The sequence below is a fragment of the Desmodus rotundus genome, chromosome 12, assembly GCF_022682495.2.
Source record: "Desmodus rotundus isolate HL8 chromosome 12, HLdesRot8A.1, whole genome shotgun sequence".
NCBI classification, from domain to species: Eukaryota; Metazoa; Chordata; class Mammalia; order Chiroptera; family Phyllostomidae; genus Desmodus; species Desmodus rotundus.
This window is the reverse complement of record NC_071398.1, coordinates 8,642,350-8,703,297: the sequence shown is the minus strand read 5'-3', so window position 1 is coordinate 8,703,297 and position 60,948 is coordinate 8,642,350. Positions and strand designations below refer to the sequence as shown.

Below are 60,948 nucleotides of genomic sequence, written 5' to 3'. Positions count from 1 at the left end.
CTGGAGATGGAATTTGGAGATGGAATCTGACCTTGGACCGGACCAGTAGGGAGGGAGAACGGCTTTAAGAGATATCTGGACTGAGCATGCAGAGGTCCAGAGGTCAGAGGTCTGGAGGAACTGACCCAGGAGACCAAGACTTGCTAAATTCCCCTCTGCAGCCCAGATGGTTCCAGGGAAAAACCTGAATACAGTGAGGCCTTTTCTAACAAAGGCCAGTTACTTGGGCGCAGAACTTTTAAGGGGAAAGACACAGATTTTTCCCCCTTAATTTTAAGAGTGATTTAGTATTTGAGTCAATTTGTCCACTCATTTTGAAAAATTCCCCTCTTTGAAGGGACCAAATAGTAATTCAAAAGACTGATTGGAGAGATTGTGGGGAAAAGTGGTAGTAACCGACAGGCTCGAAGGTAAATTTGTCATTGGAAATGGGTTTCAAAAGCTACTGGTAATGTAATCTGTTCAAAATTTAAAACAGGGAATGCGTTCTGCCCGTGTGCACCCACCTATTCCTGGTATGTGGCCCCTGAGCAGGTTTTTGTTTTTAGTAAGAGAAAAAAATGACAGCAGCCCTAGGATTGGGGTTAAATACAAAGCTCTCTGTGAAAATAATGAACCCAGTAATGAAATAACATGCATTTTCACTGCGAGTTGTCTCTGGAGGTCGCCATGGAAGTCCCAGGTCTGTGGGACACAGAGAATGTCACTCCTACTCACGAATACCGTGCAAACAGCAGAGCAGTTGCTGAAGCACGGACTGACGTGGGCACGTTTGTCAGAGACAACCCGACACGAAGCTCTCTGGTGCCTCTGCCTGCTCGTCTGCAGTTGTCGAGTTACGGAAGCAGTGTTTGTACAGGACGAATGCAAGTGCGGAGCGGGTCATTTATGTAGCCCCACAATCAAGTGATAAAGACATCGATTCCATCTTAAGCAGTTTAAAAGCATTTCTGAGGTTTTAAGTTGGCACTGAGACATCGATACAGTCTGAACACCCAAGTCCCTCTCCAGTTTCCAGCGACAAAGGCAATTTCCCCCAGTGCAGCGGCACAGACAGCTGTCTTTCAGACTGTCCGGTGGCCCCAGGACCACTGCCCCTGGGACTGCTGCGCCTGCTCAGCCGGAGGCTTCCTCCTGAATCTCTGGGGAAAGAAAAGTTTTGTGCTTGTTTGAACACATGTTCAGTAAATAGTCAGGAACCCTCTACGTAAATATGTTGCGAAATGGACTGAAGGAAAAAAAACCTAACCAAGGCCTCTTGCGCACTTACATCTGCCGTGTTAAGCTTCTCAGACGGGGCTCTTCAGCCCCGGCTGGTATGGCTCCCCAGGCAGGGCACCACATGCCTGGGTTGCGGGCCAGGGCCCCAGTTGGGGGTGCATGAGAGGCAACTGGTAGATGTAGCTCTCCCACACGGATGTTTCTCTCCCTCTCTTTCTCCCTCCCCCACTCTATCTTCAAAAAAAAAAAAAGAAAGAAAAACAAAAAACATGGCTCTTCATAACGAGCCAACTACAGTCCTGATTTCGAGGGAATAAGGGCTGGTTAAACCCCTTTAATAACTACTGTGCAATCTGACTGCCTGACAGCTTTTCTAGGGAGGGATGGAGGGCTGAGGGTGCTGTAACTATCGCAGCGACAAAGGCAAGCCCCATTGAAAAGCAGTTCCCCCAAGGCTGACTGTAAAGTCCCGAGACTCCCCCAGTACAGAGGAGGAAAGCTGTGTCCCTGCTTTAGTCATGATACTCGGCTGCCTTTCCCTTTTCCTTCCTTATTCTTGCGACTATGGAAGTTGGGGTAACTCCCCACTGGCAGGTGGCAGGAGATATTGAAAAAACCAGCATCATCGGGGTACTGTCCTCTACAACCAGGAAGATGAGGCAACTCAGCTCAAGAGAACATGTCGTGAAGAGACTAAGATGGCCTCGTCTGTCCTTCAGAGCTGGTGACACGGGACATCTAGGCCTGTCCAAACCCAGCCCAAGGAGTTCCAGTTCTATTGCAATGTGTGTATTAATAATCTTTATTTATAAAGGACATTGATGTCTCTGCGCTGTGGCTTCTTGGGTGAAGCAGGCCTGGGCTGTGGGTCAGCAGGGTGGGACAGTCCCAGAAGGCTTATAGTGCCGGGGGCCCCCTCCAGCATGTCCTCTCCCAAGAGACAACACCACTGCCGCGATAGCTGCAGGACATAAGCCATGAGAAGAGGTATGACTCTGGCCCATTACAGGGTCCCCCAGGCTCTTAACGAGGAGACACAGGGATGAGCGATTCTGTGCTCTTCGGGCCTTCAGTTCTCCAGGTCAGGGAACTTCCTCTTCTTGTAGTTCTGAACGAGGCTGGAGGCTGTGATCTGGGAAGCCTGCCCCTTCTCCCAACACTGGAAGTCATTCAGTCCCCTCTGCCCTGTTTGAAACAAGCCCCTCTCCATCTCATCCAGCTTGGCCACCAGCGCCGAAGTGTCTTCATTGTAAGCGTTCTGGGAGGAGTCCATGATGCGGCGGAAGCGTCCAATAAATGTCTAAAGAAGAAGGGAGTAAGAGAAATCAGAGTCACTATCATCCCCAAACATCTGAACGGCACGAAAGGGAAGAATCTGGTCTCAGGACTCAGGCAGAAGGAGGTCTGAGTAAGCTCTTTCACATTGTCGAGCCTCGAGTTCCTTGCCTGTGAAAAGGGTCGTCGTGGAAATCCAACGAAGTAACACGAGCAGAGCACCTAGCCAGCAAGGGCAAGCTCCTCGGAAAGCATTACCCACCACTGTCATTAGCAACAAAGGCCCCGATACTACACTGTGGTAACATGCAGACCGGTTTCAACTAGGCAAGTCCCGACTTAACTGAATGCAGTTTCTGCTGCTTCCAGTCTGAGAGCAGGATGAAGACTCATACAACTTAGGGGGGTCAGTTCAGGGCTCTGAGCCCAAGCCACAAGCCCCCACTTCAGTTCAGCAACTGTCTTGCGGCAAACTCACCCTACATGTGAGCAACTCCCGTCCCCAGCACTTCAAAGCAGTGAGGGACAAAGACAACGATAACTCCCCTGAAAAGGGCAGTGTTCCAATTCCAGGGCATGTCCTGGCAACATGATAAGGCCCAGATTTCTGCCCAGAAGGGATTCATAGCTTGAATGGTCTACAGTCTATGTGTTGACTTCTTGTTCTGAGCAGAGAGCAGCAGCTTCCTATTTAGCTACCACGTTAAAAACAGCGCCTAGTGTATGTGAGGCCAGACAACCTTTAAGCCTGACAGAGGGTGTTGGCACAGCCCAGGAGCTACAGCATTTTGAGCTAACCGTTTCTATAAAGCTACAGATGAGGAAGCAAAACAGAAGGCAGAAAGGATGGTTTCTTCTAGTTTTAACAGGATAAAAAATAATCACGAGAGTTAAAGTAAGGTTATATATAGCGTAAAGGATAGTAACATAGTAACTGTGTTTTGTCCATGGACAATAACAATCACCATTTATTACATGGCTCTACCTAATCTCGCTGGGACTCTATAATGGTGGCACTATTATTATGCCCTTTTACATCAGTGAAGAACTGATGGCTAGAGAGGGCAAGTAGCTTGGCCAAGTCACACAGCCAGTACACAGCACAGCCAGGTCCTAACCCCAGAGCAAGGGAAGGGCACGATGACCAAATACTGCAGGTATTTCCAACAGGATCCCTTGGACCCGTCCTGGGGCTCGGCTGTGACTGTGCATTTAAGCGCCTGACACCTGCCATCAACCGTCACCCCTCCCATTTCCAGGACTTTCTGCTGGTCCTAACTCTTAGCAAGCAAATGTGAGAAGCAGTAGACAAGTCCTAGCTAAGTATGTGTATGTAATTGGCAAATAGATTCTAACTGTAGGCTGACCTGGAATCTAAATAATACATTAATTGTGTATGTTCTACACGTCTCTGGGTCACAGGGCCGTCTGGGGGCAGCCACAGCCGGCCCCTGACTCGTGGGCAGTGCCATAGTTTCCACATCACCCAAACTTGCCTGCAGGAGCGACTGGGAAATGTCCGGGTTCTCCGGACTGTCAAAATGCAGGAGCTGGGAGCCAAAGCCATAGAAGTGGGGCCCCATTTTGTGCAGGTCCACCACGTTGGCGTCTGCGCTGAACACGGTCCTCCACCCCTCTTGGTAGATCTTGGGAAGCTCCACAGAGAGGATCCGCCGCTTGTTGTCGAAAAGTCCTTTGGCCAGCCACAAGGGGAGTTCCAGCTTTGCGCCCTGCGCCAGACAAGAACGAAGATTTTAAGAATGACGACAAAGTAAATGTGTATGCGACAAAAAGGAAATACACGTTGCATGCGTAATATGGCCTGTCTTCTTTGGGACGCACTGTGTGTTAAGTCATACAGCCCTAGGTTCGATTTTATGTCATGACGGAATGCAGAAAATGGTTTTATACAATAAAAACAGAGAGAGCAAAAATGTGGCAGAGAGGCATAAATCAGCACTGCCCTATTCCAGATATTTCAGAGGTACAATGAGCATCTCTACTTTCTTCGAATATTCAGTATCTAGTCCACATATACACTGACGAGTGGCTACTACTGCTAAGCACCACCCTGGGTGCTGGGGGATGTAAAGAAAAGTGGGATCAGCCTGCACTCAGGCTGCAGCCCCTCCCTTCTGATACCACTCCACAGTGTCAGGCTGACAGAAAAGGCTTTGAATACGAGGAGATGGCCATGGCAGACCAGAAACTAAGAGAAATACTAAAAAAAAAAAAAGCCCTGGCTGGTGTAGCTCAGTGGATTGAGCACAGGCTGTGAACCAAAAGGTCGCTGGTTTGATTCCCAGTCAGGGCATATGCCTCAGTTGCAGGCCAGGTCCCCAGTGGGGGCATGTGACAGGCGACCACACATTGATGTTTCTTTCCCTTTCTTTTTCCCTCCCTTCCCCTCTGTCAAAAAATAAATGAATACCTTTTTTTTTTTTTTTAAAGGCAAACAACTGGGTAGAAGCAGGCAACCAAAAGAGTCCACAAAACTGTCCTGGTCATTAAAAACAAGTAAAGTCTGATAAACTGTCACAGCCGAGAGGAGCCTAAGGAGACAAGATGACTAAATGCCATGTGGGGGCCTGGATGGGATCCTGGAACAGAAAAGCACTTGAGGTCAAAGTGAGGGAAAGATGAGAGAGTGTGGGCAGCTCGCCTCTGCTTACCCACGTATCTGAGAGAACGAACTCTTATCTACTACAATGGAAAGTCAGTGTATAATGTCCAAATTCTCAACAAATCAAAATACGTTTAAGACCATTATTTAAAAATATGGAGGTGAATCTTGAAGAAAGTACTAGAAAAAGTAGACCAAGTGGCGCTTGAAAGGGGAGGATGTACAGAAGAACAAGGCAGAACCAGTAATTTTCTATCCTTTAGTACTATCTGGCTTTTTAAACTTTGTGTATGTACCACGTTGATAAAAATGAACTCAAACCACACAAAAACACTTTCCAAACAAAACTTAAGTTAAATAGGAAATCAAAAATAACCACTGCAAGCCATGTTCCTGGGACGTATTTATCCCAGTATGTGAAATCATATAGCCCCCGGTTCGAATCCCAGCTCACCACCTACTGCGACTCTGCCCAAGCCACCAAACTTTCCTGGGCTTCAGTTTCCTTGTATGTAACACACCGAGTTACAGGGTTGTTGAAGAATGAGAGGGATAATCAGTGGAAAAGTACACTCTCCCCACCCCATCCACGTTGGCACCAAAGCCCTCAGCCAATGGTTGCTGGTACCGTCCTCATTATGCAGGGACGAATCTAACAGTCTGTGGGTCCCAGACTGATCACGTGCTCTTACCGAACCCAACGCTGTTGTTTTAAGGGAAACGTGATCAGAACCCCTGATCTTGAAGTATTCGGTAGGAACTAATTCTAAGGCAGCAACATGGTGGTGGGGAGAACACTGCTGAATGTGTACAGTTTCAAAAACAAAATCAGTGTTGACCTACGATAAATTTAGTTTCCGTACAGGTGGCCCAGGCTAGGTAGGGAAACCACTGCAGCGCGCCGGGACCTGCGGATAGTCTCGTTAGCCGGTGCGATACTCCCCGCCTCCCGCTAAAACTACAAACCCCAGAAGACAGCGCGCCGGGGGAGGCGGCACCCCAAGGCCGCAAAGCCCACCGGGAACTATAGTCTTCTCAGGCAGGGCCCAGCCGGAGGGCTTACCTGGGCGATGGCGTTGTCTGTGTCGGCCCCTCCGCTCCGCTCCGGGAAGAAAGCGCCGAGGCGTGGAATGGGAATCTCTGTGCGCACCGGGAGCTTCTCGTGGGACATCAGGATGTCGTCCAAGGAAAGAAAGTTCTCCTCAGGTCCCAGCGCCCCCGACTCCACCTTAAAATAAGCCTCGGACATTGCGGCGGCTTGAGCTTCTCTGCTTCCAGTCGTGTGATTCGGGAGACCTCGGGGAGTCAGGGGTGCAAAAGCAGGAGGAAGCAGAGGTAGGTCGGAATTGCCGGGGTTGAATGGGTCGCTGCGGCCGCCAAGCCGAATTGAAACTCTTTTCCCGCGCCTGGGGCGGGCCAGACAGGAACAGTCGATCCAGGCGGGTCAGCCTAGGCAGAAGCAATCGATAAGGACCTATTTCAGTGCGACCGAGAAGGGGAGCTGGGGAGGTGTAAGTGGGTCTTCTGGAAGTTTTCTCCTCTCAGAGTGTAGTGCAGGTTAGAAAGAAGCTGGAAATGCCTATTAAAGCCGCAGGATGCGGCTGCACTAGATTGTGTTTATGTGGGTCCTTTAAATGTTTGTATGAAATGTAAAACACTTTACCGGTTTGGGGGCTTAAATAAAGACGTCATTGAGCCCTCCATCCCAGGCCTGATCCAGTCAAACGTATTTCCCAGTTTTGTCTCCGTGCATCTGTGTTCATCTTGTGACGTGAAAGAAACTGGCAATCTCCTTTTGTGGCTCTTGATTTAAATGCTTAAAAAAGGAAATCTGATTGGTTCAGTTCATGTTTTTGAGGCAGACCACAAGGGTCATAGGTTACCAGCCACTCTATAGACTGGGTGCCTGTGTCAGGTGCCGTCACTGGTCTAGTGGGGGTGGGAAAGGACTTGGGGGTGCTACTCCATCAGGGCTATGGATGGTGGCAGAATATTGAGAGATGCACCACAGACCTTTTTTTTTCATATAAAAGGGCATTTTCTGGGGCTACTAGAGCAAAGGGTTCATGGGAAGGGAGCTATAAATTGTTCTTTTCTTTTTTAAATTTTCTGTATTGTATACTTTGACATCTTGGAGCCCTACGCATGAATCGTCTCTCCCAGGATGAGCTAATTCCGAGACTTGCAACTTGCCTGCAAACCTACCTTTCATGTACAAACCCACCAATCCAAAGCCCATATCCCCAACCACTTCCTTGAGTAACTCTCACACTCCAGGCCACCGGTTCCTCTGTCCTAAATCACCCCAAGGTCAAGTATTGGACAATTAGAGACCACCTTTATAGCCCAAAGTCCACCGACATTATTCAGACCATCTAGCCCTACACTCGCTCAAAGTCACCTGCTTGGCCTTGCCCATTCCCTCCCAGAAAAACCACAAAAAAAGCCCTGGGCCATGTTCTCCATCTTTTGGGAACTGTGAGCAATAAAACTTCCAGTGGCACTGACTGCTCTGTGTCATCATTGCTCAGTCACCTCCGTAAATCAAATCCTGGGTATTCTCAAAACAAGGGGCAGTGGAGGCGTCGGCCAAACTGTGGGAAGCAGTGGGTGCTGTTCTAAGGAGCTTAGGCTGTTCTGTAGGAAAAGGGAAAACACCTGTAAGGTTTTGGAACACGTGGTAACCTAAGTCTGAGTTTTAAGAAGAGAATTCTGGCAGTGCAGTGGAAAAGGGAGAGATTAGATGCAGGGAAGCCAGTTCAGAAGCTGTTGCGTGGGCAGTACCCGGCAGCGAACTGCATATAGGAAGTGAAGGATAGCCAGTGGTCAAGGGTGATTCAAGTTTCTTAACCTGGATGGAGACGTCGTGAGCAGATGCACAGAGTACGGGAATAGGGGCAGTGGGAGGCAAAAGATGAGTTCACGTTGCATTCTTGGAGTCCGGAGCCGCGAGACAGGCCAGTGGGCAGCCCAGGGGAGAAACCAGCCTAGAGGTTTCAGAGTTAGGAGGCATCTATTTAAAGGTAATTACGCGAGACTTTTTTCCTTTATCATGTTTTCAGTGTTCATGTTGCTGCAGAATCCACTGCAAAAGTAAACTATTCATAGTCAAAATTTGTCATTTCTCTGATGAAATGAATATATGGTGCTGGATATAGTTCGAGATAGAAATAGAAATTCATTTGTCTAATTGAAGGCAATGCAGGTTATTTGCTGACAGGATAGAAAGCTATTCTGTTGTCTTATGTTGAAACAGTGAAGGTGGATGCTTAATGATTCCATGCCAAAGAGAGACATTATTTGTGTACCCAGACCAGGATATTGGCTCTAAGCTCAAATACCACCGTTATTTTAGTATACAATAACAGGCCCATGTTTGAGATAACGTCAGAGGGCCTTGTTTTTATTTAATGTCTTGGCTCGCCATGAAGCTGTTAGTCACTGCTTGTATATTTTTACTCTGTTTAATCTGTCTTGAACTAATAAATGAATAAGCCAGAAGTGAAATTAGTGAAAGTTTGAGCTTATGACATAAATAATTGCATTAACTTACCGACAAAAGTGGCGCATAGTTTATCCAGTTTATATCCATCTATACCCTAAATTATATAAGAGCTAGAAATGCTTCTTCTTCTTCTTCTTCTTCTTCTTCTTCTTTTTATTGTCCTCATCCAAGGACATTTTTTCATTGCTTATAGAGAGAGAGAGAAACATAGATTGGTTGCCTCGCATACGCACCCTGATCAGGGATCAAGCCGCAACCTGGCCATGTGCCTTGACCAGGAATTGAACCCACAGCCTTTTGGTGTGCTGGACGAGACTCCAACCAACCGAACCACATCAGGCTGCTTTTCTCTAAGAAAGCTTGTGTTCCTTAGCATCCCACCAACCAGTCTGCTAAACAGAATTTCGGTATGTTTAAAGTATTCGGAGTATATTCAGTATAGTTACAGTACATGGAGTTTCAGTCTTCTGAAAGGTGACTACTACATCCCTAAAATAAAAACAGAGTAAATTTTCCACTGTCATCCTTTCAAGGTCCTCAAATCCCAGAACTGTGTATGTAGCACATGCAGATTTTAGATAGGCAAAACCACAAGCAGCTTTAAATCTGTGCTTTTGGATACCAGTGCTTTCTAAATTCTTCCCTTGAGTGAGGGAGCTGGGATGCAAGTGATAGAAATCCAAATGGGGGTGTGTGGGGGAGGACCTTAGGATGGGGGCTGTTGGGGGTTTGAGGGAAGAAAATAAGAAATAAATACACTGGATTCCATCTTTCCACTTGCTTGCTAAGCCAAAAGTTTTAGGATTTTCTTTGTCCCCTTATACTCTATAACCGGTTGGTCCATCAGCAAATGTTGGCTCTGCCTTCATAACATTTCCAGCATTTGACCATTCCTCATCACCCTGGTCCAGGCCACCCTGGTCCCTCGCCTGGACTTTTGCAATAGCCTTCTACCTAGTCTTGCTTCTGCCCATGACCTCTAAGTTGCTCCTTGAACACCCCAGGCTCACTTGTTTCTGAGGGCTTTGCACTCTCTGTTCCCACCACCTGAACTGCCCCTCTTGGATTTCCACATGGCTGGTCCCTCTCAGGTCTTTACTCAAAAGTCACGTTCTCAATGGTGTCCTCCCCAGTGATTCCTGGTATCCCTCCCCCTCCTTCCCCTCAACACGGACCCTTCTCTAACATACTATATATTTTATGTATTTAGCTTGTTTCACGTCTGTTGCCCCTACCAGAACATGGGCTCCTGAAGGTAGAGGGTGGGGATTCTTTTTGGTGTGTTTTTCACTGCTGTATCCCATTGCCTGGTACATGTCAGGCACTTCCTAAACACTGATCCAATGAATTAGTGCTTCTCTGGTTATTAGTAGCTGACATTTTCCTTTCAAACACTAAGTAAGTTTTGAGTAAGTAATGAGTAAGTTTGAAGTAAATAATAGTACAAGTGGTGTGCAGATATTGTAATAGTCACATTGAAACATTGAAAACACTGAATTAACTGGGTAAAAATCGTTTGCCAAGGAGCAGGTTAAGTCACATCACCTCCTAGGTCCGTGAGCTTAGGTCCGTAGTGAGGTGGTAAGGAAAGGCCATCGACCGGGCTCCACCGATTTAAACTTGTTGCAGTTTTGGTAGAACTGTACTGAATTTCACCTTTACACCAACTATAAAAGTGGGATGCTTACGCAAAAGAGTGAGCAAGATTTAAAATAGCTTAGTCCAGCCCTGGCTGGTGTGGCTCAGTGGATTGAGCACAGGCCTGCAAACCAAAAGGTCACCAGTTGATTCCCAGGCAGGGCACATGCCTGGGTTGTGGGGCAGGTCCCCAGTAGAGGGGAGCATGAGAGGCAACCACACATTGATGTTTCTCTCCCTCTCTTTCTCCTTGCCTTCCTCTCTCTCTAAAAATAAATAAATAAAAATCTTTAAAAAATAAAAAAAATAAATAAAATAAAATAGCTTAGTCCCCTACCTCTGAGGCATTAGCTGCAGCCATTTCTACCTGTGTTCCTTCTGCTGTGTGACTTCTGGAATCTGACAGGCCTGGATAAAGGCCGACTCCCACCACTTTATTGTTTTAATTAATTTTTTTTAGAGATTAGTGGTTATCTTTATTTTTTATTGAGGTAACCTTAATCACATTACCTAAATTCCAGGTGTATCAGATTATAATTAGATATCTGTGCACCCTGAGGTCAAATATACACTAAGGCACTTAGCTCCAGGCCTGGCCTCTAGGAAGGGCTCCGAAAATGTCCTTCCCATCGTCATTACTCATACGTGTCCGTTCACTGCTGCGTCCTCAGCACCTCACACCACAGCCGCACGCGCAGACACTCCGTGGACGTGTGTTAAATAACTAACTTCATTCCTTATCCTCATGGATCTAAGCTTGGCTATGCACCCCCGTCCTCAATTCCAGTTTCTAAATGTACTCCCAGGTGATGAATGATACGATTCTTCAACTTCTTCCTGCAAAATTCTGGTAGAATTTATCTCCTATGGGTTCCAATGATCAAAGGTTTCCTGTTTTTGTTTTGCATTTTGAAGTTACAGAATTATGTTTGAAGTCTTACGTAAGGTGAATGGATTTAAATCACTGGAGTGCATTTTCACATACTTCAGATGTTCTTTTGGTGGAGCTAGTTCTTGAGCACCGATCCAAAACGCCTTCGATGAGATCAAAATAAACCTGTGGGCAGGAGGCGACGTCCCGTGTGGGTGTGCCGACTGAGTCCGCGCCCGCAGTCCCCGCAGTCCCCGCAGAACCCGCAGAAGTTGCGAACCTGTCCTGTACCCGCAGAGATTGTGTGTCTGTGTGTGTGTGTGTGTGTGTGTGTCGCCCTCGGCAGTGGACACAGAAGCCGCTGTCACACCGCTAGAACAGAGGGGCTAGTTTCATCCCTCATTTCATTTTCAGTGTTCCCTGCTGCATGAGATACCCTGTCTCCCCTTTCCTATCTGTTCATCTTTTTCTGGTAGTTTAGGTTCTAGTTTAGTCCGTGACCCGAGAGCCAGAGTTTCAGTCCGAAGGGGACGGAGCGGCAGGGAAGTGCATTGGTTTAAGGAGAATGCGGGGGAGGAAGGGTTGTCATTAAGAGGCTCAGACGCTGATGAGAGCCCTGGGGTGCGCACGTGGTCTGGACCCATGGGCGCCCAGTGGAGGAAATAGGAACACGAGGTGGTGAAAGCCACGATGGAGCCAGGGGCAGAGGTTGCAGAAGCTCAGAAGGAGTGGCGAGTCCTGACCCCGGGGGGAAGGGGGTCTACAGAGCCTTCCCAGGGGAGCAGGCGTCAGAAAGGGGCCTTTGCGTGTGCAGGGGACTTTTTCGGCCAAACCACAGGCGTGAGGAGGGGTCGCTCTGGATCCAAGGATCCCTTTCAAGCCAAGATGCGGGGTTGTTATAGTTTCACAGAATTAATAACAGTTTCCTAAAAATGTGATAATCTGGGTTGACATCTCCACGGCAGTCCCCCAAGCGTTTGTAACCTGGTTAATCTTGCAGGAGCCACTTGAGGGCCGTGCATTCGGTTGCCGCAACCTTTTAAACAGACCAGCTGCCTTTCTCCTTGAGGCCCGCGACACTGAAGGGTCAGATTCTGTTCTGCGTGTCTAGGTAAAGAATTTTTAAAACACTCCAGAATTTACTGACATGAAACAGCTGTTTCATTGTAGCTCACGATGTTCTGGAACACACAACCAGGCAGGGCTGAGGCTCGAGAGTCTTGTGTGTCACGTGACACTGAGACAGTCACGCGGTAGCATTCAGGTGGCAGAGACTGGCCTGGAGGGTCTGAGATGGCTTCAGTGTCAAGCCCGGCACCGGTGGGGGGGACTGGGTAAAGGGTACGTGGGTCTCTCTGTGTCGTTTTTTATAATTGCCTGTAAACCTCCAATTATCTAAAAAGGTGTAATTGGCAAAAGCGAGATGCAGAACAGCGAGTGTAGCACGATGCCATTTTTGGAAAAATGAGGGCTGTTGTCGCGTGTTTATGGATATGCTTGTTGTCGCATAGAGTATTTCTAGAAAGATACTAATAAAAACGGTAACTTGTTTCCTCCAGGGAGCACGAGGAGGTCGAGGGTCGGGGTGGAGGTCACTGTGTAACCTTTTGCACGATTTGACATTTCCATCCTGTGCATGTATGACTTTCACATTTTACAGAAACATAAAGAAATTTAAAAATAACGCAAATGTGAAGTTTAAATAAATATTTATTTTGTAGTGCAAGCAAAGGTGAGTCCTCACAACCACCATCCCCTTCTGTGCTGTAAGGATCCTGTGCCCCTTTAATGAGGGAAGTCAGGACTTTAGTGGGAGAAGGGGGATGCATCCTGGGCAGGCGCCCGCTGCAGGCAGCCCTGTCAGAAGGCCACCCGTGTCTCCTAATTTAATAGTTTGGGTGGGAAGGGTGTCCCTGTGCCCCACAAACTGACAACCACACCCACCATTCGCCCACACTGTGCTGCTGGCGGTATAGAGAGCCCCGTGACTTCGGTTCAAGCCACCACTGTGCAGTCCCAGGGGAAACTTTCATCTTCTGGAATATAATTACACATAATTTAAAATTTAAAGTCAGTCGTCAGGCCCAGCCGCGTAGGTGTTCTTATGTATTAACACGTTGAGTCGGAGGGTGTGATGAAGGTGGCAAAGGCCTACGCTTCCGGCAGGAACAGGGAATGCCCCTCTGCTCCTTCCCATCCGTGTGACAAAGCTACTTACGGCGGCGGTCGGATTCGTAGAAAGAGACGTGGTGGCCTGTTTACTCAGTTTAGGATGATCAGTACCACCTCATCATTGCTGAGCTCTTTTATCTTCTTTATAGCTGGTCCTGTTCACCTAATGCTTGTTGGTTAAACCTATTTTAGGAGATAAACATTTTTATTTAACAAAAAATAGACAAATTAACTGAACAGTTTATACAAATGTACTTTTAAAATAGCCTGTATCCCACAGTACCAGTAGACAAAAGGCATTATCACACAGCTAAGATTTCAAATGTGACATTTGCTAAAGTGCAAAGTGTATAGTTTGATTCCATGATGAGCAGATCAAGTACTTTTTAAAAAAAATTCTCTTTCCCTTCCTCCATCTCCAAGGCCATCAAAGACCTAAACTATTTCAGACCTGAAAGCTGCTCAAATCTGCGAGTGCTCAGCAGGTGGGAACCCCGTGCAAACAGAACATGACACCTCCCCACACCTCCTGTTCTCGTTCTCATCACACCACGAGCCGTGTTGCTGACTGCGGAAAACATGAGCCGCGCTGGTTCTCCTGACAGTAATACCAGGAGAACCGTGTTTAATGCCAGCAGCCAAGCATTTAGTGTTCCTGCAAGCCATGCAGTGTGAAAAACACACAGAAAAGCGGTACCTTTGGCAGCTAGCACATTTAGAAGTAATGCACAAAGACACTAGGGAAGGTAGGAATCTCAGGTTTACTGAAAATGAATGATTTTTTATAAAGCTTCTTGTTCGTGGAAAATGCTCTTAGGAGTTAGATCTTTGATGCACTTTGGAATCCACAAATAAGGCCAGCATTAGGCAGAACCAAGCCCTGTGGGGTGTGAGTGTGTGTAAGAGAGTTCTCTTCAGTGTCCCCTTTGGGTGTGGATTCTGTCACTGGAAATTGGACACTCTGTGGGGGCCTCTGAAAGCCACCTCTTGTTAGCCTGCTCAGTCCTCAGAGGCTGTGTGACAGGGGCTGGCGTTCCTGAAACACCAAAATCGTATCACTGTTGCATGCAGAGATTAAAAAAACAAAGTTTGGAGAGTCCTGTTCAATTTCATAGCATCAGACTCTGTCAAGTTAATGGAGCTTACATCAGCAAGTCAGACCCCAGGACAGCGGATGCCGCTTGGCTGCCACAGGTACCGGCAGTGACTCAGAAGTGCTGACACAGAGCTGAGTGGCCCCATGTATTATTAAGGCCTGCCTGTGCGCTGTCAACCCATAATCTAAAAGCTTGCATAGCGGTATGCGGCTGGCACATCAGCCCAGAGCTATGGAAGTCACATTTCATTTTTGTGACAACTTTGGGAACTGCCTTTGATTAGAAAGTGCCTTGAGAGTATGAAAGCCGATCTGTGGATCCAGAAAAGCTGCAGCTTTATTCCTTTCTAAGCCTCTGTTAGGGGAAAAAAAGACTCAAATGTATTGATTTCATTCCATTGAGTCTTTTTTTTTTCTGGCTCAAGTAATTAATCTTTCTTGAAAAATAGATGCCATGCCCTGGCCTGTGTGGCTCAGTTGGTGGGAGCGTGATCCCATATGCCAAAAGGTCACCGGTTCCATTCCCGGTCAGGGCACAAGCCTGGGTTGCCGTTTGGCCCCTGCTTGGGGGCGTGTGAGAGGCAGCAGGTTGATGTTTCTTGCTCACACTGATGGTTCTCCTTCTCTCTCTCCCTCCCTTCTCCTCTCCCTCTAAAATCAATGAGCGTGTCCTTAAGTGGGGATTAAAAAAATTGTTTTTAAGTAGATGGCAGTGTGGTACAGTGGTTAAGAGGAGACAGTGGAAGCCACCTGCCTTGAGTTTAAATCCTCGGCCAGCCTCTCCACAAGATGGGAGATGCTGAGCCAATTTCTAATTTGTAAAATGGGAAAAACCATTGTACCTAACACCGCCGGCGCCCCAGCCCCAGCAGTCGCCATTCCGCTGTCTGTGTCTACAAATCTGACTCCTGTAGGCATCCCGTACACACACCGAGCACTACTGAGGTGAAACTGATAGACCAAAAAAGCACACATATTTGGCGTGTCCATTTTAATTGCTTCTCTGACCACTCCAGCTATGTGGCTTGTGTGAAAGCTGGCCATTACAGATTCCACACCCCTGGCTAGAGTTGACTGGGTCAGGGATGGGTATCTATCTGATCATCCTTCTCTCTGGCAGCCTGGGAAAATCCTGGTGACCCCACCTTGTCCCCCTTTGATTGGTACACACAAGGGCTTATCCAAAGCTAGGCCAATGTGAGCCCTTCTCTGGGTTCATCAACCCAGGGAGTGTTCACTCTCCACTACAGATGAAGTGAACTTGATCATTGTTTGCGTGGAAAGTGACCCATGACATAAAATGTAACATCTTGACCATTTTAAGTATATAAAGTTCAGTACTGTTAAAAATAATGTGTTCACATTGTTGTGTAACTAATCTCCAGAACTCTTTTCATCTTGAACAGTAGAACAGAAGCACCATACCCATTAAACACCAATCCCACTTCTTGTTTCCCCAGCCCCTGGCAACCACCCCTCCCACTCTCTGTCTCCGGAAGTTTGACTGCTCTAGGTCCCTCACGGAGTGAGATCTGTTTTATAGTTATTCACACTAAAACAGTGAGTTAAAGAAAAAACAGCTTCACTGAACTGAAATTGCTTGTGGTTTATAAACACTCTACATATATTGTAGCCTGAATTTTTAACCACGATAGCATTATCAGCCCTTATCTTATTTTATTTTATTTTTGGAATTTCCTGCATGAGCCATGGTCGGCAGCTTCTTCATTAAGCTTCATACTGACCGTACCAGATGGCACCCCAAGCCACGTGGGTGTGTAACGAGTTCGGTTTCGACTCGGTGACCGTTGTGCTTCAGTGGCTGACCCTGTACACCAGTGGTCCTCCACCAGGGATGGTTTGCCCCCCAAGGGACATTTGCCAATGGTGACATCAAAACTAATGCAATGAATAAATAATAATACAAGAATAAACTCTGTGTTTTGTGTACTCACCACTATAAACCTACATTTGCCCCACCCTGTACTTTGTGACGGAGTGAGCTTCTCCCTGCTAGTGCGTGTTCTCCCGAGTAACTTCTCCCGAGTTACTGAGTGCGTGTCTTGTCAGTTAGGATTCCTGCTATTGTGAGAGGCATCAGGAGACCCAACCTCAAATGGCTTAAACAAACCAAGAATGTGTTGACGTAACCAAACAGCCCCAAGGGGAGCTGGCTTCGGGACCTTAAAGTGGTGCGCTCAGGCCTCCATCCCTCTGTCTATTGGCTCTGCTCTCTTCTGGGTATCGGCTTCATTCTCTAGATCCCCATGCAAGCAGGGTGGCCACAGCTCCACCCTTCCAGGTTCAAATGCAGCAGGAAAAGAGAGGAAAGGATGCTCCTCCACTATTAGAACTCCATCCAGAGCAAAAGAATCCCTTGGGCCAGCTAGCTGTTAGCATTTAAAGTATTCAGAGTATGTTTATGATAGTTCGCTTGGCTGTCCCTACCAGTATTTCCGTGACTTGGCTGAGGCTGCTCCCTCCTGCTGGAAGACGAAACTAAAGCCCCAGGTGGCCTCAGTCACTCTGGGGCACTGCCCTGACTAGAAACCGGGTCTTGGGCTCCTAAAATTGCTTTTTATTTATCCTGAGGTGCTCTGTTTACATATCATTATGTGGGATTTTCCCCCATACCTTTTCTTTAAAAAAAATTTAAAAATGTTCAATTACAGTTTCATTCAGTATTATTTTGTATTGGTTATAGGTGTACAGCATAGTGGTTAGACACTCACACACTTTACACAGTGATCCCCTGATATTTCCAGTGCCCACCTGGCCCCATGCCTAGTTGTTGCAATATTGTTGACTGTACCCCCTATGCTGTACTTTTCATCCCTTGGACTACTTCGTAACTACCAATCTGTACTTCTTAACCCATTAACCTTTTCACCCAGTGCCCCAAGCCCCTCCCCCTCTGACAACCATCACTCTGTGTCTCTGAGTCTGTTTCTATCTTGTTTGTTCATTTTGTTGTTCTTTAAATTCCACATATAAGTGAGATCCTATGGTATTTGTCTTCTTCTGACTGACTGACTTCGTGTAGCACCATGCCCTCTAGGTCCATCCAAGCTGTCACAGGCGGTAAGATTTTGTTCTTTTTGTGGCTGAGTACTACTCCGTTGTGTCAAGGTGCCACAGCCTGTGCAGCCACTCCCCGAATGATGGGCACTCAGCTTGTTTACATGGGACTTCATTTAATTGAAAAAGTTCTAGTAGCACTGGCTAGGTTTCTGCTTTAGGTGGGTGAAGGGATCTACCACCGAGATGCCTAGAAGTGTTTGTGGTCCTCATGGTGCAAGCCGAGTGCTTCAGGGAGTCGTTTTATTTCCAGAGTCTGGGCTGCACGAGCTCAAAGAGTATGTTGAAGACGTAAATAGCATGTTCTGCACCTTCAGATCACCTGTGAAATCATAGAAGCCTCAGAAAATCATAGAGAACACAGAAGTCTCTAAAGAGACGCGCGCTCTCTGTCCTTGCTTTTCATCTGAGCGGTTGTTCAAGGGCGGCCCTCTGAAGAGAAAGAGGAAATGGCCCTGGCCTCTGTGAGCATGAGGTTTGGGGAAGGGGGCAGCCACCGGTGGCCACTGTGGAGGTGGCTGTGCGCCTTCTTGGATCCTTTTATGGATTCAAATCCCTCTGAAAGGTGCTGGGTGGGTCGAGCCTTTGTGATTTGTTTGGTGCCCTGAAAATTTCTTGTCTCTGCTCCTAAATTTAGAGCCAGCAGCTGCCACTGCTTTGTTCTAACGAGTCGGTAATTTTCCATCCCCCTGGCTTGCTCGGATTGCCTCAAAATATCTAATGACTCTGCTAAAAACTTCTAACTTGGTCTCCTCACTTTTTTAACCCTAAGTAAGGACGTACATGCCATGTAGTCTGTTTAGTATTTTGTCATTTCTGTAGGTTCACCATTGCTTTAAGGAAAATGGAAAGCTTCTCTTGTTCGGACATAAGGTATCACCTTTTATTTCACCCTCCTACCCCCTACCTATAAAATATAGACACTCTCACATTGTTTGATAGACGGAGCGTTTTAGCACACCGTGTGTTACAGGATATGGCGCTCAATGTCTTTCATCTGCACAAGCAGAAGGTTGCTTTTTATTTGTTTCTCTGTTGTCCATTTATTTTTTTTTTAAGGTTCCATGGGTTTTCCCAGAATTCCTTGGAGGTGTTTTGTGGGTGGGATCATAACTTTATTTTTCTACTGTAGTTTTTCATGGGCTGGGATTTGCTTCAGAACTGTCCAGATGGAGGGGAAGGGGCCCTGGGCTAATGACAAGACTGGCTGTGGTTACTGTTGACGTGGGCGGTGGAACGTGGTGGTTCACAACACTGCCCTCTACCTGCGGGTATGCCTCACGCCGTCCACAGGAAAAAGGTTTAACGATTTTTTTAAAGAATTATTTCTAACGATCTCCCTTTAACAAAGATGATGCTGACAGTAGAACTATTGCCACCTATAGAAGGAAAATAGATTACATTTGTTTTTCTTTGACTTGGGTAGCTTGCAACATCAAAAAGATAGGAAAATTTTGTTATAACCTTCATCTCCAACCCAGAAAGTACAACTCTAAAGTGTTATTGACATGCTTATTTCTTCAGAACTCTCCCTCAATACGAGTTTCTAGGTTGCTTAGATTGTGTTTCAGTCCCTCCCACATAGCCAACTAGTGTTTCAGAAAGGTTATCTTACGTTTTAATGTAAGGACTCATGGGTTTTGGTTTATATTTTATTTTTTTAAAGTTTCACTTACTTTTAGAGATAGGGAGGGCAGGGAGAGAGAGAGAGAGGGAGAGAAACATGGATGTGACCCTGCAGAGAGCCGCTGTCCTGGGGGCGGTCAGCCCGCTCAGCGTCTGCTTCCAGAATTCATCGGAAAGACAGCCGGTGCTGAGCCGCCTTGGAAATGAGGCAAATGCAAAAGCCACCTGACACCAGTGAAGAAAAGAGGAAACACCAAAACTGTAATTTAAATTTTAACAGCTTCAGTAAGTTGACAGAAGCAAGCAGTTTTCCTTCTAAAAAAAAACCAGTTCTTTCTAAAAAACAGTGATCAGAAACCAGGGAAATCACGTTTGCTTTTGAGCATTTCTCTCTTGCTGCTCTCAAATTCTCTTCCCAGCAGTTCTCAGCTCAGAAACCTTTTTTCAAAACTTATATTTTATTGATTATGCTATTACAGTTGTCCCAGTTTTCCCCCCATTGTCCCCATCTACCCAGCGCCCCCCACTCCCTCAGGCCATCCCCACATCTTTTTTCGTGTCCATGGGCCATGCGTATAATTCTTTGGCTTCTCCATTCCCTGTACTGGACTTCCCATCCCCATGGCTGTTCTGTAGCTACCTATTTGTACTTCTTAATCCCCTCACCTCTTCACCCATTCTCCCACACCCCACTCTCGTCTGGCAACCGTCAAAATGTTCTCCATTTCCATAATTCTGTGTTCTTGTTTGCTTGGTTTTGTTGACAGGTATGTATTTATTGCCATTTTATTGTTCATAGTTTTTATTTTCTTTTCTTAAATAAGTCCCTTTAACGTTTCATATAATAAGGGCTTGGAAGTGATGAACTCCTTTAGCTTTTCTTGTCTGGGAAGCTCCTCTCTGCCCTTGGATTCTAAATGATAGCTTTTATGGGTGCATAGTCTTGGCTGTAGGTCCCTGCTTTTCATGACTTTGAATAATTCTTGCCAATCTCTTCTAGCCTGCAAAGTCGAAGAAACCTTTTTTATGTTAATTTTTTTTTTGAGTGTCCCCCACTGGCCGCCCTCTAGGGAAAGCGTGATTGTGGGATGTCGCAAGCAAGATCGCCACCTACCGGCAGAAATGATCACCGCACACAAATGCCAGGGTGGCATTTGATCGGTGGGGCGGCTGGGGTAGCAAATCTTTTAAGTTTTCACTGGCTGGACTTTCTTGGACAATGGACGAGTCATAATATATGTATGTGGTCACCTCAGGAAATGAATGAAAGCCCAAAGTATACCCACTGGAAGGGAAAATGTTCCCATTTCTGTTGCCTCTGGAACAACTTGTGTGGTCCAAAATGGATAATGTTTTGTAAACTCACTGTGTGAAATAGCACCTCTAAAAAGATGCCATTTTATGGATTCGTGAGTTATTAAGTTTTAACTATCACTCTAACCCATAACTTCTTCCACAAAGCGCATCCCTTTGCAGGGGTCAAAACAGTACCCTTCCTTCTGAGGAAGTGATTTGTCATCGGTGACCAGTTTTTACCAGCACGGCCTGTGTCTGGTACCAGGCTGGGTGGTGTCGCACAGCAGATGTGTTTTCCAGGCCCCTCTCCGCAAGGACCGCTAGTCTAGCAGTTAGCTTTCCTCGCGTTGTATTTTTAAACCACGCCCAGTGGATATCCTTTTAGATCCTCTTCAGACTCCCTGTGGGTGTGGCATCTGTGCAGCTCAGCAGGCCGCTCCTTTCCTGACATGTGTTTTCCAAGAGAGTATTTGTCGTTTCAAGCACACACTTTGGAGGTGAACAGATCTGGGTGTGTGTCCCAGCCCCGACTACGTACAAGCTGTGCGACCTCGGGCGAGTTGTTTGACCTCTCTGGGCCTTGAGTTCCCTCATCTTCAAAATGTGGATCATAAATTCAATGGCACACAGTTGCTGTGGGGATTCAGTGAGGTGGTATGTGTTAGCTCACTGGGCAGAGAGACGGGCCCAATGGTAAAAACACACTTGTGTCATGTTTCTGTGTGTGTGTAGATTAAATGGATCACACTGGCTCTGCTCCCTGACTGGAGGAGACAAGAATATTTCCAGAAGTTTTGCCTTTCATCGCTCAAGCTCTCTGGAACCACGTGGACCCCTCGTACTGAGGGGAAAGTCTGCTCCCCCAGTTTCCCATGCAGTTCATTACACCAGCTTCCTCTGCCCACTGGAGTCTCCAGGGAGCTTGAAAGCATGGTTGACACCCACGTCCTGCACCCAGCATGTGACTCCACGCGTCTGGGGCGGGGCCAGGGCGAGGAGGGTGTGTAAGCGCCCAGATGATTCTACTGTGCGGCCAGCATCACAAACCACTGTATGAGTGCTTGGTGGCAGTATTCCCGAATACTGTTATTCTCCAAGTCCCAAAACATTCAGAAACTGCCTGTAATGTCCCCTCCCATTGAAACAGAAGGGTGTTTAGCACAACGACGCAGACACCTTGAATTCGCTCTAGAACTTGATGCCATTTCTTTGAGTGTAGCCACCTCCCAGATCAGACAGCCTGCGGTGTGGGGGGAGGGGGAGATGGCTTCCCTCATCCAGTCCACTGTGGGAACCAGGCAGTCCCCAGGGGTGAGGGAGAGACTGGGCAGCAGCCGCTGACGCAACAGCTTGTTCTGTTGATGTAGCTTCATGCTGCTGAAGTGAGAAACCATCGGGGACTTGAAAAAGCTGAGGATTCTCTTTCTTTCCTAGTCTGCAAAATAAAGCAAGGTGAAGCCAGCCTCATAACCTGACCCGCACGCCTTTACAGTCACTCGGGCGGCCGACTCTATTAAAATGCAACAGTAGCACGTTTCGTCTTTACGGCTAAAACTTGCAGCTCCATGTGTTTGTCTGGTTCAAGTTATTATACCTTGCTGTTGAAGACACGAAATGCCTACACTCCCTATTTTAATGAAATGGTTTTAATTAGTTGTTTTGGGTGATATTTTGCTGGTAATGTTTGTTGTTTCCCCGAGTACAATGTGACAAAAACAATTCACTTAAATATTCACGACTCCTTCTTAAATTGAATATTATCCTGCCCCATGACATAACCAAATACTGGCTTCCCTTAGTTTGGATTTTTTTAATTATGGTAAAAAGGACACATAACATAAAATTGACCCCTTTGACCATTTTAACCTTTTTAAAGTATACAGTTCAGTTCAGCAGACTGACACTATCCCAGAGCTTTTCTTCAGCCCCAAGTCCATTGCGGCAGCCACGCTCCTTTCCTCTACTCTACTCCCACGCACTCTGCTGTAAGACTCCATTTATATGAAGTATTGTTAGGTGGGATAGACGGCAAACCAAGGCAGGGAGGAGGAGGGAGGCACGCCCCACCCACTGACTCCGCAGTCCTGAGCCTGGTTCACTAACGTTGCCATGTGTCCCAACACCACAGGAAGCACCGCTGACACGGGAGGAGGGCAGTCCTTGAAATTCTAGGTATGGTCTCCACTATCTGGGAAAGAAAGCCTTTGAGACTGTACTTCCACCCCAAGGCCTATAAGGGGGGAAAGGGCCTGTAGTGCCCAAAGGAAGAAGCCCATGAACCCCTGTGGGTATTCATACTCTCCCCTGAAACTGGCACCACCTGTACCTGTCAATCAATATGTAACTTCTTCACCCCCATCCCACCAACTATATACGTCCTCAGAACAAAGAACTTGGGGCTCTTACCACCCCTGCTCTTGCCTTTCTCCCCCACCTGGGTGAGGCCCGTTCTCTTCCATGGGAACGTTTCACCAGTAAACCCTGCTTGCACACTAACGGACCTGCACATCAGTAGTTCTTTACTGGTTGGCAAGAAGGCCTGAGTGTGTCCCATAACGGTATCGAGAACAGACAAATGTATAGAGACAGAAGGCAGGTCAGCGGCTTGCTGTGGCTGGGAGTGGGTGTGGGGAGACATGGGCCGTGACTTGCCAACAAGTACGGATTTCTTTTCACGGTAACGAAAACGTGCTAAAATTGATTATGGCGGTGGGTAGGCGGATCATTCTAACTCTTATTCGGTAAGTGCTTGTTGGCCAATAAATGTTAACGATATGATGTATTTTTTGAAATGCAGTCATTTGTGTTAATAATTATCTATAATGAAAGGTTTTTTAAATTACTTTTAAACCCACAGAAGGCTGTTTGGTAAATGTTCCTTCCTATATAAAAGTAACACATGCTTATTCAAGAGAAAGCAATCTGCCCCCCCCCCCACACACACACATTCTTAATCTGCTCCTCAGGGTGTGGCCTGCCAGACATTTCTACATTTATCTTTTTTATTATGTGCCTTAAAAAAACCCACCAAGACCAGAAATGAGGTCACACGCTGCAGCCTGTTTCACAGCTCACTTTCCTCCTTTAATAGCAGCAGGCCAAGGCCCGGGTGTTGCGCTGTGCCCCTTCCATGGACTGGCGAAGAGCCCTGTCCTTGTAGAGCTTGTTCTTGGGGCAAAGGGGGCCTTGAGCACCACTGTCTTTATGAGGAAACACAGACCTCAAGCCACCAATGCAGTTTGCAAGGGGATCCTGAGAAAAGAGCCGTTTTTGTCCTTTGTGAAGCACCAGCCTGTGGCTGGATGCCACGCGCCTTGAACCCATGAAAACTCCAAACCTTGCTGGGCAGCAAGAGGATGTGGGGTGGAACTGAACAGGAGAAGGTGGGGGCAAGATATGTGGGTTTGCTGCTCGGTCGGATTCTTGCTGTAGGGGATCCCAGAGCCCCAACAAGGGCGTGTTCAGGTCATCTTTCCCATTTCCTCCGGGGCTTTGGTCATTGACATTGAGAAATATAATGATAAAATGATTTACGTTGAGGGAAAGTTCCTCCCAGGAAAAGTAATTGTAATATTCACTCAGCGCACTCAGGAAATGATGTTTCTTTAGAGTGTAATCAGCTAGCTCTGTGGAACACAAAGAAAATCATTTATGCTCGTATGTGGAGACCTATAGAAAAACTTTTCTGCTGGACCGTTAATATTTTAAAAATTGGACACACTTCTAATTTCTCTGAGCAGGGCAATGAAGAAATAAATTGAGGCATATCCACAGTCTAGAGTATTTGACAGCAAGTATAATGAATGGACTAGATCTCAAAATAATATTGAATGAAAGAGCAGGGAGCAGAACGTTATATGTGGTGTGAGACTGTTCTAAAAACGCACAGAATGCTGCATTTTGGGATATGGTTTATGGACATGTGTGCGATTTTAAGTAAAAGTGTAAAGAACGCCAGAGGTCCTGGTAGTGATGGCCTAGGGGAAGGAGGAAGGGAAGGACTGCCCGCCTGGGCCACATTGGGGGTGCCTGCACCTGTGATGTTAATTTCTTTCTTTTTTATTGTGTTAAAAAAATAAAAGCCTAACCCAAGTGGCCATCTTCATCATTTCTAAGGTTGCAAGTCAGCAGTGATAGTACCTTCACGTTGTCGTGAAACAGGTCTGCGGTACTGTTTCCATTTTACAGAACCGAACCGTCCCCACTGCGCAGCAGCTCTGCCCCCAGCCACCCCTGGCAGCCAGCGTTCCACTCTCTGCCGCTCTGAACGTGACTCCTCGGAAGTGAAATCGTACAGTAATTACCTCCTTGTGACTGGCTTATTTTATTGAACATAATGTCCTCAAGACTCATCCTTCTTGTAGCATGTGACAAGACTTCCTTTTTTTTTTAAGGCTGAATAACATTCCGTTGTATGTCTACGCCCCTTTTGTTTTAATCCGTTCATCTGTGGGTGGACACTCGGTTTCTTCCACTGTTGGCGGCTGTGATTAATGCAGCCTCGGACACCCAAACTTGGGCTGGGAGGTCTCTAGGTCCCGCATTTGAGATTAAGTCCAGACCTCCCAGTGTCCTCCTGCCTTAGAAGTCTTCCAAATGTGTGGCCTTCTTAGCAGGCAGCCAGACGTCCTGTCTGCCACGGACTGTGTGGAAGCTGCAGGTCCCTGATGGGGTCTGGCCGTGGCTGCCCACTTTAAACAGGGCCCTGCTCTCCAGCACCCCCAGTTCCCATTGCTCCCAATTCGTCTGACCTACAACGCTGGTGAGTATTGTGGCATTTTACCATCACGTCTGCTCCGTCGTTCTCACGGCAGTGGTGAGGGGAGCATGAAATCGTTTTTGTAGCCAGCCTCCGTCAAAAATTAGGGAGGGGACGGTCAGTGGACAAGGTGGTGTGCGTCACGAAAAAGGTGAGGGGGGATTTGTGGAAGTGAAGGATATTCCTTTCGGTTTAATAGCTAAGGAAATTATATCTGAGAAGTCCACAGCTTAAGATTTCATTACAGAAAAACCATAGTAAGAACTCTAACCGGCTCCTATAAAAGATGAGTGGTAAAGAATTCGTGAAAATAAAAGGGATTACAATTTCAAAAAGATTTGGTTTTGAATGTCTGTAGGTGATGCTTGTATCGTACACGTCATCCAGGTACGGATTCAAGTGCGATGATGCCGCTGCTTTTCAGTGGCCGCTGCTTTTCAGTGGCCGCTGCTGGGCCTGTTGTCGAGGAGACGTTATGAGTCAATGTTCGTTTGTCATACGTGCCAGAAAAATCCCGAGGCAGAAAAGACACCCCGAGCACCAGACCAGTGGGCCCGTCAAGTTTCATTGGTCCGAGGCAACAAAACTGCCTCACTCCTGGGCAGGAAAGGAGTTTGCTGGTCGGGTCTGCGCTAGTTCGCAGAGGAGCCAGGTCCCTGGAATGCGGCAGCAGAGCCGGGAGCCTGCTGTTGGCCTGGCTCCGTGGCTCCAGCTGTTTTGTTCTTTCTGCCCTTTGGCTCAAGACTTGAATTCCAGGAATGGGAGGCTCTGATGAGCCTGGCTTGGTTCACAGGTCTGCGCCTGGGGGGTTATCCGGCCTGGGTGGTGGTATTACTCTAATTCACAAAAATGAGGGGGTGGCTAAGAGAGGTCCTGTGAAGGATAAGAATAGTGAAGGGAAACAGAAGCATATCAGAAAAGGAGGGGCTTGGGTTCAATCAGGTGTGATTCCCTTATGCCGGGATGGGTGAATCTGAGAGTATCATGAGTTTGAGTAAGCAGCCAAAAATCTACGTCAACAAACCAAACAATACAACAGCAGCAACAAAAAAGCCCCAAAAGTGAGTCCAACTTGCAGGAGCAGTCAAAATTCTAGCGTATGGTCTGCTGTAAAGCCTCGTCCCTCTCAGCTCTGAGTGTCGCCGCAGACAAGGGGGTATCAAAAGTCTCCTCACTGCAAAACAGGGCAGAGGACATGCCCTTGGAGTTACCTTTGCTCTCACCAACTTCAGGAGGAGAGTCCAGGAAAAGCATGCAGAGGCCTGAGTTGTCGACAGCTGCGAGGGGCAGGGTTGCCTTAGGGCAGGTGCAGTCAGCTGTGCCCAAGACTGTCGGGTGGTGTATCAGCGCAGGTGAGCAATAGCCGCGCCATATTTGGGCTAGCAGGTGTTGTGCTTAACTGTTGGACAAACCAGTGGTGAGTAGGAAGCCCTGCTCAGGCAGTGTGTGGTACGTAAATGAAGGAGTCCTTGGTTATTCTTTGTCCTGTTAACTTCACAAGAGATTTTGAAACACAGGAAAGCTCTTATTGGCGTATTTTAAAACCACTTTCCAAGACTGCAGCAGAAAGGGAAGAAATATTTTCCAGAAGGAGAAGCAACCAAGTGGACTAGAAATCCACCCATCACTCTCTCCCAGGATAAAACCCTCAACTTTCCAGAAGAAATTTTCAGCTTCCCAAGTTTTGAGTGTAATGGGTGGGCCCGGGAGCACCCGAGAGCCGTCATTGGTGGGGGGGAAATCGCTCCGTGATTCTGGGGTCCATGTCCCACGTGAAAATCCAGAACTGTCTGACAGAGCTGCCGTAACCCGCTGCGATGTCAGAAATCCTTCCATGAAAGTGGGATCCTCCAACTTAACAAAGACAGAGAGTGAAAATGGAGAGTGACAGGCAGAGGGACCCCTGTTTCATGCTGTCAGGGTCCTGGGCATGGAGCTCTTGGCGTCAGAGTACAAATGAATTTCCTCTCAAAGATACAAAACCGTTATTACTATTAAAACTTACTGCAAAGAATTAAATAATTGTTAAAATTGTAATGAATCTTTTAAAAATTCACCTCAAGTTGATGGTCGGCGCAAAGTGGCCTGGAGAGGGTGAAAATCTAAGGCCTGCTGTTCACGAGGTCCACGCCGTGCGCCCCCCCCCCCCCGCTCCCCCCGCCCCCGGCAGGACTTGGAGCCTTTCTCATGGGTCACGTGAGGAGACCGTGTTTCTGGCAGCCTGCTGGGGGCTGCTTTCTGCGCAGGCATTTAAAGCGGACTCTGGAGGCTGTTAGGGTCAAGTGCACTAACCTCAGCTCCCCAGCTGCTGACGGCAGCCCCGGGACTCTGGCTTGATCACTAGTTCTGCTTCTACCCCTGTAAGGGCAGCAACACGGGCCAGCTGTGGAGATGGGTCACCACCCTGGTGTCAGAAGCCCTGCCCTGCCACTTTCCAGGTGTGTGGCTTCAAGGGAAGTGACGGTCCCACTCTGAGCCACTGTGTTTCCACCTGGAAAGCTCCGGTCGTTCCTTCCTTCAGGCAGGGTGATTGTGAATTATGAACAAGATTATGTGAGAGCTCGTAGAGACCTGCTATGTGGGACACACCGAAGGATTAATTCCCACTTCTCCCACTGCCAGCGATTTTCTGAGTCTGTCCTCTAAGCAGAAGCCAGGCCCTGCTCTGCGTTAAAGGTGATAGAGGATGATGAGACACTCGGGGCACTGGGGAAGCCCAGGGGGAGGGGACAGTGGCCCTCCTTCCTTCCCCCAGCTGTCCCATCTATGGCTCTAATAAATGCTTCTCGAGTGCCCGCGCCAGCAGCCTGTGAGCCGATGGGTTCTGTGGGGTTGCATCTTACCACAGTGTTGTCAACGCTTTCCTCAGTCCGGGCATCCATGCTGAAACCAGAGCCACTTGCAGAGGCTGGGGCACAGCTCCCATCTGGCCCCATGATTGGACAGGGCTCATTGGGCAGCTTGGTTCAAAGCCGCTGAAGACAGTGGGGCTGAACCTACAGGAAGCCACCCCAGGAGTCTGGGAACCCACACAGGGATGGGAAAACCAAGCCCAGCCTCACTGTGGGCTTCCTCCGTCCAGTCTGACAGATTCATGCAGACACAGGGCGGGTGCTGAGGAGGTAGACAGACCAGGGCCCCAGCTGGACAGGACTTTTGTGTTCTGGTGAAAGGGATGTCTTCTGGGTCAGACCCACGGGCAGCCAGACTTCCAGAATAGCCCTGCTAAGTTTGGGAAACAGTCAGGCTTTTCATCCTGGCTCCTCCAGAGTCCCATGTCCAGACGTTTGCTTGGTGGCACCGTGGTAACCGTGATGCCACAATGGAACATTCTCCCAAGGTAGCAGAAGGAATCCCTCTGTTGGGCTTTGCTGTGCATGGGCAGAGTGAGTTCGTTTCTCCTTTAGCAGGGACAGTTCCCAGAGGAACGCTGAGGACCATCCTGACAACAAGAAACATCCGGTGTCGTGAGCGGAACATGGTAACTGAGGGTGGCACCCATGGGTTCCTCAGGCTCTTGTGCATTGTTTGAGGCAAGGGTGGGCCTGGAGGTACGGCTCGTGATGAAGACTCACGGGCTTTGGATTTAGACAGACCCGACCTTGGATTCCAGCCTCAACACTTGGCAGCCGTGTGCCCCAGGGCAGGCTTCTCAATGTCTCAAAGTGTCACCTTCCAAATCTGTAAAATGGGGATAATGATAGCATCGACTCCATAGGGTTACTGTGCAAAATAACCGAGCAAAGCGCTGGGGCTGTTCTTGTGTGAAAGCATGAGCCGTCGCTGGGTAAGGGAGACCCAGCATGACCTAAGCCCGCAGAGTGTAGTAGGGGGGGCAAAAGCAGCGTGGGCTTGCCCGAAGCCCTTGCTTTTTTCTTTCAGCAGCGTTTTATAGCTACAGAGTTAAGGCAAGGGTTGAATTCTGCGAGTCAAAACACCACACTTTTCTGAGACCCAAGTCTCCGGGAAGCCGGGGACCCTGGCTGGATTGACAGGCGTGGGCTGCTTCCTCTCCTTGGGCCATCTCTAAAGCCTAACAGAATCGCGGTGCCAGGCAGCTGGTCCCTGCCTCTGTACTGCACGGAACCAAGCCACAGGGGCAGGACAGGTCTGTTCCTCACGTCGTGGGAGGAAGGGGGCAGGCCTCTGACACTGTGGGGAGATCAGCACTCCGGGGAGGAGAGGGAGAGCCTGTGCGTTGTTTCCACAGCTGCCCATGGTGTCTGCTGCGGCTCTGCTGGGGGATGGCAGGGACGGCCCGGATGCTCCTGGTGCTGCTGTCCATCTCCGTGTCCCGTGCTGCTGCCAGTGAGTGTGCTGCTCGCTTCCTTCATGACTTAGCTGATCCTGGAACACGTGGCAGAGGGCATCATCCCGGAAAAGTAAACGGTCCTTAGTGTCCAGACAGGGACCCAGGGGAAGATGACTCACAGCGTCTTGCTCTGGCAGCGTGCCTTATTGATGGGGACCAGGCAAAGAAGTGGACCATGGGGCGTGGATGTAGGACATTGGGGCTTCAGCTGCCCGGTGTCAGGGTTAATCCCCAGGAGACAGTGCAGTTGGGAAAATGAGCCTCACTGGACAGAGGGGGTCTAGGCACGGGCTGGTTCCCCATTCAGCCTCCCACCTCGCTCTTCCAGGGGCGTGTCCCCCAGGCACTGGCAGGTGGAGGTATCATCCCAGAGCCTGGTGCACATGGGAGCCAGGCCCCTCCTGTGCTTCTACTGCAGCATGGCTGTCCCCGGGAAGACTTTTATGGTTACACTGAAAGAGCATGTACCGCTAAACCGACCCCAGTTGCAGGGCTGGGAGGGAGCCAGGAGGGGCCTTGAGGCAGCTGCAGTCCCCTCCCTGACCTCCAGGTTGTCCAGGACTAAGATTCCAGCCTAGAAAGGGGCCGATGGAGGGGGACCCTGTAAAGCAGGCTCTGCCCCACATCGCTGCTGCCAGCTGGCTCCATCCCGTCTTCCTGCAGTTGGGTGGGTGACAGGAGAGAGGCCCCCATGCACACATCCACAGAACTCCCCACCTTTTGGGCCTGCTTCACCTCCCTGTGCCCCAGGGAGACCAAGGGATGCCCACAAAACACAGAAAGGGCTGCTCACACCTCAGGCAAGTGACCCAGGGCCAACATTTCAAATCTGAGTCAGATTTCCTCATTGTATCCTGGCCTTGCAAGGGTTTTACAAGGTCAAATGAACTAGCCAACTAGAGTTTTGAAAACGTAGAGGGCACCAAACCCTCTAGGTTCATGTGGGGTTAGGGAGGGTTGGCTCACGCCTTGTTCACCGTAGACTGCCAGCGTCCTGTGGAGGAAATGGGATTCCTGTCCGGGTGATGCTGAAGGACTTAGTGGCCTTGTAGACATCATCTTGCTAACAGCCTGCTCAGTATCCCCGTTTCAGTTCATACAGGTGTTTGGTCACCGGCTGCCCTGTCACGGGGAGGGCTGCTGTGGTCCTTTAATGACTGCACCAAACGTTACCATCCACTGCAGGGTCACGGTCTGGGGACTCTCAGGCTCTGGGGCTCGCCTCCGAGGGTGCCTGGGGGGAAGAAGCCCTCCCAGACTGCGTGCTCTGCGCAGAGCTCTGGCCCCTCTTGTGCAGGCTCTGAGCACACTCCCCTGTGTCGTTGAGTCTCTGCACAGCTGTGATGCTCCAGCGTCTGTCTCCCCAGGCACTGTGCCCTGCGGGGTCCTGAGATCCTCCCCTGGAACCCAGCCCCTGGCTCAGCGTGTGGCAGGGCTGTGTGTACGGTGGCATGAATGGCTGGAAAAGCAGCCACCAAATGGTGTGACCCATGGTAGACAAGTGGTGCCCATCATGTGACATCCACGACCCAAGGCCACTGATTTAGAAAGAGGCCCGGGGTCCTCGGGGTTTGGGATATACAAACAGCAACCAGAGCAGTGTGGGGGGCGGGGGGGCGTGTAGTAATCCATTCTGCCCTTGGGTTTCGCCTTGTCGGTCATGGGATACAATTTGTGAGGCACCTTCCCATAACCTCACCTCACATGATCTTGACAGCTCCCAAGAGGAGTGTCACCCCAGGTTTCAAAACAGGAAACTGAGGCCCAGAGAGGGGAGTTGGCTCACCTCAGGTCTCAACACATAGGGGCCAACAGGACTTGGGACACTGCATCCAGGACCTTCCCAAAACACCTGTGGTTCTCAATGCAGAACATACATTGGAATCTGCCTGAGGCTTTTATTTTTTTTTAAGATTTTATTTCATTTTTAGAAAGAGGGGAAGGGAGGGAAAAAGAGACAGAGAGAAACACCAATGTGTGGTCACCTCTTGAGCACCCCTCACTGGGGAACTGGCCCACAACCCAGGCATACACCCCAACTGGGAATTGAACCAGTGACCCTTTGGTTCACAGGCCAGCTCCCAACCCACTCAATACCAGCCAGGGCTGCCTGGGAGCTTTTTTAAAAATGCCAGTGCCCCGGCCCAGGAGGGTCCCTGCGGTCTGGTGCGGTGGTGGTGGCCACAGGCCACAGACTTCTTGCCCCAGTAGTGAGGCCCCCTGCACACTCCCTCTGCAGATTGTGGCATCCAGAAAACCAGCGTCATAGAAGATTCTGAGGAGGGTTTGGTGAGCGAAAATGAGTTCCCATGGGTGGTGTCCCTGCAGGATTCCCACCACACCCACCTGGCCTTCGGCAGCATCCTCAGTGAGTTCTGGATCCTCAGCATCGCATCGGCCTTTCAGCACAGGCCAGTACCCGCCCCCCACCGGGGCCAGCACTGCCCCCCTGGGGCTGGACTGGGGGGGCTCTGTTTCCTGCTCAGCTTGGGGTGGCCTGAGGTGGATTCCGGGCTACAGGGTGACAGGGCTTTTTACCTGCTCGGCACTTGCTCGGCCATTGAGTGTCGGAGTCCTGGAGTCACCAGATGCCAAAGTGGGAGCCCACTGGTGTCTTCATCTGCGAAGTGAAAAAGCTGTCGCTCCAGCCTCTGCAGGAAGGATGTTCCTTCCCGCTTTACTGTGATCACAAAGGCCCCGACGCTGAGAGGGGCCCTTATCTGAAAACACACGCCTCAGGCCTCAACAAAGCGACTGCCTCGCGTGCGTGCGTGCGTGCTGTGCAGAGAAAGGGCTTGAAGGAAACACGCAAATATGCCAATGGCGCTTATCTCTGCATGCTCAGAAGCACACGGGTTTTCTTCTTTGAACGTCTCTGTTTTCCAAATTCTTTACAGTAAATGTGCATTCTTTCAAGCCAGAAAAAAAACACCCACAAAATGTTATTAAAGGAATAACTTTTTTTGGTAAAACATCTTACTTTTTGACCCAATGATATCACTTTTAGGAATCCACATTATGGAAATCATTTCGACCACTGGAAAAGTTTTATGCACAAAGTCGTTCATAGGATGGTTAATAAGCAGAGCACTGGTAATGCCCAGTTGTCGGGGATAAACAAATTATAGCGTATTACTCTTTTATATAGTACATACAGTATAAACTATATAATATGGTCTCTAAATAGTATATATTGTATATATAGTATGTGTTGTATGTTATATACTTACATAATATAGAAATATTATTTATACACAATTTTGTATATGTGTGTATGTATATACCCACACAGAGTATGGGGGAAAGAGTATAATTACTATAACTGGCAAAACGAATTATAGTATAAACCTTTGACAGAATATAGTGCAGCTGCTGAATTTTTGAACATGTCATTTATATTTTTAATTAAAAATACACATATTTAAATGAAAATACATACACAAAGTACAATGTTCATGAGGATCCAAAGGGTTTGCAAGGAAAGGCAGCCCTTCCCTTCCCAGACCTTCAGTCCCTAGTCTCCCTCCCGGGAGCTCCGCCCCAGTTTCTGCTCCGTGTGCTGAAGGGTATCTATGCAGCTGTCGGTCTGTATTTATTGATTCTTTTACCCATTGACAGAGGAAGGATTTTCTTTCCCTCCTGTATTAGTCTGCAAAGTGCCACAGACAGGGTGGCTTGGACAACAGAAATCCGCTACTGTTCTGGAGGCTGGGAGCCCAAGATCAAGGTGCCACCAGGGGTGGTTTCTCCTGAGGTCTCTCTCCTCGGCCTGCAGACGGCCCCCTTCTCACTGAGCGCTCACGTGGCCCTTTCTCTGTGCTCACACACGCCTCTTTCCCGGAGTGTTCACTTTGTAGACATTGTGTCCTCTGCGGCCGCTGTTTCTAACTGTGAGGTCGTCGCTGTAGACGGAACCCGTTCTCTTCACGAAGAGCCTTTGGTTGTCTGCACGCTCTTCTGCTGATGTTCAGGATGAAACTCCTGCTGCTTATTTTTATTGCAGGTTATATTTTTTGTTTTTAATGCTTCTTGTTTTTGTTTTCATTGCGTGGCCTTTGTTTTGTATGTCTTTTCTGACAGGTTTGGCAAGTTTGAATTTTTGCTCTGGGTTCATCTTAGAGCTATAATTGCACGAAAGATTCATAGCCCTATTTCTCTCTGGATCGTCCTCTCTAGACTCCGCTGTGGCCAGTGCCTTCGCTCCTCCTCCTCCATCGCCCAGTTTTCATAGATTTGCATGGGCTTTAGGCGTGGGTGCGCACCCTTGTCACTTCGTGTATTAGCTACGCATAAGTCACATTCAAACCCCTATAGAGGGTGAGGGAAAAGCCTCTGGCTCCTTTTCCAGCTTTAGTTAGGCCATCTGGTCATCGCCTAGGTTCACATTTGTGCTCCCATCTAAATTCTTAAATGTTTTTGTTTTAGTTTGGTCTAATATTATAATGAATTCCACACTTACTGACAGTCCTGTTACTGGATTTTCTCCATTCAGCACTAGAATTGGCTAAATTTGTTTTCAAGTAGTTTCTTTAAAAAAAAAATGATTTTGTTTATTTATTTTTAGAGAGAGGGGAAGGGAGGGAGAAAGAGGGAGAGAAACACCAGTGTGTGGTTGCCTCTCGTGTGCCCCCTCCAGGGTCTGGCCCACAACCTAGGCATGTGCCCTGACTGGGAATTGAACCTCCTACCCTTTGGTTCACAGACCAGCACTCACCCACTGGGCCAAACCAGCCAGGGCAAGTAAATAAAATCTTTAGAAAAAAGATTACATCTTTGATTTGACTACAACTATGTAAAAAATAAAAAAAAAAAACCAGCTATGCCAAGAAAAAAGATAATCAGCCATAACATGACGGATTGTCTTGAGGTGGTAGGACAAAGGATGTTAAGACAGAAGAATTCCCAAGGTTCTGTGGGCCTACAAAGAAGGGCCCCAGCCTAGGGGTTCAGATAAGATTTCCTGGGACTGGGCCCCCAGGGTGAGTCAAATTTAGCCCCGGGAAGAAGAGTTGGATGTGTCTGTTCCAGGCCGACAAAGTAGTAAATATGGAAACGGGGACGTGTCGAGCTTCCCTGGAGCCTTGGCTTCTCAAGATTCCCTTGCTCCCTCTAGGAAGTCCGCTGTCGCCATCGTGGGCATAGCCAGCATGGATGCCAGGGTGATCTCCCACGAAGAGTACCCAGTCCACACCATCATCCGCCATGAGGACTTCGACGAGGCGACACTGGCCGATAACCTAGCCCTCCTGAAGACAGACACAGCGATGCGGTTCAGCGGCCTGGTCCGACCCGTCTGTTTCCTCAGCAGAAAGCTGCACGTGCCGCTAGCCCTGAAGAACTGCTGGGTGGCAGGATGGAATCCCACGTTTGCAGTTAATGCCTTCCTTCCCCAAGGGGGGCTGTGTGCGTGCTGGCTGTGGCTGTGGGGGTGACTTGGATGAGCCGTCCTGGGGCTTAATGGGGCTTATCTCAGTTATGCAGGTGGCTCGAGGTTCTTGAATTGGGCTGGAAGCCGCACCTGATCAGCACAGATTCCCAGTGCTTGCCCCTCCTGTGGCCATGCTTACATGTGGTCCTTTTTCTCCTCGCCCTGCACCATAACTGGGAGTAATGGGCAGCTGGCAGCCTGAAACAAGGGTATAGAGGGGCCGGGGACGTCATTCCCTGAACTGCAGGGACTTGTTCTCTCGTCCTGGCCATCCTTGTTTTCTTTCATTCCTGGGAAATAAACAAGGAAATGTATCCTGTATAGATGTCGAGATAGGATGAATATGTTCTCTGCCTATGTTCACAGTCAAGTTCAAAGCAAAGGTGATTTTCAGTAAAATCTCAGACACAGGTTCTGATTTCCATGAGGACCAGGGGTTCATCAAATGAGTTTCTCCTCACTCCCGTCTGGACATGGGAGTTGTAGTTGCGTTGACCTGGGGGATGTCTTCTTGTTAATGATTCCTGGGTTCTCTGTTGCATGGTCCAGACAGGGAATCACTTGACGATGAGTATCCTGAGGAAAATCTCCGTGAAAGACATCGACCAGTGTCCCTCCCCCAAATTCCAGAAGACGGGATGTGGCAATCACGTGGCAGAGGAGACGGATAACGTCTGCTTGGTAAGAACGTGGCAGAGTGGGACTCAGCGCTGAGAGCAGGCAGCGGTCACTTCGAGGGGTGGTAAACTCACGAGCACAGGACCATCTCTTGAGGTTCACAGCTCTCTCTGTGGTGGACAGCACTTGGCAGCGGACCAACGCTCAACAAAAACCTGCTGAATGGACCACCCAGGCACCCTTTCCAGTGTAACATGATTAAGCAATTCCATTTTCAAACTCAGGTGACCTTCCAGGGTCACCTATCTAATTAAGAGTGCCAGGCTTCTACCCTCTTATCTGAAGTGAGATAAGGTCTGAGTGCCAGAATCCCTGAGTCCCCAAGAACTGCCCCCACGGGAGCAGGGAATGCTGGGAGCAGGTGGGTGAAAAGCTGTGACCCTGCTCCAGTGCCTGCTCCCGGGGTGGTGTGACTCTGGGTGGGTGGAGCAGCTTAAAGGAAGGATGGAGACAAAAGAGAGAGGAGAGGGAGAAATGTGGCCAGTCCAGGCCAGAAAGGAAAGGAGTATCAACATTTGAGGAATGAGAAGCCAAAAGAGGGGGAGGATCTAGACTAAGTGCTGGAAAGGGCAAGACAATGAATAGGAGCCGGGAAGCTACAGGCAAACTGCAGAAGTCTACAAATAATTTGTACAATAAAAGGAAAAGTCATTTTGTTGGAATTTGTGGTGGTAGCTGCCTAGATTAGAAAAGGTGTCCTAGACAGACTCATAGCTAGAGAGCAGGATGACAGCTAAGGGAGGGGGGAGGTTAGGGGGTGGAGGGATTGAGCAAAAAGGAGAAAGGACTCATGGACATGGACAACGGCGTGGTGATTGCTGGGGGGCGAGGAGGGGGACGTAAGGGGACTATAAAGGGTGATGGAAGAAAAAAATATAAGAAGAAAAAGAAAAAGTATCCTATCGTCCATCCCATTTCCAACGAGAACCAGTGTAAAATATTTTGAGTAAATTGCACAGATATATTTAAAAAGAAACGCTTTTTAGACTTGAAGCCTTCTGCCCTTTGTCACAGGGGGACCCAGGGAACCCACTGATGTGCCAGCTACAGAAGTCATATCTGTGGGTGCTGCGAGGGATCCTGACCGAAGGGGGCGAGCAATGCCCTGGCCTGTTTCTGTATGTCAAGGTGGAAGACTACAGCGACTGGATCTCATCCAAGACTAGGACGCCCAGCCTTCCCCTGTCGGCCATGTACCACTGGGAGAACTCGGTGCCTTTCTACAACTACTTGCCACATGCCACTGTGACGCAGAAAAAACATTCTGGGCTGGGCCAGGTTACATGGACCCAAACTCAACTCCAAGGACAAGAAAGCACCACTGCCGTAACCTCAGAGCCAGAAAACAGCTCCGGAGAGAGTGAAGACTTGAGGGGGAAGGACATAAGGGAGACGGGCAGCATTTCTGAGGAGGCCACGCAGCCCGAGTACTTTGACTATTACCGTGAGCAAGGTGGGGAGGGTGGGTCTCTTTCAGGTCAGGACAGGTTACTGGAGCCCCGAGAAATGATCTTGTTTTCCTTTGTATTTTCTTTTGTAATGGTATAGAGTCTAGGAGCTGGCCCTCCAAACTGAAGAGTAAGCTCAGGACGCTGAGGGCCAGGCATTCACCACGCTATTTCAGTGTCTATTCTTGATTGCTGCACACCTGGGCTGCCACAGGCAGGCCCGTGGCTCTCCCCCCTCGCTCCCCCTTGCTCCCCCTCGCCCATGCTGGACGGTCACTTTCATTTTGTGTTTGTGAACTAAATGTAGTCTAACAAGTGAAACCATTCGAGTGCCCTGTGGTTCTTTCAGGGTAAGGGTTCTAGGGGCCAGATGGCGAGAACACCTGCCACACACAGGCAGATGTGGCCTGGGAGGTGGCTGTCAGCCTGGATGGAGAGTTGGGGACACCAGCCAGCATGGGGAGCAGTGAGAGGATCCTGTGACTAGAATGGAGTTGATTATTTTAATGGGTCGCTTTTTGGTCTGCAGCCATGGCCTCCCTCTGGCTATTTCCCAGCGGAGCCAATGGCCAGCAACTGCTCATTGGTGGTTTTCATTTTATTCCAGTCCTTGCGGTAGCCTTTTAAGGACATCTGCAAAAAGAAAACGGGGAGAGGGGAGGAGGTCACTTGGGAAAAACCAATTGTGACTACTCAGAACGCAACCCCCTCCAGCCTTGGGATGGCGCTCTGCACGCTGCAGGGTGTGGCTACCTAGGGGCATCTGGGAGTTTCTCCTAGAGAGCTTGTTTCTGTTCAGTGAAGTGAGAAGTTGCAGATTCCTGCTGTGACTTCTTCTCCACTTCAGATCTGATGGGCCCGAGTTTCGATCCCAATCGATTCCCTGCCGCGGGACCTGGAGCCAGGGCCCAGACGCAAAAGCGCCATGCTCTGTGAATGGTGTCTCAAGTGCGCTCAGGGCAACCTGGCCCCGGTGGCAGCCTGTGCTCCCGTTGTTTCTGATGCCAGCACAGTTTTGCACTTATTTCTCTTCCACATCTCACGGGGGCTGCAGTGCTTCTCAGCTCACCATACAGTACCATAGGGAAAGGCTGCGTGGTTGGTCAAACCGAAAAGACCTATGGCAACCATGAATGCATGGGATCAGGTTCTGAGTGATACTGAACATCCATTATTATCTTACTTTTGAAAAAGCTGGCTTCATGTATAGAGTAGCAATCGCTAAATGATGGGCAAGAGGATTAAGAAGCTTCCAGAAATCATTATGAAAGCAAGGAACTAAAAACACAGTATTACTACAGAGTCTCTTCCGATAACGTGAAAAGACCTTGCCCCTGACGGTGAAAAAGAAGCTTTAAAAAAAGTCATCCTTTATTTTGATGTAAGAGTTGAGGCCACTGAGGAGATTTCTCACAGACTTTACATGTCCAAACAAACACCCGTATCCTTAGCCTGAAATACGAAATCCCAACAAAAACACGAAGGCCATGAAAGACCGCCCAGCTGGGGCTTCTCTGTGACTCACCTCTGCGATCTCCACTTTCCTTTCCCACGTCTTGATAGTCTTCTCCAAGTCTCCGTTTAGGACCTTCTCCTTGACATACAGCATCACCGGCGGCACGCGGAACTCGCTCAGCCGCCTCCGGAGCTTCTTGTTCAAAGCCTCGTCTTTGGCCCGGTCCTGGGTTGGGAAGGATCCATTAAACCCCAGGATCCCGGGTGCTTCAGGCCTGCTGGGACTTACTGGCCCTCCCATCTCTACCCATTTTCAGTGTGGTTCTAAAAACAATGTTTACGTTTTCAAAGGAGTGAAGGGAAACACAAAATTCTGATTTTTTTAAAAAGCAGATTGTGATGTTTTCATCCAGTTCAGAAACACTAACTAACTATAGCCTAGAAGTGTCTTTCCCTCCCTCCCTCCTTCCCTCCCTCCCTTCCAAATTATGTTTTATTTATGTGGATTTCTTAGGTTTGGCTTTTTCTTGTTTTGGATACAATTATGTAAGTACATTTTGATTTGATCTGTCTCCATTCACTTTCCTGTTTCTATTTGTTTTTGTAACAAATCCACATGAAAAAAAGTAGCACAAGTAAAGGTAATTATGGGGTAATTTTTTATAAAAACAGCATTCTCCTCTTAACTGATTGAAGAAGCAATTCGTAAAATAATGTACATATTACTGTGTCGGGGGCCTATGAGCATAGAGATGTGGCCCATTTGGCAGTGACAGCATGAAGGGAGGGCAGGAGCAAAGCTGTGTTTGAGCAAGGAAGTAACACCGGAAGGTCACTCAAATCCACAGGAAGAAATGGAGAGAACGGCAGATGGTAACTAGGAAGGTCAATACAACCCACTCTATAAATACACCCCATCTTCTTCCTTCTCTCCGCTTTTGGAGCCCTTCCTCACATCATGTACCAGATGGACTCAGAATGGATCATAAACCTAAATGTAAGACCTATGGAACTCTTGAAGACATAGGAGTAAGTCTTCACAATGTTGGGTTAGGTAATGATTTCTTAGCTATATTACCAAAAGCACAAGTGCAAAAGACAAAAAAATAGATGAATTGGACTTGATCAAAGTGTAAACTTTTGTGCTGCAAACAGTGCCATTAAGAAAGTGAAAAGAAAACCTACAGAATGGGAGACAATACAGGCTGGGGCAAAAGTAGGTTTACAGCCCCGGCTGGGGTGGCTCAGTGGATTGAGTGCCAGCCTGCGAATCAAAGGGTCGCTGGTTCGATTCCCAGTCAGGGCACATGCCTGGGTTTCAGGCCAGGTCCCCGGTAGGGGGTGCACAAGAGACAACCACACATTTATGTTTCTCTCCCTCTTTATCCCTCCCTCCGTCCCTCTCTCTAAAGTACAAATAAATAAAATATTTTTTTAAAAAAGTAGGTTTACAGTTGTTCATATGGAAAATAGGACAATAATTAATAAATGATAATACAAGAATGAACTCTGTTTCCTGTACCCACAACTGTAAACCTACTTTTGCCGCACCCTGTATCTGCAAGTCATGTATCTGGTAAGGGGTTTGAGTCCAGAATCCAGAAAGGACTCTTACAGCTCAATGACCAGAAGATAAGTAACAAAAACTGGGCAAAGCACTTGAATAGACATTGCTCCGGAAAAGATGCAGCCAATGAGCACATGAAAAGATGCTCAGTGCCGTCAGTCATCAGGGAAATGCAAATCAAAACCACAGTGAGATATCACTTCACACCCACTAGGGCAGCCATTAAAAAAAAAAAAAAACCAACCCTGAAAATAACAAGTGTTGGTGAGGGTGTGCCGAAATTGGAGCCCTTGCGCATACGGCGTTGGTGGGAATGTGAAATGGTGCAGCCACTTTGCAAAAACAGTTGGGCAGTTTCTGTAAATGTTAAACATAGAGTTACCGTATATGTAACCCGCAAGTCTACTTTTAGCTATATATTCCAGAGAAAACAAAACCTACGTTCACACAAAAACGTGTATGTAAATGCCCATAGCAATATTATTCATAATTGCCAAAAGTGGGAAGAGCCCAAATGTCCATCAGCTGATGAATGGACAAAATGTGATCTGTCCACGCAAGAAATGAGTATTCAGCCATAAAAAGAAAGTACTGATATGTGCTATAGAATGAATATTAAAAATATTAAAATTAAATAAGCAGTCACAAAAGAGTACATATTTTATGTTTCCTCTTATAGGAAATGTCCAGAAAAGGCAAATTCACTGGGGCAGAAAGTGGATTCATGGTTGCCTAGGGCTGGAGTGGGGAGCGAGGTGAGGTGGAGAGTGGGGAAGATTTTCTCATGGGCGCAGGGTTTCTTCCTGGGGTGACGAAATGTTCTTAAGTTATTGGGCTGGCAGCTGCACAGCTCTGTGAATATACTGGGCTATACGAGGTCTCGGATTTTAGGGTCTAGGCGTGGACATCGACTCAGGCCCTTGTGGACAAATACCGGAAATAGCACATTTTACTCTCTTACCCCCTCTACTTGGAGGATTTCTCTTTCGATTTTTTCAAGTAACTCCTTTCTCTGCAAGATCTCCTTTTCCAGACTGATGGACATTTCCATTGCTCGGTTTAGCCTGGTCTGGAATAGAACAACACAGCAAGTCTTGAGCAAAGATGATCACTCAGAATGATACAAAGGCCAGACGGCTCTTCATTGAGCAGGCAAAGAGCAGGGCCCTGCGGGAACTTGGTCCTGCCCTTCTCACAGCCACCCAGGTTTCCAGATCCTGGTGTCTAGGTGGCAGGGGACGAGAGAGCCCCAGGAGTCTTGTTCTCAGCCAGCACAGTGGCCAGATGCTGGGGCCCAAACATCACCATCACTTACTAAGAGAAACTTTGGGCAAGTTCTAGAAACTCCCTGAACTTGGTCTGGTCACCTCATAGGCTTGTGGAGTTCAGTCCTGATTAGGTGCTGAGCACAGTGCCTGACATATTGGGGAACGGAGGGGAGCCGACTGATTCTTAGGGAGGTGAAGCGATGCGCCCAAGGTCAAACAGGAGGAGGAGCCAGGATTGGCACGCAGACAGCGTCATCTCACAGTCCACCAGCCCCACCGCTGTCCCCTACGTGGACCTGGGCTTGGCCTGCTGCTGTTGGAGGGATCCTGCAGGACTGCCCGGCAGCTTCCTGGGGCGCCATTTGCAGCTCAGCTCCCCACCCACCCCAGGCCCATGCTTCTTAGAGTTGTCCCCTTTGAACTCGCACCTCCCAGCGGAAGAGTCATCCTGGAGGAGTTGGGATGTGCTCTGCTCGGATGAGAGGGGAGCCAAGTGAGTCCAGGGGGCTCGCTCAACAGACCCGCAGAACGCAGCCACCCAGCGCCTGGCACTGGTCAGGGAGACAACACAGGCCCCCCCCAACCCAGGGGGCAGCTGGCCTGCTAGACAGAGGTGCAAGAAGAAACGTAACACTGCCCCTGGGCCAAGCACTAAGAATGCGAGGCCAGTGGTCACAAAGGTCTCCCTGGGGGAAGGGGTGATGGGAAGAGCTGAAAGGTTAAGTCAAGTATGTCCAGGTAAAAGGGAAGGGAGGACCATCCGAAGCCAAGGAGAGCCTGAAAGGAGCTGGGAGGGAGGCAGGCCCTGGAGCAGAGCAACTCCCCAGGATTGGATGAGGGGGAGGGGGCAGGGCGGGACTTCATTGTAAACCAGTGGTTCAGAAGGGAAGGAAGGAGCGAGAGGGAAGACACTCCCCCACAACTTACTACACAGCTCACCATCATTCTGCCTCCCTTTCCCCTAGGGCTCACTGCATGCTCCTTACAGCGACAGGGCAGGAAAGAAGGGGGACTGCAAGGATTCGCTGGCTGTGGTGGGGCAGGGCCTTTGAGAAGATGTGACGGGAGCTGCGAGTGATTCTGAGCAGGATGTCAGTGTGGCATCTCAACCCAGTGTGCCTGGATTCTCTGCCCAAGGAGGGTCCCATGAGGCTAAAATCAAGGTATTGGCCAGGACTGTGGGTCTCATTTGGGGGTGGGGTCCTCTTCCAAGATCACAGGTTGTTGGCAGAAGGCACTTCCTTGAAGTTGCAAGACTTAGGTCCCTGTTTTTTTTCCGGCTGTCAGCAGGGGTGGCCCTCAGCCCCTCGAGGCCACCCTCAGGTCTCTTCCATGTGGCCCCCTCTACCTCCAAGCCAGCAATGGGGAACTTCTCACCCAGCAGATCTCCTTCATGCTTCAAATCTGCGACTTCCTCTTCCATAGAAAACTCTCTGCTTTCGGGCCCACCCAGGTGGTCTCCCTGTTTTAAGGTCCACTGTGCTGTGCAAGGTAATCTAATGACAGAACAGAACAGAACGCATCCTATCCACAGCCCCGGGGACTGGGCAGGGCACATAACCTGAGGGTGGCGAGTCTTGGGGGAACATCTTAGAATTCTCCCTACCACAAGGCACCACTCGGTCACAGTCAGTTAAGAGTGACATGGGAAGTGAAGTGGCCAAAGGGGGTCAAATACATGGTAACGAAAGGAAACCACACTTCGAGTGGCGAGCGCACAACAGCTTATACAGATGTTGAATTATAATGTACACCTGAAATTGACATGTTATCAACCAATGTTACCCCAATAAATGTAATTTAAAAACCCAGTTAATTAGTATCTACTAAACACTCTCAAATCATTAAATCTATAAATGTCTTTTAAAACGTGAGACATCAAAGCTGTAGTCAAACGATTATTACAGGCCAGCCTCCGCCACTCAGGGCTTGCGGGCACAGAGTGGGAGAAAAAGGCGTCCCTGACCCCGTGACCGAGGCTTGCCCACCAGACTCACAGAAAAGAGGAGGCTGTGTCTGACTCCCTCCCAGCTGTACCCTCCGCACCTAACCCTGTGCCGGGCACGCCACTGGTCCTCGGCACACTTGGTAATAGAAGTTATTCTGCATGGTTTTTTTTAAATTTTATTTATTTCCTTTTTTAGAGAGAGGGGAGGGGAAGGAGAACGAGAAGGAGAGAAACATTGATGTGCAAGAGAAACATCAATCAATTGCCTCTCCTTGGCTCCTAACTGGGGACCCGCCTGCAACCCAGGCAAGTCAAACTGGCAAACTTTCGGTTCGCAGGCCAGCACTCAGTCCCCTGAGCCACACCGGCCAGAGCTGCATGTTTTTAATAAGATCTCACACTGGGGTGTTTGATACTTATATATATATGTATATCAGTAGTCCCTCCTTCGACCCACCCTCCCATCCCCCAGACACACACCAGAACCACTCGCAGGTCATTCAACTATAGCAACCAAGCGCCTGCTTTGGCCAGGTACTGTCCTTGGTGCTGGGGACCCAGCGCAAAGCAGCCAGAGCCCTGAGGCACAAGAACCCACCTCCCAGAGGTGAGGCATCTGCCCAGTGGAGCCCCCATTCAGACCAAGCCTGACTGCCCAACTCACCGTTGTTCTGCCTCCCTTTTCCCCAGGGCTCGCTGCGTCCCCCTTAGGGCTCCTGTGAGCATCTCCATCATCTGCTTACTATTATTTACAAGCACATTGGCCCCTGGGATTCAGACTGAAATGACTCCCATTCTGCCCACTGTGGCCTGTGTCCCTGCTGCTCGGGTATTGCAAACAACCTGCGCGAGAGAGTCCAGGCCCTGAGGCCTGGCTGTTTCATTTTGTAAACCAGTAGCTCCACTCCAAACCCCTGGCTTTTCCCAAGAGCAGACAGGCCCTGTGTTGATTCTGCGAGATAACATCAAGGTCCAATGTGATGTAACCTCACACAGCCCAGCTCTGCAGCCACCACGGGCCTGGGAATCATGAGGACTGGCTTCATCTCGGAATAACAGAGATCAGATAAGCTAACTACTGATGAGCTAAGTTCCAAAAGGAGGATCCGTTGGGTGTGTGGCCACCTGGATCTCAGGATGCCAGCACAGTACTGTCCCCACACCTTGAGCTGGAAGAAGACAACTGGGCCAGATGGGACACGGACTGGACTAGGCCTCTGAGCTCTGTCACAGACTTGTTTGAATCGGGCAATGACTCTGCCTCTGTGGGCCTCTGGTTTTTCACTTGTAAAAGGAAAATACTGGACAACATTAGCCTTGACTTAACACATTCAAATCCACAGTTTCAAATGACACTGTATGGGCCAAATCAAGCCCATCCATAAGCCACTGATGGCTGTAGCCACTGCCGCTGCCCGGGTCCCAGGCCAGGGGTCAGCAAGCCTGCTCTGTGAGAGGCCAGACAGAGAGTAACTATGTTAGGCTTTGCAGGCCAAAAGGCAAAACTGAGGCTATTGTGTAGTTACTTAAATGAACAAGAGAAAAAAAACAAATTTCCAAAAGGTTTTGTTGATCGAATTTCAACTATAATATTTAAGTACAATATTTTGGGCTACAGGTGTACTAAGAAGAACAGAATTTCTGGGGCAGAAACCGATTTTGCTCAGTTGGGTTTCAAAGGTAAGTGTTCTCTATCAGACAGGTTGCAAATGTTCTGTAAAAACCATTCTTAGCTCCCCGGCTGGCGGGCGGGACACACCGGCTGGGTTAGGTGACCACCCGCATCAGCCAGGTGACAACCGGGTGATCGCACAGGCTGGTCTGCTGGGGACAGGCCCTGTTTGTGCCTGTGGTCCTCCTCCATTATTAATAGTGCCTCTTTTTCTCCAAAAAGGGTTCTGTGTGGACGAGGGATTATGTAGTAGTTTTCTGATTTATAGCTAAGATGGTTTTCCTTTGCAGGGTTTTCAGCAGGGAAGTGCTTATTACATGCCCGAATAAAACAGGGCCCTCCTGTGGTAGTTCTCAAAACTCACTGTGCATAAAATCATCTGGGGAGTGTTTTTTTTAAAAAAAAGATGCACGGCCCTGACCCCCTAATTCAATTAGTCAGGGTGAGACTTACAGCTTTTCAAAAAGTAAAAGCTCCCCGGGGGGTTCTAATGTGCAGCTGGGGTTGTGGGAACATTCCAAGTGTTTCAGGAGACGTGGGTCTCACAAGAGAACTCGGGGGACAGTGGGAGAGCGTGGGGTGTCTAAGCCCTTGTGGCAACCTTACGGTGGCTGGGAAGGGGGGACGGGAAGCCCCCAGGGGCCTGGGCACGGGGAGGGCCTTACTCTGTAGGAATTGAGGACCTGCTGGGTGCTCCCAGACGACAGCTTGAGCCGGATCAGCTCCTGGTTCCTGGTTTCAATCGTCTCTAAAAACTGAGCGTTCTCGATCTTCAGCTGCTGAAAATCGACATCATGGAGGGCCTCGCCCACCTCTTCCTTCTACGGCCCGGGAATAGGAAAGAAATGATGTGAGGTTGTGACTCCTGCCCGGGTGACCCCGACCCTGCCACTCCGGGTGACGCTGGGGGAACCAGGCATCATTCAGTTACTCAGCACACACAGAGTGCGGATCTGCTGGGTGCCCGGCCCGGCGCCAGGCCCTGGGGACAGAGGTCTGAGTAAACAGGACACTCCTGGCCTCAAGGAGTGCCTAAGCAATGAGGGTTCACAGGGCTCCAGGTGGGGCTGCTCAGAACAGACTGGAGCAAGAGCGCTCCTTCTTTGGTGGGGCGCGGTGGTCCTCTGAGCGCAGCCCAGGCCCCAGCGTCGCCTCCCCTGAGCCGACTTGATCAGATACTCTATGACTAAGCCGCCTGGTGCCCGTGCAGGTACGCGGGGGATCAAATCAGAGGATCTTACATTTGTCCTTAGTCACTTTCTGTTGTTAAAGCTGCCTCTACTTGTTGAGTCGTTTGAGATCCCAAGTCAATCAAGCAATAGTGTCCCTGGACACGTGCCCTCAGTGCCCAAATTCAAGCTAGTAACAAAAACGCGGAGCTAGGAGAGGGTGGGGCCACGCAGTCACATTCTGGAGACCCTCTGTGTCTGCATCACTGCCTTTTGTCGAGAACCTTCAGGGCCAGCTGCGCAGAGACTCCCCGGAAACACTGCAACCGTGCCACCCAGGCCACATCCCCCATAATGATCAACAAGTACAACAGGAGGGGCTTTTAAATTCAAGCCAATCCGACTGCAGGATTACCAGCTGAGTAACTGCATTGGTTTCCTACGGCTGCTGTAACAAATTACCACACACGCAGCGGCTTATAAAACAGCACAAATCCAGCATCTCATAGCTCAGGAGGTCCGAGCCTGCGATCTTGATTTTTCAGGATGAAAATTCAGGTGTGCTCAGGGGTGCACCTTTGGCAGGCTCTAAGGAGACTCTGTTTCCTTGTCATTGGCAAGCTTCTAGAGGCCGCCTGCATTCCTTGGTTCGTGACTCCTCCCTCTGTCTCAAAAGCACCTCACCCTGAGCTCTGCCTCTGTTATCATACCTCCTCTCCCAGCTCCTGCCTGCCTCGGAAGGACCCGTGTGTACCCGGAACCCGGAACCCGCTCGGAGAGTCCAAGATTATCTCTCCATCTCAAGATCCTGGACCGAGTCACATCTGCAAGATCCTTTTGCCGTGTGAGGCAACATATTCAGATTCCAGGAATCAGGACACAGGTATGTTTGGGTTAGACATCGTTCCATCTACGGCAGTCAACTTAAAAAAAGAAAAGGCCACGTACCTGCCTCAACTGTAAAAGCATCTTTTTCCTCTGGACTTTGAGAGAAACATTTTTCAAACGTAATTTCTCCTTTATGTGATCCTAAAAATAAAAGTGAATTTTAATCCGTTTCTCTTCTTCTTCCCTGAAGGTTTGAAAAGCTGGTAAGTCTGCAGCTAAAAACCAAACCTTGAGCCCTAACAATCAGTCATTTATTTTAAGGGTTTTTTTTTACATCTACCCAAGCTGGTGTCGCTATAGCATTTCATTTGTGATCCAGAAGCAGAGCAAGCTGCGTCTGCTCCATGCAAAAGTTCTATCGCTTGTAAATTCAAGATAATTTGGGTATAGGGGAGTTTCCTGACAAATGATCTTACGATTCTTTGGTCTTTTGTTCTCTTGGTAGTTTACATAATTTTTATGACCTATAACATCTGAGGGTTAGTAAGCCTACCTATCTCCAGGGTCCAAAGCTTGGTACACTACAAAATCTTTGGAAGTGAAGGAGCATTTTATGCCTCGTTCTTATAATAATGGAACTCAAAGAGCTTGGGATGTACCTACCTGTCCCATGCCTTGTAGTCACCTGAGATAGGTTCACACATTTCTTAAGAAAACATATCGGATTTTGAAACAAATAGCAACAATAAAAAAGAAGTCATCTATCTGAGATACTATTGATATTCAGCCTGCCTGGTTGATTTTAGCCTTGATGAACTTGCATTGTAAGACACACACACAGCCCTGGCTGGTGTGGCCCAGTGGATTGAGTGGCGACCTCACCGGTTCAATTCCCAGTCAGGGCACATGCCTGGGTTGTGTGCTGGGTCCCCACTTGGGGACATGCGAGAGGCAACCGATCGATGTATCTTCCCCATCAGTAGTTCTCTCCTTCCCTCCCTTCCCATGTCTCTAAAATAAGTAAATAAAATCTTTAAAAAAAAAAAAGGACACACACTTTGGGAGATGTTAAAAACTCCGCCTACGTGCGCAACCTTGTCAGTGGGCCAGCTGGAGTGGGGCCGCCTCCCGGGGGGCCTGTCTGTGTCGTCGTTCTATGACTGCCTTCGCCCTTCCTAAGCCCCGACCTCCCGTCGACTCACCCTCCGGCGGTTCATGTCCTCAATGTACTGCATCACTTTCTGAGTGGCCAGAATACTCCCTTTCTTCTTGGATATGGTTTTCAGAATATCCTTTTCAAACTCGTGCACTTCCTTCTGAACTTCAGCCCACCGAATTTCAGCCTCCTCAATGATAGCCTGCAGGGGTCAGCCCGGAGGGAGAGCGGTTCCCAGAAATTCTCCAGGATTTAACCCTCTAAGGAAACCTCCGTTCCCAGGCCTCTTTGTGTCTCGGTGCATAATGTTTCTTCTTGGTCTTAGAAATATATCCTTAAGATACAAATTTGACTACAGGAATGTTATTATTTCAAAGCACGCCTCGAGAAAGTTAGTAGTTTCCATAAAAAGGGGGCAAACAAAAACAGAGCCTCAGGGATCGTTATAAACATGTATTTTCATGTCTGAAGTATTATTTGTCCATTAAAAATTATAAACATAGTATAATATAAAACAATATAATATAAAAATGTCTGAAAGGATATACACCAGAACATTAACCACAGTCACTTCAGGAGAGGTGGATTAGCAGGGAGGCAAAGAAGCACTCCTGCTACATAGTTCTGTAATTCGAAAAGAAAATGTTGTAAATGAATATATGTATTGACATGAAAAGGCATTATTAAATGAAAATGTAGTTGATATCTTTTTATAAAGAATGTCACATATGCATATGAATATATGTTTTCAAATGTGCTTCTTTTAGCCTACCTGTGTGTGTAAATTTTGCTGCAACACATAGAGATTATCTTTAAATGAGGATACACAGAAACACGTATTACTTTAAAGAATAAAATGAGAAGTTATCCGTAGCTGCAAAGCAAACCACTGTGCCCCGAGAGGCAGAAGTGCCTTCCCTCACTGGCGAGCCACCGACCCCGGGCTCTCCCCTCCCCACACAGAGACGATGCGTGTGCTTCTGTGTGTGCCCCCATTTCGAGACAGAATGGGAATACACACTCTTCACACAGCATGGCTCTCAAACACCAGCCGACAGCTTCGTCCCGTGGGCAACCTCTTTTGCAGTGATGTCTCTCTCCTGGAGGAACACCGATTGGGTGGGTCTCCAACGAGACGTGGACCACAGCTGGGCATGTCACATGTGGAGAGTGGCTTGGGGGCTTTTCAACCGACTCGCTGACTTAAACCTCAAACTCCTTGTATTATTAAGATATTATTATGCATTATTAAGTACATAGGGCTTCACTGTGCTAGCTTCTCTCCACTTGTATATTTTTGAAATTTTCCTTTTCAAAAAGTTTAAAATGTGTTGTCTCCTCAAACAGGTGGTAAGTTTCTTAAAGGTAGGTCCTCAGTGTATCTTAACCCACTTGTATTTCTTTCAAAGTACCAACAATTAGAGGAACATAACATAGGCACTTCCTGGCAGGGTGGAAGCGGGGAGCCCGCGTGGGGTGTCCTGCAGAGAGCAGGGCTTACCTCATGATACTGCAGGTCCCGTTCGGCATTGGCCCTCAGGTGCCTTATTTCATCCTTCATGTCTTCCAGCTCCTTTTGGACAAGCTCGCATTTCTGGTCCACACTGAGGCACGCTGTACGCTCGATAGCTGCGCGCGATTTGGATCTGTGCCTGCCTCGCAGCTGTGACGCAAGAAAAACAAAGCTACGGTCAAGTAGCAGTTGGTAATAAAGCAGCCCAAGGTGGCCATCAAAATGACCTCTCAGACCTGCCAGAAATTAGTTGAAAGACAGCCGGAGAAAACATATTCAATATGAAAGGATTAGGATATTAAGTCTGAGTTGATACCTATTTCACTAGTCAACATAAGGTCTGTCTGAGTGAAATACTTCAAAGGCCTATGCTTGGCAATGAACTAAAAATAAATAGAGGAAAGTGTCTCAAGGTTGGAGAGACCGTGAGCCTGCTATAGACCAGCATGCAAGCCAGTGTCAGGGGAAGTCTGGAGTTCTTTGCTTCCCAGACTGAATGCAGAAGAGAAATGGCATCTGGGGGAACAGTGTTCATCCAAAACAAACAGACAAAATTTTTGGATTTCCTATGCATTTAAGCCACGGGTCATAAGCAGGTGGCGCAGGAAATATGTGGACCTCAAGATGGGGTTGTGTGGCCCTCAAAGGACAGGCTTACACACAATTTTAAATTAAAAAAAAATTAACTACCCACCAAAATAGCTCAGCTTTCCAGCTTCTCTTGAAAAATCCACTACTCTGGCAACATCAGGCTGCCTGGCTGGCCCTTTTAAATGAAGAAGGAACTTTCCAGAGCCCACGCCAGGTCCCCTTCCCCTCTTTATGTGGCTGGCTGGGCCCTGTAAACAGATTCTCCCAATTTAAGGGCATTACTTCAAACACACTAAGGTATTCTGGGAGAGTCAGTCCACTGTTCATTGAACCTGATTCCCTTTACACTGACTTGAAAGAGAAACCTTCAAGGGAAAGGAAGAATCAAAATAAGGATGGAGACAAAGCCATATGTCACTTGGCCTAAGAAGGCACACCAAAGGCAGACACACAAACACCACCTGCATCTAAAGGGACAAACAGAATAAACCAATTCTTACATCTCCACTGTGTACCTGAGCAAAGTCTGTTCCTGATCTTTTAATTTCAGATAATCGTAGAGGTCGCTGATCCCTGGATTCCAGTTTATTGTAATATTTCTCAAACATCTCTGTCTCAGTTTTGAGAGCCGAGTTTCCATAGCTGTAAGACAGAGCGTACCTGAGTAAGTTCTATTAATAAGAGTTTAAACACCAAGTAAGTAATATTTAACATTTATGAGCTATGTATGACCTTCTGCAAGATACTCAACATTTTGGTGCCTCGATTTCCTCATCTGTAAAATGGGAATAATAACAGCACCTATCTTTTAGGGTTGCGGTAAGGAATACAAAGCCTCAGGACAGTGTCTGGCACATGGTAAGTGCTATTTAAGTATTTGATCTATTTTTTAAATACACCTAATGAGCCACAGAGTCCAAAGCACTGGTGTTACATTGAAAACTGCAGCTGAGATGAAGCTACAAGTTTCATCTTCAAGTATCTTCTCCAGAGATGCCCAGCCTTTTGGCGTCTCTGGGCCACACTGGAAGAAGAGTTGTCTTGGCCACACAGTAAATACATTGAGACACGTAATCACAAAACAAATCTCATAATGTTCCAAGTAAATTTACAATTTTGTGTTGGGCCTCATTCACAGCCATCCTGGGCTGCATGCGGCCTTTGGGCTGCAGGTTGGACACTCCTGGATTATTAATATTATTATTAATAATAACCTAAGCCCCTGTGAAATCCTTTGGAATTGCTACATTCTTAAAGTTACACACATCCATAATCTTCAGATGTTTCCTTTGGTTTATGTTTCTCAGGTTTTTTAATTTCCAGCAACCAACGGATGAAGTATCCACTGGAAGTTTATTTTAAATGGTGGAGAAGATTTGAACAGAGGGTTTTTAATTTTTTAAAAGATTTTATTTATTTATTTTTAGAGAGGGGAAGGGAGGGAGAGAGAGAGAGAAACATCAATGTGTGGTTGCCTCTCACATGTCCCCCACCAAGGACCTGGCCCACAACCCAGGCATGTGCTCTAGACTGGGAATCAAACCGGCGACCCTTTAGTTCACAGGCCAGCACTCAATCCAATGAGCCACACCAGCCAGGGCTTGAACAGATGGTTTTTAAACAACTGGGATGACAAACCTAGTTTATCCTGTGTATGCCAAGATTGAGACTCTTTAACTTCTTCACTTTGTATATACATATATGTAGTATGCATACTTGGAACACATGTGTATGTATATGTTTATGTAAGAGAGAGAACAGCTTTGGTATTTTCATATGTTATTGGGTTAATTCCTGTTTGACTGAATTTTAAGACTAGTGGAAAAGGCTCAATGGAAAGCCCAACACGTCAAAGCATCTTTCTTGTTCAGCCTACGTCATGTCCTCACTGCAGGCAGTGGGGTGGCACCCGGGTCTGAACCCCAGCTCTACCACCGACTGGCTGTGTGACCTTTGGGAAGTGACGTAACCTGTGCCATTACATAAGGTCGCGTATGCAAAATACTTGGCACCTAATAAGCACTGGAAAAATAGGAGCTGTTAGTAATCATACCTCAGGCTGACCTGAACCAGTTACGGATGCGTGGCAGAACGTCTGTGCGGCCACAGCCGCGAGGTTCTGTGTGAGACCAGCGAGCTGTGCAATTGCCCCAGCTACGTCATGGAATCTTGGTATCCAATTCACCTTCTATAGTAGGTGTAAAACAGACTGCTAAAAATACGGAGTCCTGGCCCAGTCATTCTTGGCTGTCCACTTCCATGCTTATACATTGGTTCAGTCATAAATTGCCTCATACTAAAAATACCTCAGCTGCCACCTTAGTTTTGTCACAGATTCCTAGCTTTGGGAAGGGGCTTAGAGGTCACCTGCTCCAACCTGCCACCGCAGAGTAGAGCAAGGGCTAAGCGCCCAGTTTGGCACCTGGGAGACTGACCCACTAGGCTGAAGCTCTGGCTTCAGCAGTTACCCTCCGGGCTTCCCACCACTGGCCTCGAGCACTCCTCCGCCTTGTCCTGGCTCCATCAACGGCTTGTTAGCTCAGTGGCGGTGGACACACAGGGATATAGGGCAAAGGCATGTGCTTTCCCCACTGTGGGGGGTCTCAGTTACCCCAGGGTTCAATGCGGACTTGATCGTCTCCATGCTGCACCCAGGTCCGGGGCCACACCGTGAGTAGGGGCCGCCCCGCGCAGCCAGCAGGCCGGTACCTGAGCTCTTCTACCAGCCCGCACAGCTGGATAACAGGCAGCTCCGCCGCAACCTGCAGCTCGTTGGCACACGTCTCTGCGTCCTCTTCAGCCATCCCTCTAACGAAGCGGCCTTTACCAACGCCGAGTGTAGCCCAGCGCGCCTGGCGCTAGCAGCCACGCGTCTGCCCGGACGCGATCCTGCAGTGCGTTGCATGGCGACCAAATGCAAATATGGGGCGGGGCTTCAGGGGCCCCGCCCATCTCCGTGCAGACCAGAGTGAGGTCGTTGTCGATGACCAAACACCTAAGTGCGTTCGCTTTTACTTCTTCAGCAATAATCCAATAATAATAGCAGCTACTGTTTATTCAGCCCTTACTATGCGCCTGGCACCGTGTTAAGCATAGTTTAGGAATACCTGGCAACAGCCTTGCAATAAATATCCATTACTCTCTTTATTTTCCAAGCCAGGAAACTGAGACCCAGGAAGTGAATTCGATTTGTTGGAGTGTATTCCCTTCCCTTCCTCACCGTGAGGCCTCTATTCTGTTCACCACCTGATGCTTCATACATACTAACTGCACTTTGTCTTATATACTAGTATCCTGCTTTCCTGAAAGGAAAAAAAAAAAAAACAACTGGCTGATTATTAAATGGGTGTAAATTCAGTAGATATCTCTAATCAGGCACTGGGTGCATCCTGAGCATCTTGGAAGAATGTATGGAGCAGACCAGTCCAGCCCTCGAGGAATTTCCGGTTAAATGAGGGAACAGCCCCTAAATCAGTGGTTGCAACCTGGAGTGATGACAGCGACAAGGTCGTGCCTCACACCGTTTCATAGTTACCATCTCACTTCATCCTCGAAAGTCTTATGGAATTGCTATTATTGTCTTCGTCTTGCAGACCAGGAAACTGAGAAAGAGATACTTAGGTGAGCTGTCCATGGCCACAGAGTGGAATCAAGCTCTAATGGGACCCCAAGTCCGTGCTGTTGTAACTTCCCCATGGATGTGTGCATGGCAGGGAGGGGTGAGGCAGCAGGGTAGCTTTCTGTCCGTTCCCATTGGGATGGAAGAGGGCAGGATGGGCAAATTTCTCTGGGAGTGAGTGGGCACTGGATGTGGTTGAAAAGCAAGCTGTGCCCTGGCTGGTGTGGCTCAGTGGGTTGAGCACCTGCCTGCGAACCAAAGGGTGGCAGGTTCAATTCCCTGTCCAGGCACATGCCTGGGTTGTGGGCGGGGTCCCCAGATGGGGACACACAAGGGGCAGCCAGTCGATGTTTCTCTCACACATCAATGTTTCTCTCCCTCTTTCTCCCTCCCTTCTCCTCTCTCTAAAAATAAATAAATAAAATCGAAAGAAAGAAAGAAAGAGCTGTGATAAACTGCTTAAGATAAGGGTCAGCCACCTTCCCACACAAGGAAAATGTAGTCACTAAACTCCAAAGGACTTTTGTCCTGCTGCTTAGGGGCACAAGTTTGGGGCCACAGTGGATTTCTGGAGATGACAGCAGAGAGGCTGAGCCCTGCCACCACCTTCTTCTCTCTGGGGAGGGGCAGTAGGCCTCTTTGGGCTCTGGAAGCAAAGTGGACCACATTTAGAAATACTTAACATGCTCGTAAACCAGGTGATACAAAGGGATGGCAGCCCCAGGAGGGCCTGGAGAAGGAAAGGGGCCTGCAGCAGGCCTGAGCCTCGGTGCCAACGGCCCTGTCCATTAGGCTACGTCACACAGCAGCTCCAGTGGTGCTAGCAGGATCGGCGGTGGGAGAACAAGCAGGGTGAAGTTTTAAGGGAGATGCAGTGGGGAAATCACGATGCAATACCTGGAATTTTGGAAAAAGACCGTGCAGTCCACGGCAGGAAATTCCGTGCCTTTTGAGAAACAGCTCCTGGCCTCGTTTTGGCAGCTGCCCATAGTAGATGATGATGTGAAAAACTGACTCAGCGTGCACGCTTTAAATAATAATGATGGCAGTCGCCATTGTTATTTCTTAATATGTTTATTACCAATTAGGTGCCATCATTGCTTAATAAAAACACTTAAAACAAGTATTGTTTCAGTTACTATTACTGAGTGCTAGCTGCCTGCCGGGCGCTGTGCTAAGCACGCTCCACCCATGGTCGCATTGCGTCAGCGTGATGGTCCTGTGAGATACAGCTGCCTTTTCAGCCCCCATCTCACTCAGGAGGAGGCTGAGCTTCAGAGAAGTATAGCAGCGTTCTCAAGGTCACGTAGCTTTAGCGGGTGGGGCTGAAATGCAAACCCAGGTTTATCCCATTGTGCTCTTTCTTCTCATCCTGTCTGCCCTGTTAGAGCAGTGGTTGGGGGGCAGGGACTATTTTGCCCTCCCAGGAGACATTTGACAATACCTGGAGACATTTTTGTTTGGGATTACTGAGGGGGCTGCTGTTGTCATCTAAAGCATAGAAGCCAGAGAGATGGCACTTGTATTCATTTCCCCATACTGATGTCACAAATAACCACCAACAGAGGAGCTTAAAACCACAGAAGCGTATTTTCTCACAATTTTGGGGGCTAGAAATCCAAAAACAAGGTGTTGGCAAGGCCACACTCCCTCTGAAGTCCCTAGGGAGGAATCCTTCCCAGCCTCCCGGGGCTTCTGGCAATCCTGGGCATTTCTTGACTTGCAGCCCTATCACTCCATCTTCACGTGGCCTTCTTCCTTGTGCCTTGGGTGACCTCTCCTCTTCCAATAAGGACAGAAGTCATATGACTCAACCCTGACCAGTGTGGCTCTGTGGGTTGGGCATCCTCCCACAAACTGAAAGGTCGCCGATTTGATTTGGGTCAGGGCACATGCCTTGCGTTCCAGGTTCCCGGTTGGAGGTGTGTGAGAGGCAACTGATTAGTGTTTCTCTCCCTTCCTTCCTCTCTCTAAAAATAAATTTTAAAAATCTTTTTTTTTAAGTCATTTGATTCAAGGCCAACCCTAAATCCAAGAAGATTCCATCTCAAGATCTTTAATGACATCTGTGAAGAGCCTTCTTTCCAACGAGGTCACATTCTGATGTTCCAGGTAGATGTGAATTTTGGGAGAGGGGCACTATTCAACCCACTAAACTACTAAACACCCTTCCACGCACAGGATAGCTCCCACCACAAAGAATGAACTGTCCCCAAACGTCAGTAGTGCTGCGCTTGGGAAACTCTGCTTTAGAGGGAGGCGTTTCTGCTCCGGGAAGCAATGAGCACCTGCCTGGGCTAATCCAGACAGCTACGACCAGAAAGGGTCTCAGAGCAGCTTAAAGCCTAGAGCCTACCCTCGCCTCCGCTCTTCTAGGACCACTTCTTCTGACAGACTCTACTATCCCCATGTGGGTGCTGCCCCCTGCCTTGCATTTTTGTAGCACTCTGCATTTTGCCTTCAGAAGGATACGGTCAGACCCACCTGAAGTATTAAGCTTCAACCATTAATAAGAAGCGCCTGGTCTTTTCTTCCCCCCAAGGGAAGATGCTAACAAATCAGATAGAGGAATTCGGGCTTACGGGCAGGTGACTATTTGCATGTTATAGGAAAGAGACCAGCCCTGTGAGGTGGACCTTCATCTGAAGGCTGCCAGAGCACGTCCCTGTGCTCTTTCAATGACTACATTGAGTACCTGCTCTGAACTTGGCCCTGGGGCTGCACAGTGAGCGGCAAGGCTTGTGTGCCTGCTCGCAGGGAGCCTGCAGTCCGATGTGAAGAATTATAGTGAGGTGGGCACTATAAGAGAGAAATACAATGTGCGCAGATTTCAAGGGGCCATGAAAAGCTGAATCAGGTGAGCTGTAAGCTGAGATTTAAAGACTGAGTAGGATTCAAATCCAGGTGAGTCAGACTCATTACTCCAAACTCAACCACAAGCTTAGCCTTGAAGCAAAGACCAAGGGGAAGAGCAGGATTGGGAGAGGAGAGCGCTTGTGCAGAGAGGTCCAGAGGGCAGAGCGAGCCTCTCTGGGGAATTGAAGGAAGGTCAGTTCATGATTCACCCCAAAGCAGAGAAGCTCATCACCAACCTCCACCTCCTGGGTTTCCTCCTTGTCCTCTGGAGGCTCCCTTGGACCTCGTTTCTAACGTGAGTTTTTGGGGTGCTTTCTCTTGGTGTCCGCATCCAACCCAACTTCCTCCTCAGTTTGAGGGAACCAAAATCTTCAGATGCTCAAGTCCCCCATATAAAATGAGATAGTATTTGCATATAGCCTATCACTTCCTCCCGTGTACTTTAAATCATCTCTAGATCACTTATAACACTCAACACAATGTCTGTGCTTTGCAAACAGTTGTTATACTGGGTTACACTGTATTGTTTAGGTGATAATGGCAAGGAAAAAGTCTGTGTGTGTTCAGGGCAGAGGTAACCATAGTAGGCCAAATTACATAGCACACGTCAGCAACCACATAACATTTTTTCCAATAATTTAAAAAAGATTTTATTTATCTATTTTTAGACAGAGGAGAAGGAAGGAAGAAAGAGAAGGAAAGAAATATCGATGTGTGGTTGCCTCTTGTGCGCCCGCTACTGGGGACCTGGCCCACAACCCAGGCATGTGCCCCAACTGGGAATTGAACCGCCGATCCTTTGGTTTGCAGACTGGTGCTCAATCCACTGAGCCACACCAGCCAGGGACCTTTCCAAGTAATTTTGATCTGTAGTTGGATGAATCCCTGGCTGCAGAACCTACCGATACAGAGGGATGACTGTATTTTATTGATGAGCTTTTGGGGAGTTTCCAGTATGAGGGTGTTATTGTAATACGTGCTGCTAAGAACATTCTAGTAAATATCTTCTGGTGAACCTATGTACACACTTCTGTTAAGGGTGCGACTGCTAGGTCGTGGTGTGTTCGACTTTAGTAGATACTGCCTGACAGCACTTATCCCAGACTTTCACTTTTTAAAAAACTGATTGATTTGAGAGAGGGAGAGAGAGAGAGACATCAGTCTGTTGTTCCGCTTACTCATGCAGTCATTGGCTGAGTCCTGTATGTGCCCAGACAGGAGCTCGAACCACAGCTGTGGCATATTGGGACGATGTTCTAACCAACTGAGCTACCTGGCCCAGTCCAGGCTTTCGCTTTTTAAAATGATCAGTAATATGGGGCACTGTGCCCTCCTTCACCAGCAGTCGGTCACTGTTCACACACATGTACGGAGCCCGGCTCTGTGTCAGGCCCTGGATGAACTATTGGAATACCCAGGTGGAAAGGCCAGGTAGAAAGGCTAGCCTTGACCCTGAGATCTATTCCTTCTTCCCCTGTGTTGCAAGGAGGGAGGTAGAGGGTGGCAATGAGCCCTATAGGCTGCAGGTCCTGGGCTCCTGGGTCAGCTAAAGGGCAGAAGAAAGGAAGTAACTTGCGGGGTTTCCCTCTCCTTCCCTGGGCCATGCCTGTGGTTGTCCCTGCATCTCTTCCAGGGATGCAGCTCCCAGAGGACAGACCTGTCGCGGTTCCTGCTTCTGCAGGTGGCCCTAGTCCCTGGGCTCCAGTGGCATCACCTGCTCCCTTGCCCTCCAGCTGACCGTGGCTAGTGGCTTCCTACTCTTGGTGGCTCCCGGGCTTCCCTACTCTGGCACCAGATGTGATCCAGTTCCCAGCAAACAACAGGTCATTAATGAAGCTTTAAGGGATGATGAAAACCTTTCACTATCCCAAACTACAGCCCCTCCCCCCAGGCCAAAGAGCCCCCAGATCCTCCCAACTGCCACCCCTCGGTGGGCTCCAAGACAGCTTTGTGCGGGATTGAAAATGGTCCCTTGCTTCAGTTGATTTTGGAAAGGACCGCTCCTTCAGGGCTGGCGGAACAAGGCCCTTTGCAGGCTCCAGCCCCACTGGCAGGTACCTCACCTAGAAGGAGGGGAGGGAGCTATCTCCACCTCTCCTGAAAGTGAGTCAGTCTGTCAACGTGCCCTTCTGATGTCACAGCTGGTTCTACCAGATCCGCCTGGAGTTGGGCCATGTCCTTGCCAAGCCAGAGCCTTCTCCCTCCTCCCTGGTCAAAAACAGGAGACACATGCCAGACAGAATTACCCAGCACCCCATTCTAGTCACATCTTTCATACTTTCTCAGTCTTTGTAAGACCTTACTGAATGACGGAGAGGAAAAAGAAAGGTTTTTCCTCCTTCTTTACCTTCCACCTCAATCCATACCCCAAAGGAAACCATTGTTCAACTCATTGTGGAACATTCCAGACTCCATATAACACATATTCAATTTCCTTTATTTGGATTTTTTTAGAGCAATTTTAGGTTCGCAGCAAAATTGAAGGGAAGGTACAGAGATTTCCCATATACTCCCTACCCCCCAATGAGCATAACCTCCCCCATTGCCAACATCTCCCACCAGAGTGGCACGTGTGTTGCAATTGATGAACCCACAGAACACGTCGTAATCACCCAGAGTCCATAGTCTACGTTATGATTTACTCTTGGTGCTGCACATTCTATGGGTTTAGACAAAATGTATAATGATAGGTATCCACTGTTACAGTATCACATTTTCACTGCCCTAAAAATCCTCTGTATAAAAAAAAAAAAGAAAGGGAAAACATCCTCTGTGCTCTGCCATCCCTCCCTCTCTCCACCCCCACCCCCCGCAACCACTGCTCTCTTCACTGTCTCCACGGTTTCACCTTTTCCTGAAGGTTATCTTGTTGCAACCCTACAGTGATTTTAGATTGGCTGCTTCTACTTAGCAATCTGCATGGAAGTTTCTTCCATATCTTGTCATGGCTTTCATAGCTCATTTCTTCTTAGTGCTGAGTAATATTGCATTGTCTGGAAGTATCACAGTTTGCTTCTCTGTTCACCTACTAAAGGACATCTTGATCGCTTACAAGTTTTGGTAATTATGAACAAAGCTGCTATAGACATCCACGTGCAGATTTTGGCATGGACAAAAGTTTTCAACTCCTTCGGGCAGATGCCAAGGAGTGGCATTGCTAGATTTCACGGTAAGAATATCCCTAGTTTTGCAAGAAACCACCAAACAGTCTTCCAGAGCGCCCGCACCATTTTGCATTCCTGCCGCCACGAGTGACAGTGCCCGTTGCTCCACACCCTCACCAGCATTCGGGGGGCCAGTGCTCGGCGTCTTGGCCATTCCCATATGCGTGTGGTGCTATCTCACCGCTGTTTTAATTTGCATTTCCCGATGACATGGGACGTGGAGCATCTTTTCATAGGCTTATTCGCCATCTGTGTATCTTCTTTGGTGAGGGGTCTGTAAAGGTCTGTGACCCATTTTTTAATTAGCTTGCTCATTTTCTTATTGTCTCATGAGTTTTAAGAGTTCTTTGTTTATTTTGGATGACTCCTTTATCAGATATGTCTTTTACAACTGTTTTCTCCCAATCTGTGGCTTGTCTTTTCATCCTCTTGTTCATATTCAATTTTTAAATTGTAATTTAATTTTACAAGTAATACAAAATGTATCTTCTTTGGGGGAAAAATGAAACAAAACAAAATCCACTTTGACTTTCAACCCCCATCTGAGTCTATCCTTATCTATGTGTTTTTCTTTGGACGCTTTTCTATTTCTACGGGAAACATACAGGTCAGTTTTGTGTGCATGCGTTTGGTACAGATGCTGGCGCAGAATACCTATTATTTGCCAGTCACAGCAGTATCGAGCCTTGAAGATCCATCCATGGCAGGACCTGGGCAGCCACCTTGTTTTAAGGATAGCATCATATTCTGTTAAATGCATGTATCATAATGTAGTTCACCTTTTCCTTTATAATTATTATTTTTAACTACGATTGTAAAAAGTTTGATCAAATTTGTGCAAGGTCATGGTATTAAAAATCAAATAATATTACAATGTTTGTAGCAAAAATCAGTAATGCGCCCCCCCCAATTCATACATATGCACACTCAGGCACACGCACATACACACCCATGGGCACACACACAAGCGCACACATAGGCACATACACACACATACATCCTCTCTGAGTCCTGCCCTCTGCGAAAATAACTCACCGCCCTTCAGCTGTTTCTTCCGGCATTCACCTCCATGCTTCAGAGAAATGTGCTCATGGGCTATTGCTTCCTATGGTGGTT

The 60,948-nt window shown here is 48.3% G+C and overlaps 3 protein-coding genes across 7 annotated transcripts; 1 reads left to right on the top strand and 2 right to left on the bottom strand.

The window, feature by feature from the left end:
- Window positions 1-2,014: 2,014 nt before the first annotated feature.
- Window positions 2,015-6,368, bottom strand: GINS3 (GINS complex subunit 3). The gene is made up of 3 exons (XM_024551528.3): window positions 6,183-6,368; window positions 3,993-4,226; window positions 2,015-2,521 (listed from the first exon to the last, which is right to left on the bottom strand). Exons 1-3 carry the CDS (start codon window positions 6,366-6,368, stop codon window positions 2,291-2,293), a joined length of 651 nt encoding a protein of 216 aa, XP_024407296.1. The 3' UTR covers window positions 2,015-2,290.
- PRSS54 (serine protease 54) lies at window positions 6,334-37,401 on the top strand. 4 transcript variants are annotated; one of them, XM_045188353.3, is made up of 5 exons: window positions 6,342-6,454; window positions 12,134-12,244; window positions 34,586-34,844; window positions 35,450-35,581; window positions 36,593-37,401. In XM_045188353.3, the coding sequence occupies exons 3-5, from the start codon at window positions 34,620-34,622 to the stop codon at window positions 37,124-37,126; spliced, it is 891 nt and encodes a 296-aa protein (XP_045044288.2). In that variant the 5' UTR covers window positions 6,342-6,454; window positions 12,134-12,244; window positions 34,586-34,619; the 3' UTR covers window positions 37,127-37,401. The 4 variants fall into 4 exon arrangements, with proteins under 4 accessions (XP_045044291.2, XP_045044288.2, XP_053771929.1 ...); XM_053915954.2 differs by lacking the exon at window positions 12,134-12,244 and adding an exon at window positions 29,371-29,468 and having other exon boundaries at window positions 6,411-6,454; XM_045188356.3 differs by lacking the exon at window positions 12,134-12,244 and having other exon boundaries at window positions 6,334-6,454.
- A 155-nt stretch (window positions 37,402-37,556) lies between these two features.
- On the bottom strand, window positions 37,557-53,081 carry CFAP263 (cilia and flagella associated protein 263). 2 transcript variants are annotated; one of them, XM_024551530.4, is made up of 9 exons: window positions 52,903-53,080; window positions 50,709-50,835; window positions 49,591-49,752; window positions 48,136-48,291; window positions 47,054-47,134; window positions 45,602-45,757; window positions 41,010-41,117; window positions 38,552-38,707; window positions 37,557-37,659 (listed from the first exon to the last, which is right to left on the bottom strand). In XM_024551530.4, the coding sequence occupies exons 1-9, from the start codon at window positions 52,995-52,997 to the stop codon at window positions 37,573-37,575; spliced, it is 1,128 nt and encodes a 375-aa protein (XP_024407298.1). In that variant the 5' UTR covers window positions 52,998-53,080; the 3' UTR covers window positions 37,557-37,572. The 2 variants fall into 2 exon arrangements, with proteins under 2 accessions (XP_024407298.1, XP_045044286.1); XM_045188351.3 differs by lacking the exon at window positions 41,010-41,117 and having other exon boundaries at window positions 52,903-53,081.
- Window positions 53,082-60,948: the final 7,867 nt, after the last annotated feature.

What these genes read in the sequence shown, in the direction of transcription:
- PRSS54 (XM_053915954.2), top strand. Translation starts at nt 29,377, where the DNA reads ATGGTGTCTGCTGCGGCTCTGCTGGGGGATGGCAGGGACGGCCCGGAT. An exon ending in CGTGTCCCGTGCTGCTGCCA is followed by an intron (nt 29,469 to 34,585) that starts GTGAGTGTGCTG and finishes TGCTCCCTCTAG; the next exon opens with GAAGTCCGCTGTCGCCATCG. An exon ending in AGACGGATAACGTCTGCTTG is followed by an intron (nt 35,582 to 36,592) that starts GTAAGAACGTGG and finishes CCTTTGTCACAG; the next exon opens with GGGGACCCAGGGAACCCACT.
- CFAP263 (XM_024551530.4), bottom strand. Translation starts at nt 52,997, where the DNA reads ATGGCTGAAGAGGACGCAGAGACGTGTGCCAACGAGCTGCAGGTTGCG. An exon ending in GGGACCTGCAGTATCATGAG is followed by an intron (nt 48,292 to 49,590) that starts GTAAGCCCTGCT and finishes TGACCCCTGCAG; the next exon opens with GCTATCATTGAGGAGGCTGA. An exon ending in TGCTTTTACAGTTGAGGCAG is followed by an intron (nt 45,758 to 47,053) that starts GTACGTGGCCTT and finishes CCCGGGCCGTAG; the next exon opens with AAGGAAGAGGTGGGCGAGGC.
- GINS3 (XM_024551528.3), bottom strand. Translation starts at nt 6,368, where the DNA reads ATGTCCGAGGCTTATTTTAAGGTGGAGTCGGGGGCGCTGGGACCTGAG. An exon ending in CAGACAACGCCATCGCCCAG is followed by an intron (nt 4,227 to 6,182) that starts GTAAGCCCTCCG and finishes TGTCTGGCGCAG; the next exon opens with GGCGCAAAGCTGGAACTCCC. An exon ending in TTTCCCAGTCGCTCCTGCAG is followed by an intron (nt 2,522 to 3,992) that starts GCAAGTTTGGGT and finishes CTTCTTCTTTAG; the next exon opens with ACATTTATTGGACGCTTCCG.